The following is a 72,089-nucleotide window of genomic DNA, read 5'->3' as shown; positions in this document are numbered from 1 at the left end:
CTCCATGGCACTTACTGGAGGTACCTGGTGGGCTAGTTGGCCCCCAAGGACCCTCAGTATTGACAAGGAATTAATTCCCCAACTTAAACCGCGCCACAGGGCGTGTTTGCACACATGTGAACTCAGGCCCCGCCCCCTCCCTGCACCACTGTGCAAACGCGCCCTGTGGTGCGTTTTAAGTTGGGGGATTAACTCCCCTTGAATACTGAGGGTCCCTGGGGTGCAACTAGCCCACCAGCTACCTCCAGTATGCGCAACAGAGCTCCGTTGCAGAGAGGTGTAAAAAGGGGCATGGCCTAAGAGCACCTCCCTGCAACGCAGCTCCCTGGCACATACTGGAGGTACCTGGTGGGCTAGTTGGTCCCCAGGGACCCCCAGACCCCCATTCAAGGGGAATTTGTTCCTCCCGAGGCCATAATCTGCCCTAATCTGCCCCGGGGACCCTATCCCCCGGGGCATGGGCCTTTTATTATTTTATTTTTTATTTGGAGGGGGCTGTCTTGCCCCCCTCCTGTGGCCACTTATGGCCCCGGGGACCCCATCCCCCGGGGCTGGCCCACTCCGTTGGGGACCGTGGGGGGAGTCCCCAATCCCCCCACGGTCCTAGCCAGCTCCCCGCATCCTGCGGGAGCCGGCATTGCTTTTCCATATGGGGAGCAATTAACATACTGATCCCCAGGTGGAAAAGCAATCTGCTTTGCTATTTGGAAGAGAGAGCAGGTTTTCTGCTCTCTCTTCCAAATAGCAAAGCAGGTTGCAATGACAGGGTGGGAGCCGCGAGGCTCCTGCCCTGTCATTGCAAACAGCAGTGTCCCGGGGGTTGTCACCCCAGGACACTGCAGGAGCCGGCCCTGGGGGGTGGTGGTCCCAGGGCCAGTACAAGGCTCCAGGAAGGGGGGCCGTGCGGCCCCCCTCCCACATTTGCAACAAGCCCCGGGGGGTAGCAGTCCCTGGGACTGGGTGGCCTCAGAGCCACCCACATCCAATTCTAAGTAGCCCCAGGGGGTGGCGGTCCCCGGGGTTGGGGGGGCCTGAGAGCCCCCCCACCCAATTTTAGTCCCCCGAACATAATTTAAAAAAGCCCCGGGGGGTGGTGGTCCCCGGGGCTGTTGGGCCCCTCTGGGCCCCCCTTTACATAATTCACCATTGCCCCCGGATTTGGCCCCCCGGGGGCTAAAAAGCAAACAAGCGCGAGAGCCAGCGCCTAACTTCTTTTTTATCGGCAGGATGCACGCATCCAGCGTGCATCCTCCCGTTTTTAAAAAAAACACAATTTTCTTTTTTTTGGGGGGCCTTGGGAGTCCTTGTGGGACCCCCTGAGCAGGCCTAGGGGGTCAGGGTGTTTCTACCCTGCCCCCTTTTCGCGTTTTGCACGTTTTTTGGGGGGTTTCTTGTGCCTCGGTTCTACCGAGGCACAAGTTGGCTGCCAAAACGTCCTGATTTGGAGTGTTGACAGCCAATTAGAAAGCAGCACGTGCACGGCAGGGTGCGCGCTGGGTGCGCATACGGTACGCGGATTCTCTGAGGCCATAGATATATATGTACTTTTAAATGTCATTTTCTCAGGAACTACTGAACAGATTTACACCATTTAAGCAAAAGGCACGAGTCTGAACTGAAGACTACCTCTTTGCCAAATTTGGTGTAATTCCGTTAAGCAGTTTGGGCTGTAGCTGCGGCTAAAGGTCCTATGGGAAATTGCATGGGGAAAACATGTTTTGGGACCCCCCTTTTTTCTCAGCCCCCGCTACACGAATCATCCCGTGAAGATTCATCGGGCACCAGAGTTATTCCAAATAGAATGCTGCGGATTTCCTATGGAAAATAGGTCCTAAGTATAACTACCTACTGGCGACCGCCAGTAGGTAATATATCTCTTTCTATATATATATATATATATATATATATATATATATATATATATATATATATATATATATATATATATTATCTACTGGCGGTCGCCAGTAGATAGTTATAGTTACAACCTAGTTTCCATAGGAAATCTCAAAATTCTATTTCGAATAACTTTGGCGCCAGTTGACTAATCCTCGCAAAATTTTCAAAACATATGGGGCGCTCCGTTCAGCTCCTACCCTAAAAAGTCTCGGGGAGATTCGTCAAGCAGGGGCGGAGAAAAAGGGGGGTACCAAAACAAGTTTTCCCCATGCATTTTTCCATAGGACCTTTAGTCGCAGCTACAGCCTGAACAGCTGAACAGAATTACGTGAAATTTGGCAGAGAGGTAGCCATAAGGTCAAGGAAGTGCCTTTTGCAGGTCTGGTGTAAATCTGTTCAGTATTTCCTGAGAAAATAGCATTTAAAAGCATATCAATATCTATACGCGCGCACCGTGCGCGCACGGTGCGCGCACCCTGCCGTGCGCGAGCGCATTTCTGATTGGTTGTTAGATGTCGGTAAACATTCGAATCGGTCGAAACCAGGAAGCGTCGGCCGCCATTTTGTCTCTCGCAGTCTGAGGGGGTGAAAAACAAAGGTGGAGAACGTGAAAAGGGGGCAGAGTGGACAGTTCCTGACCCCCTAGCCTTGGTCAGGGGGTCACAGAAGGATCCCAAAGGGAGAAAAAAATTTATTTTATTTTTTGTAAAAATCGCGAGGTGCGCGCACTGAGCGCGCACGGCAAGCACTGCGAACCGTGGAAAACCTGAAAACCTGAAAACCTGAAAACCTGAAAAAAAATAAAATTAATAAATACATAACTTAGCATTTAAAAAAACGTACAAATTCACTGAAAAAAACATAGGTTTCACACACGTTATAGTTACGAATTAGCATTTAAAAAACCTTGCAAATTCACTTAAAAACCATAGGTTTCACACATGTTATAGTTAGCTGGACATTTCACTCGTAAAAAACCAATGAAATTCTCCCGTTATAGTTAGTGCCGGCAACTATAACTCACGTGACCGCAATCCTCTGCTGATGACGTCAGATATTACATCACTGATGACATATGTGTCTTTCTGAAAAATATTTGTAATATATGTATAGCTAAAGATTAATGGAAGAAGACATGGGTAAATAAGTGTCTAAATACAGTGATGTAATATCTGACGTCATCAGCAGAGGATTGCGGTCGCGTGAGTTATAGTTGCCTGCACTAACTATAACGGGGGAATTTCATTGTTTTTTTATGAGTGAAATGTCCAGCTAACTATAACATGTGTGAAACCTATGGTTTTTTAAGTGAATTTGCAAGGTTTTTTAAATGCTAATTCGTAACTGTAACGTGTGTGAAACCTATGGTTTTTTCACTGAATATATATATATATATATATATATATATATAAATATATATACATATAGATAGATATAGTTATAGTTAGGACCTATTTTCCATTGGAAATCCGCAACATTCTATTTGGAATAACGTTGGCGCTGATTGACGAATCTTCGCGAAATTTTCCAAACTTTTGGCCAGATCCGGTCCGCTCCTATCCTGAAAATTTCACCGTGATTCGACAAGAAGGGGCCGAGAAAAAAGCGGGGTTCCAAAACGCGTTTTCCCCATGCATTTTCCGATAGGACCGTTGACGCAGCTACAGCCCGAATTGCTGAACGGAATTACACCAAATTTGGCAAAGAGGTACCCCTCAGTTCAGACTCATGCTTTTTGCTTAAATGGTGTAAATCCAATCAGTAGTTCCTGAGAAAATTAGAGTTAAAAAGATAGATATATCTAAGCGGAGCCTAACCAAACATCTCATCGTGAGATCTGATTGGCTGTCAGTACTTCATCCAAGAAGTGTTGGCAGCCATCTTGGGACCAATATACACGATAGCATCTCATTAAAAAGCATCGCAGTTAATAGATGGTTTTAAGACTTTAGTTACATTATAAATCATTTGTTGATGGTACCATACTCATTTTAGGAATTGTGGTGTGTTCTAAGGTGATTTTACCATGTGATAAAGCCTACTGCTGGGATATCATGAATCATGTGTGAGAGAAATCTACTTTCTCATGCTTTTCCCACAGAGGTTTGGAAGGTGATCTATAAGCTAAACTGAGAGCATATTTTCTGTAAATTCACATTATCTTTCTCAGTCATGTGAGAATGAAGTCTGACATTCTCAGTAAAACATGTACATCCAACAAGGGCAGAGACTGTCAGTTGATTCCTTTGTGTTCTACTGCAGATTCCAAGAGTTTTCTAAAGAACAACTAGAGCGCTAACAGTCCTACTTATGATAAACATATGGCACACCTGAAACCATCTTGATTGGAATAAAGTGGTAACTCTTAAAACATTTAATTTAAAAAGGAACAAAATGAGGGGGTTCATTTTGCCATAGAAAGTATGATTAGTGCTGCAGAAAGAAAAATTAGGGCACATTTTGAGTGACTTCTCAAATCCTCTTCTATTTCATTAAAATATTCGGACATGCAGACTGAAACATGCACTTTCAATACCAGCAGCAGACTTCCCTGGTGAGCAGTAGCTTTACTACAGTGATCTAATAAGCGACTAGAGTGCTAACATTCAGAATTAATGGCAAATGTGTGACACATCTGAATGCCTTTTTGATGTAACCAAAGTAAAAAACTGAAAGTATTTCCTACTGATGAGACTGCAGTAAATGAGGAAATTAGGAAACTTCATAACAAATAAATCTCCCAAGATGGCCACCAGAGACAAAAGAGCCCAAATGTAGCCCAAATATCACCCAGATGTAGCCCAAGTATAGCCCAATGATAGAATATCCCAGAGTGTTCTAACGAACAACTAGAGCATTAACAGTCTTACTTATGACAAAAGTATGGCACACCTGAAGCCATCTTGATTTGAATAAGGTGGTAACACTTAAAACATTTAATTTACAAAGGAACAAAATGAGGGGGTTCATGTTGCCATAGAAATTATGATTAGTGCTGCAGAAAGAAAAATTAGGGCACATTTTGACTTCTCAAATCCTCTTCTATTTCATAAAAGAATTCTGACATGCAGACTGAAACATGCACTTTGAATACCAGCAGCAGACTTCCCTGGTGAGCAGTAGCTTTACTACAGTGATCTAATGAGAAACTAGAGTGCTAACATTCAGAATTTATGGCAAATGTAGGACACATCTGAATGCCTTCATGATGGAACCAAAGCAAAAAACTGAAAGTATTTCCTACTGAGGAGACTGCAGTAAATGAGGAAATTAGGAAACTTCATAACAAATAAATCTCCCAAGATGGCCACTAGAGACAAAAGAGCCCAAATGTAGCCCAAATATCACCCAGATGTAGCCCAAGTATAGCCCAATGACAGAATGTCCCAGAGTGTTCTTAAGAACAACTAGAGCGCTTACTGTCTTACTTATGACAAAAGTGTGGCACACCTGAAGCCATCTTGATTGGAATAAACTGGTAACACTTAAAACATTTAATTTAAAAAGGAACACAATGAGGGGGTTCATTTTGCCATAGAAATTATGATTAGTGCTGAAGTTAGAGAAATAAGGGCATATTTTGAGTCACTTCTCAAATCCTCTTCTATTTCATTAAAAATTTCTGATATGCAGACTAAAACATGCACTTTGAATACCAGCAGCAGACTTCCATGGTGAGCAGTAGTTTTACTACAGTGATCTAATGAGCAACTAGAGTGCTAACATTCAGAATTGATGGCAAATGTGTGACATATCTGAATACCTTCTTGATGGAATCAAAGTAAAAACTGAAAGCATTTCCTACTGAGGAGACTGCAGTAAATGAGGAAATTAGGAAACTTCATAACAAATAAATCTCCCAAGATGGCCACCAGAGACAAAAGAGCCCAAATACAGCACAAATATCACCCAGATGTAGCCCACATGTCAATGACAGAGTGTGCAAAACACTTATTTTGTGTGTTATTTGCAGTTTTATATAATGCAGACCTGTCAGGTATTGGAGTGCTTTACATGAGCATTGGCTACATCACACAAGATCAAATTCATTTTGGTTGTAGACATGGGGAGAATAAGTATTTTGACCAGAATCACAAAATGTTGAGGTGAAGCAGAAACTCCAACCTGGTTCCCCAGTTGCAAAGTCTGCAGCTCTGGAAGTAACACCACATCCTCTCCCCTAAGTGCAACATTTAATCAAGTGGTCAACTGGATAAAAAAAATAAAGATTACAAATAATTTAAACATTCTTTTTCGCTGTTTGAAAACTCAGAAAATATGTCCTCCTTTTAGTTTTTTTGAGCACTAACCATAATTTTGATGCAAATAAGACCCTCTCATATATGTAATTTCTAAAGGAAATGCTCTAGGTATTACAGTTTTGATTACATCAAGATGACGTCAGGCGTTCAACACTTTTGTAATAAATATAGAATGTTAGCAATCTAGTTGTTCATTGGGATACTGTTGAGAGGCAGAGGCCAGGGGCATGGACTCTGAAAATTGAAGGCAGGTAGGAGAGTGCAGAGGCAACAATTTGACCACACTGGGCAGGCAGGAAGGGCAGTGGCAGCACGACAGACTATGGAGGGCAGTGGAAAGGGGGGCATGGGCAACAAACCAACAATACAGGACTGGCAAGAGAGGCTGTGGCAATATAATAGACCATTGTGGGGAGAAGGAAGAGGCAGTGGTAGTACAACCATACATGCCAACAGACCCGTTTCAGCCAGGAAGCGTCCAATGTTTTTAAGCTCAAATGGGCTTTATTTGTCTGTCTCCTGTCTACAATCTCCTCTTTTTCAATGTAACTCAAACGGGAAAATCAATACCCCAGTCTTTTTTCAAAATCTCCCTCTTACCAAGTTCAAAATGTTCGCAAGTATGGTACATTGGATCATGGTAGGCAGGAGGAATTAGGGTAGGGACATGGACTCGGATAACAGAGGACAGGAGGGACATGGAGAGGTGCACCAAACTGACCCTACAGGGCAGGCATCAGGGTTTGCAGCAGCACAATACACCACACAGGGCATGCGGGACGGGAGTGCAGGACAACAATCCATAAAAAGCAATAGGGAGGGGGCAGGACAATGCACATGGACAACAGAGAAAAGAGGGGAAAGAGGCAATGGTAGCTAGCTGACCATAATGGACAGACAGGAGAGAAAGCTGCAGCTTAACAGACCATAAAGGGCAGGAGGGATGGGTCAGGGGCATTACAATGGAAGCCAGGAGGGAGGGAAAAGGGGTCTGCACATGTAAACAGAGGGCTGAGGGCAAGGGGGCAGGGCAGGAGCAGCGAGATGACCGTGGAGGTCAGGCAGGATGGGCACTAGAAACAAGACACACCATGGAGAGGAACAGTGAGACTATGATGGCATACACACAGACCATAGAGGTTAGGTGGGAGGGGGTCAGGGGCAGCTATCTGACCACACAGGGAAGGTGAGAGGGGCCATGGCAGCACAGAAGACCATGCATGGCAAGCGGGAGGGTTAGTGGCAGCACAATGGCTATGATGGGCAAGAAGGAGGGTGCAGGGGCATGCACAAAGAACCATGGAGGATAGAAGGGAGGGTCAGGACCTGGGCACAGACAAGAGAATTCAGGGGAAGGGGCCTCACAACAGACCGCACGGGGCAGGCAGGAGGAGCAGTTGCAGCACAACAGACCAGGGAGGGCAGAAGCGTGTGGCAGTAAAATGGACCATGGAGGACAGGAGGAAGGGGATAGGGGCATGGCATGTGGACAGGCAGGGTGGAGGTGGCAGGGACAGGTTACAGTCATCTGACAATGCTAGGCAGGTGGGTGGGGAGTGGCAGCTCAACAGAACACTCAGAGTAGATAGGAGTTGCAGGTCCATGGAACATGGTGGGCAAAAAGGATGGAGCAGGGGCATGCACAAAGACATCGGAGAGCAGGGGGAAGGAATAGAATTGGGCAATGGAGGGCAGGAGGAGTGGACTGGTACATCATGCTAAATGGAGGGCAGTGGCAGCACATCAGACCATGCATGGCAGGAGGGAGGAGGCTAGTCCATGGATTCAGACAACAGAGGATAGGGAGGAGGTGGATGGGGAAGCAAGCTAACTGTTCAGAGAAGGTGGGTATTAGGAACTTTATTGTTTTTAAAATGTGTGTCTGTGCGAACTACTTAAAATATGAACAAGTATGCAGCATAATCTCACTTTTATTCAGGAAGAAGAGGACGTTTGTGACTGTGACTCCGGGCTCACTTGGCAGAAACACCCTCTGACCCTCCACCCCCCATCACAAAATGTAATGCCCGTGAAAAGTGTAGGTGAACGCAGTGTTATATAGAACATAGTCCTGAGAGCACGATTGAAAATGAAAACTAGATATAGTATATGGTAAAAACTATGCACCAAAAAGTGTGATATAAGATGAACCGGGGCATGAAATATAATATGCAATACATTGTGCGCAATGACAGATTCATTGGAGAGCGCAAGATAGCAGAGGCACTAGCGCGTGCTATGCGATATGCGCCTTGGAGAGTAATATGCACAGGGCAGTGTTGTGTAACCTAACTAGTCTCTAAAGTTGTAATATAAAATATGTGCTGGGGATTTTAACATTGCATATGCACTGCGACAAAGATATGGATCCCAGATTGTAATATGTATGGCATAGCGCTGTGCGTTATAACATAGGCATCGAGGAAGGCACGTTAGATGGGGCAATATAACCCGTGCGAAGGCAAGTGTGGCATGACATATTCAAGGGGTGGTGTTACAGTGCACATGGGCTAGAGAGTGTCATAGCATACGCACTAGCTGGTGGAATACAACACAGAGGTGTGTGGCACTCGGCGGGCACCGGTGGGTGTAACACAGCATTGGGCTCAGCCTGGAGCACGCTGTTACTCTCAAGTGAGGTTCGTCTCCTTTCCAGAAAGTAAAATAAAAAGTATTACACATCCGGCGGTGGATGTGTGTTTTATTAACCGTGAGGGGGGTGTCTTGCACAGTTTGGTCGAATTTTTGTCGAATCCCCTTTGAATAACTTGGTGTGCGTGTGTATTAAATGTGCCCGTCAATAGCTACCTATGTTTGTATAAATAAACGACAAGGGTGTCTACTTGGAGAGTACCCACCGGTGGGGGCGCCGGGATTTGGCACGGTAGGGCGTCAGACACGTCAGAGCTTCACTAGCGGTGTAAATACATTCCACATAGATTCATTGTATGCATATTCGCCTTTTAATGAATATCATGCAAATCATCATGGTGATAGGTACATACGGTTTGTCCAGCATGTCCTAGGTCTTTCTATAAATATATATATTTTTTAAATAATAAAAAACAAAGGCCGGCCCCGGTGGATGTGGTCCCCGGGGCCATAAGTGGCCTGAGGAGGGGGCAACGCAGCCCCCCTCCTAAAGATTTTTTTTTTAAAAAGGCCATGACTTGGGGTTGGGGTCCCGGGGCCTTGGGAGGGGGGCCACGCGGCCCCCTTCCAAATTTTATTTTTTCAACAAAAAAATTAGGGTTCAGGAACTTGGGGATGGGGTCCCCAGGGCCAATATATTAGAAAAAGATGGGGGGCCACACAGCCCTCCTTCTTAAAAAAATAAAATGAATAAAAGACCGGCATCTCGCTGGAGGCTACGCCTCCTCCTTGCAGGACTCTGCAAATGCGCCCCCTGGTGAGTTGTAAGTTGGGGAATTAATTTCCCTTCAATACTGAGGGTCCCTGAGGGCCAACTAGCCCAACAGGTATCTCCAGTATGCGCCAGGGAGCTGTGTTGCAGACAGGTGTTCTGAGGCCACGCCCCTTTTTACACCTCTATGCAACGCAGCTCTGTGGCGCTTACTGGAGGTACCTAGGCGGCTATTTTGCCCCTAGGGACCCTCGGGATTCAAGGGGACTTAATCTCCCAACTTAAAACGGCCACAGGGCGTGTTTACACAGTGGGGAAGGGAGGGGACGGGGCCTGAGGTGACGTGTGCAAACACGCCCTATGGCGCGTTTTAAGTTGGGAAAATAACTCCCCTTCAATCCTGAGGGACCCTGGGGGCCAACTAGCCCACCAGGTGCTTCCAGTAAGCACCACTGCGCTGCGTTGCAGAGAGGTGGTCTAGGCCGTGCCCATTTTTACATCTCTCTGCAATGCAGCTCTGTGGCACTTACTGGAGGTATCTAGTGGTCTAGTTGGACCCTAGGGACCCTCAGGATTCAAGGGGACTTAATCTCCCAACTTAAAACAGCCACAGGGCGTGTTTACACAGTGGGGAAGGGAGGGAACGGGGCCTGAGGTGACGTATGCAAACACGTTTTAAGAGGTAGTTTTAATCCCCTGCCCTATTATATACTAGGGGCTTACAGAGGAGGTCATGCTAATCACAGGGAGACCCCAACGCCTAGTGTTCCCTAGTGTATGTAGCTGTTTTCACTGTATTCTGAGTGTCTTTTAACATAGCACTCGCTCTAGGACTGGTTAGTCAGACTCAGTTACCACCAGTATCCGTCTGAAAAAGTTGAGGGTACAGGATGATTTTGCAACAATGCTTCTTTCTGCTCTTCTGTTTGTTCTTTCTGCACGTTATCTTTCTTCCTGCACTTTTCTTCATCTTTGAGGACTTCTGTTGCTTCTTTCTGCATTTCTTTTTTTTCTTTCCGTGCGTTTTTTCATCTTTCTTCACATGTCCTATCTCTGTAGGCATAGTTAGAAATTAGCATTTAAAAAACCTTTGAAATTCACTGAAAAAACCATAGGTTTCAGGCTCGTTATAGTTAGGAATTAGCATTTAAAAAACCTTAAAAATTCACTGAAAAAACCAAAGGTTTCAGGGGCGTTATAGTTAGCTAGACTTTTCACTTGTACAAAACCATTGAAATTCCCCCGTTATAGTTAGATGTCATGAGTGATGTCACTGACCATGTCATGAGTGATGTAATATGTGATGTCATCAGCAGTGCAATGCGGGCACGCGAGTTATAGTTAGCTGAACTAACTATAACAGGGGAATTTCAAGGGCTTTGTATGAGTGAAAAGTCTAGCTAACTATAACACCCCTGAAACCTATTGTTTTTTTAGTGAATATATAGATAGGTAGATAGATAGATAGATAGATAGATAGATAGATAGATAGATAGATAGATAGATAGATAGATAGATAGATAGATAGATAGATAGATAGATAGATAGATAGATAGATAGATAGATAGATAGATAGATAGATAGATAGATAGATAGATAGATAGATAGATAGATAGATAGATAGATAGATAGATAGATAGATATAGGGCCTCCTTGTGCAATAAACTTTGGTGTTTAATTATCCACAGTGTCAGCGCCTGCTTCTTCTTCAGGGAGGGGGATTGGTGATTTTATATATATATATATATATATATATATATATATATATATATATATATATATATTACCTACTGGCGGTCGCCAGTAGGTAGTTATAGTTAGGACCCTGTTTCCATAGGAAAACCGCAACATTCTATTTTGAATAACTTTGGCGCCGGTCGACGAATCCTCGCGAAAAAACTAATGGGGCGCTACGCTCCGCTCCTACCCTGAAAGTCTCGGGGGGATTCGTCAAGCGGGGGCTGAGATAAAAGGGGGGTCCCAAAACGCGTTTTTCCCATGCATTTTTCCATAGGACCTTTAGACACAGCTACAGCCCGAACGGCTGAACAGAGTTCCTTGAAATTTGGCAGAGAGGTAGTCTACAGGTCAAGGAAGTGCCTTTTGTAGGTTTGGTGTAAATCTGTTCAGTAGATTCTGAGAAAATAGCCTTTAAATCAATATATATATCTGAGCCAGCTTACGGTGCGCTTACGGTGCGCTTACCGTACGCGTACGGTGACGTGCGCGAGCGCGATTCTGATTGGCTGTTAGATCTTAGTAAACATTCGAATCGGTCGAAACCAGGAAGTAGCGGCCGCCATTTTCTCTCTCGCACTCTGAGTGGGGGTTAAAAAACAAAGGCCAAAAACATGTAATGGGGCTGTTTCGACAGCTCCTAAGCACCTAGCCATGTTGAGGGAGTCCTCAAAGATCCCCCAAGGCCAAAAACGGAATTTTAAATTTTTCGATAATTTCGCCGATTACGCTTACCGTACGCGTACGGTAAAAATTAATTAAAAAAAAAAATATCCATACTCTCCCCACCCCATGTGCAAATGGTGCCCGAAGTGCACCATTTGTGCATGGCATATTTGAGCTCTTAAAAAAATTTAATATTACCTTTCACAACGAAGCGCATCATATGTCCTCCATGTGCGCACGGTGCGCGAAGCGCATTGTGCGTACATGGCCCATCTAGCGTAACGTGGGCACGCGGTGCGCGTAGCGCACCGCGTGCCCATCGTGCGTGCACGGCACTAACTGCGTAAAGTGGGCGCGCGGTGCGCGAAGCGCAACGCGTGCTCACTGTGCGCGGACGGTGCGCGAAGCGCACCGTGCGCGCACGGAACGAACTGCGTTAAGTGGGCGCGCACGCCACAAATGGCGTAAAGTAACTTAGCATTTAAAAAACCGTACAAATTCACAGAAAAAAACATAGGTTTCACACACGTTATAGTTAGGAATTAGCATTTAAAAAACCTTGCGGTCACGTGAGTTATAGTTGCCTGCACTAACTATAACGGGGGAATTTCATTGGTTTTTTACGAGTGAAATGTCCAGCTAACTATAACATGTGTGAAACCTATGGTTTTTTCACTGAATATATATATATATATATATACACACACATATATACGGATAGATATATTTCTCTCCTTACATTTTAATGTGCAATTGAATGCTGTATAGATACTACTGACAAAGTGGCAGTGCTCTTCTGGCAACTCAGAATTGACTTTGGATCAAAAATGAACATTTGTCAGTGCCATCATGAGTAGAAGAAGCAATACATCTAAAAAATAATTTCTTATCGGCTGGAAATCCTCTGAATATTTGCTAGACGAATTAATGCTTCGAAATCCTTCAACATGCTTTCAATTTTGGTGAGAGTATATTTACTGCTGTAGGGCCTTTGGCCCAGTCTCCCTCCTGTAGTCGAAGGAAGTAGACAGATGGATGGCTGAATAAATAGCACGGGTCGATGATCTAACACAGAACTGCAGCTCTTTGTGGATCATCTTCCAGTATGTTTTGTGTTTTGAGGTTATTCCCTTAACATTTATTTTGGCTCCTCAGACAAACCATCAATCTGTTTTGGTGAGTAAGTCATATCTTAAGAAATCTTAAGTTCATGAACAATGGGAAGACCAAACATGTATTTTTTATTGCTATGTAAAACAAATATCACATTAGGTTAACCTTTCAAGCTACAAGCACTGTTCACCTGCACGGTTATTTGAAAGTAAGCACGTTTGCACTGCTTTAGGTGACTCTATGAATAAAACAGAACAACCGTAACATGCGATTTATTCAGGAAGGACACTGCACTATTGGCAATAATGCTTATCACTAAGGGTTTTCTCATTAGCATATGATTTTTATTTTTTGCTATGTATGTTTTGATGGTAGAAACTGGACAACACTTAAAAGGTATCTCCATATATTTTAGTTTTAAATATCCTTTATAACATTAGCATATTATTGCTGGTCCATACATACAGCTAGATCTGGAGCGACTTACTAAACCTGTCTGGGAGCTGGAAGCTCAGGTTTTTGCAGCTGGTGTCAATGGGAAATGTCTTTAAAGCTCAAACAATTGAGGTTAACGTTTAACAGACTACACCGGTTTCCACACATCTTCCATTGGCTACACTCTTATTTGTCAAGCAAATCCACTACACAGTTTATTATAATTAATGTCAAATATTTGTAATAGTTAAGGTACATATTATTTAGTAATTGATAAAACTGTAAAATAGTAATAATAGAATGATCAACACAGACTATTTTCCGTCTCAAGCAGTGAGAATTATGATTTGCAAGGTTATCACAGATACAACACATTGGTGTTATTGGGATAAAGATTCTACAGAATTGAAGACTGTTCATAGATAGAAAGGTCAAATACAGTTTAAATATTTTTCTCTGCCTGGAATGGATTTGTTTTTCATCAACTTTAGGTCCAAGGTGCCAGAAGAGGCTTATGCAGGTAAGAGCAGTGGGGTGGGGTGGGGTGGGTGGGGCGACTCGACAGACGACAACGAGGGAAAAGTAAACAAATAAATCATTTTCCCTCATCATCATCTGTTGAGTCCACCCCCACCCTGCCCCACCACTCTTACATGCACAGGCTGCTCCTGTAAGGTGCATCGAAGATTTTCCTTGAATTCCTACTGGTCAATTTGCACCCAGTTGGCACTCACCAGTTCAGAACAGGCTGAGTTGAGCCACACAGTTTTCTTAACATGCAGAATCAGTTTTATCCATTTTTTGTTTCGCTCTTTCACCAGGCTAGGAGATGCAGGGCGACGCAAAACCTAGAATGATATTTACCATGACACGCTGCGTGGCTTGGTATATATGGTGTAATGCAAGGCAGCGCTAGTCGGTGCCTTGTGTTACATCGTACCGCAAACAAATTACATGTGTGGAGCGTGGGTGTTCCCACGCATCCACAAATGGATTTTGGCGCATTTCCAGATTTACCAATACTGGTAAATCTTGGAATGAATCAAAATGCTACACCTTTCCAGGGGAGGTGCAATGATGAGAAATATATTTACTTACAATGCAGGCAGTCTTGCCCCATTGCACAAGGGTTCCTGTGGTAGCGCTAGGGAGCAGATTGTAAGCCAGCACAGGTAGAGAGCAGGAATGCATCATATCTTGATAGTTGTGGTGTATTCTTGTCCTCTCCTTTTCATGCAGCATATCACAGCGAGTTGTCTTGCTGCATTGCATAAAAGAATGATAAATCTGGCCTGTAGTCTCTAATGTAAATACAGTGAAGTGGTGGCAGTTAAGTTGTTAGAAGGGAATGATTAGGGCATTCCAACTTTATTTCATTTCTAGTAGATTTATCGAGGGCATGCTTTAAGTAATAGGAGACACCATTTGAAACATGTTAATTTGGGAACCACTCAGTAGTTTTTGGATGATTTATTAAGGCAAGGTAAAACATAGGTTCCCCCAAATCGTCAACAAATTTAGAAGATACAGGGTGAGAAAAATCACCAACAACATGAGGAACATTTTTGTGCCTTTTCTCCGGAAGCACATGCATGAAAATATCAAAAGATTCATCAGAATTGTCCATGTCAGCAAGGATGTTATCACCGTCATCATTATTAACATTAGGAGGAGTAGAAGGAGTAGTAAAGCAACCCTAAAAATGAAACCTCTTGGGTGGGAGGACAAGAATTGAGGGAAACACCTTTAGGAAGTGCATCTTGAAATGCAACACATTTCTTTCCGTTCTTTAAGGGAACCTAAATTGAATTAGAATTTTTTTTTATATAAAGCCTGCTAGATTTTTTTAAATATCTAACAGAGAAACAAAAGTGGCATGTTGTGCTGAGTCCTTGACAAGGGACTGTAAATTATCTTTAAATAATAGGGCTTGCTCATCTTCAGCCATCATAAACTCTCACTCTGTAGAGTGAAGATACTCAGATAAAAGAAATAATGAATATTATATACTTCTAAATTGTAGCTGGAAAGAAAAAACCCACCATAAAGGGTTAAAAACCTGAGGTAAAAGGGGCAGGTTCCTCTAAGGGGAAGGGGCCGACAGAAAAATGAGGGCATGGTAAATGCACTACCTGATCGCCGAAGTCGGGAAGAGACATGTGTAGTGTTGCAGCGTCTGAGGAGAGTGAAGGTACTGCTGCTAAAGCGCAACCGTTACATCAAGAGCACTTATGAGAGTGCGCCGCTCTAGAATAAGTCAGCTGTGCAGAGCGCTCGCCGGCGTGCCGAGAGACAATGGACAGACTGCTTGAGAGTAAAGCGAGTAAACATAGCTGAGTATAACAATAACAAATCACAACATGTTTATAGTATAAAACATAGTATCTAAAGCAGAATCTAAAAAAAGGGTATATAATACTTCTCTTGACTGCCAGCCACAAGAAAAGCGGGTTTGTGTCCTTTTTAACAACAACCTTGGGATTCTAAAGGTACCCAGGGTTTGTGGATTCCCCTGGAGAGAGCCACAAAAGTAACCAATATATAGCAAACATTTTAGTTTTTTGAGAAAAATAGGGAAAAAGTGCTCCAGATAAAAGTCTCAGGTTTTTCCTCAAAAATGGCATCAACAAGCAGTTTGCTGAACTAAAGTCACTATTTTCCCAGCTTTCAGCAACATACAGAGCTGAATCCAAAAAACATATTTTGCAATACAAAGTTGGTATTTTTCAAAGACTTAGCCCTTTTTCCTTATTTTTTGTGCTCTCAACCTACTACCAGTTTGTGGTGAAAACCAGTATGAAACCCATGGGTGATCCAGGAAAGCTATATATTTCTGAAATAGAGACAAAATTCCAAATTCATCAAGAGGTGTGTAGATCCCGCAAGGTTTTCTAAGGAAAATAACTGTTGAAATGAATAGATATTGAAAATGAGTAGGAAAAAACTGCCATTTGTGAAACCATTTTCATATGCAACATTTTGTCACAATGGCTGATTTCTCAAACAATCAATCAATCACGATTTCTAAAGTGCAGCTAATTTCCTGAGAGGGTATACAGGTGCTTGGAAAATCAATATACCATTACGTTGGCTAGACCCTTCTAGTTGCATGGCTATATAGGGTTTGTAGGCTCTCCAAGAACCCAGGGTAACCAGAGCCAACAACTGAGCTGCACCGTAAAATGTTTTTTCATTGAGTTACGGGTATAGACAAATTCATATAGTGAAATAGACACAGTAAAAAATGGATATCAAGGAATCCTATGCATTTCTGAAATGGGCACAAGATATTGCGTTTAGGAGTAGTGGTAATTTGTATATCTCTGAATCTGCCTGTACCTGCATTAGAGTACGATTTAGAAGGTACACTGGTTACATTTGAAAGGTACAAATGCAGTAAAATCCAATTGATAATAGCAAATGTTCTACTATTCTATGCTCATGGACCCATAGCGTTTTTACACTCAAAACTGCCTCTCTTTTTAGAATGTGAGTAGGTGTAGATTTTGGACCCTAGCTGAGCCAGCATCCTAGGAAACCAAGCTAACCTATAAAGGTTTCAAAACTAGACACCTATAGGTATCCAGGGTGGGCTAACTTATGTGGTTCTCACCACATTTGTGGACCCAGACCCCCTTGCAAACCTCAAACGTTGACAAAAAACTCCAATTTCATCAGATTTTTTTGATGGAAAGTTCTAGAATCCTTAGCGAGCCACACACTTCCATCCACCCAGCATTTCCCCAAGTCTCCTTGTAAAATTATGGTACCTTACTTGTGTGGGAAGGCCTAGTGCCCACAAAAGAAAATGGCCCAAAAGCAATATTGGCGCATCACATTTTTACACCAAAAACCAATGCTTTTTTTTAAATGTGAGTAGCTGTAGATTTTGGACACTAGGTTAGGCAGTATCTAGGGAAAACAAGCCAACCTATACATTTATGTAAACTAGACACCTAGGGGTATGCAGGGTGGGATGACTTGCATGGGCTCACCAGGTGTTCTGAACCAGACTCCCTTCCAAACCTCAAACTTTGATTAAAAAATGAATTTTTTCCACTGAAAACTGGCCCTTTTTTCTAATGCTAGTGGCTGTAGATTTTGAACCATAGCTTAGCCGGTACCTTGGGAAACCTAGCCCACCTGTAAATGTTTTAAATCTTGCCACCTAGGGGTATCCAGGGTGACAGGCTTGCATGGGTTTCATCACATTTTATGACCCAGAACCCCTTGTAAACCTCAAACGTTGAACAAAAAAACACAATTTTCTCACATTTCTGTGACGGAAAGTTCAGGAATCATTGAGGACCCGCACACTTCATCCACCCAGCGTTCCCCCTAGTATCCTTCTAAAAATTGTACCTCACTTGTGTGGGTAGGCCTAGTGCCCGCAACAGAAAGCAGCCCAAAACACAACATGGACGCATCACATTTTTCCACTGTAAAATGACTGTTTTTTTCCAATATGGGTAGCTCTAGATTTTGGACCCTAGCTCAGCCAACACCCAGGGATACCTAGTCGACCTGTACATTTTTTTTTTACTAGACACCTAAGGGTATCAAGGGTGGGCTGACTTGCATGTGTTGCACCAGGTTTTTCGACCCGGAAAACCTTCCAAACCGCAAACTTTGCCCAAACAAACATGTATGTGTTAAAAAGTTTTAGAGTCTTTGGGGAGCCGCAAACTTTCATCAACCCAGCGTTTCCCCAAGTCTCCCAATACAAATGGCATCTCACTTATGTGGGTAGAGGTAATGCCCGTGACAGGAAACAGCCCAAAATGCAACAAGGACACATCACTTTTTCCACTGAAAACTGACCCTTTTTTCCAATGTGGGTAACTGTAGATTGTGGACCCTAGCTCATCTGGCACAGAGGGAAACTTAGCCAAACGGCACATTTTCAAAAACTACACACCTAGGGGTATCTAGGGTGGGCTGATTTGCATGGGTCTCACCGGTTGTTTTCCCCAGGATCCCAAGGAAACCATAGACTTTGACTAAAAGCACAATGAGCCACACACTTCCATCCACTCAGTGTTCCCCCTAGTCTCCTGATCAAAATGGTAACTCACTTGTTTGCATATGCTTAGTACCCACAATAGGAAACGGTCCAAATCACAACATGGAAGCATCACATTGTTCCACTGAAAATGGACCATTTTGTTCCAATGTGGGCAGCTATGGATTTTGAACCTAGATTAGCCAGCACCTGGGGAAACCTAGCCAACCTGTACTTTTTAAAAAACTAGACGCCTCGGAGTATTCAGGATGGGCTGACTTGCATGGCTCTCACTACGTTTCTTGACCCAAAATCCTTGCAGACCTCAAACTTTGACTAAAAGCACAATTTCCTCACATTTCTGTGATTAAAAGGTCAGAAAACTGTAATGAGCCAAACAATTCCATCCACTCGGTGTTCCTCCAAGTCTCCTGATCAAAACAAAACCTCACTTGTGTGCATATGCTTAGTACCCGCAACAGGAAAGGGCACAAAACACAACATGGAAGCATCACATTGTTCAACTGAAAATTGACCATTATTTTCCAATGTGGGTAGCTATGGATTTTGAACCTACATTAGCCAGCACCTGGGGAAACCTAGCCAACCTGTAATTTTTTTTAAACTGGAAACCTTGGGGTATCCAGGATGGGCTGGCTTGCATGGCTCTCACTGTGTTTCTTGGCTCAGAATCCCTTGCAAACCTCAAACTTCAACTAAAAACCATATTTTCCTCACATTACTGGGATGGAAAGTTCTGGAACCTGCAGAGAACCACACACTTCCATCCACTCAGTGTTCCCCAAGTCTCCTTGTAAAAATTGTACCTCACTTGTGTGGGTAGGCCTAGTTCCTGGAAGAGAAAATGGCCCAAAATGCAACATGGATGCCTCGCATTTTTACACTGAAAACTGACTGGTGGGTAGCTCTAGAGTTTGGACCCTAGGTCAGCCAGAACACAGAGACACATAGCCAATATGTAAAAGATTTTAAACTCGAAACCTAGGGGTAACCAGGGTAGGCTGACTTGCATGTGTCTCACCAGGTTTTTTGACCCGGAACCCCTCCCAAACCACAAACTTTGACTAAAAATATACATTTTCCTCTCATTTCTGTGATTAGAAGTTCTGGAATCTGTAGGGAGCCACAAACTTTAATCCACCCAGCATTTCTTTATGTCTCTCAATGATAATGGTACCTCACTTGTGTGGGTAGGCCTAGTGCCCGCGACAGGAACAGTCCAAAGTGCTACATTGACACATCACATTTTTCCACCAAAACCTGACCCTTTTTTTCAATGTGCATAGATGTTGATTTTGGACTCTAGCTCAGCCGACACCGAGGGAAACCTAGCCAACCTGCACATTTATTAAAACTATACACCAAGGGGTATCCAAGGTGGGCTGATTTATGTGGGTCTGACCATGTTTTTATTGCCCAGAACCCCTTGCAAGCGTTAAACTTTGACTAAAAAAACACAGTGTCCTCACATTTTTGTGATGGAAAATTCTGGAATCTGCAAACAACCACACACTTCCATCTGCCCAGTGTTCCTCTAAGTTTCCTGATAAAAATGGTACCTCACTTGTGTAGATAAGCCTAGTGCCCACAAAAGGAAACCGCCCTAAACGCAAAATAGGTGTATTGCATTGTTCCCCAAATTATTTTTTCCAATGTGGGTAGTTCTAGACTTTGGACCCTAATTCAGCCGGCATCTAGGGAAACCGAGCCAACCTCTATATTTTTATTAACTAGACAGCTAGGTGTATCAAGGGTGGGCTGACTTATATGTATTTCACCAGGTTTTCTGTCCCAGGATACCTTCCTAACCTTAAACTTAAAAAAACAAATTTTCCTCAAATTTCTGTGATGGAAATTTCTGCAATCTGTGGGGAGCCACAAACTTCCATCCGCCCATAATTTCCCTAAGTCTCCCACTGAAAATGGAACCTCACTTGTGTGGGTTGGCCTAGTGCCCATAAAAAGAAACAGCCCAAAATGCAACTTGAATGCATCAAATTTTTCCACCAAAAACTTACCGTTTTTTTCCAATGTGGTTAGCTCTAGATTTTGGACCCTAGCACAGCCAGCACCTGGGGAAAACTAGCCAACCTGTACATTTTTTAAACCAGACAGCATATTACCTGTACAAGTTATTCACAACCTGGTTGTCTAGTTTTCAAACATGTGTAAGTGTGCCTAGGTGCCGGCTGAGCAATGGCCATAAATTCCACAGTTACCAATAATGAGAAAATAAATCAAGGTGTTTTTAAGTTAGGGCCATCTTACCATCACAGATATAAATCTGGTACAATTTTTTTTAAATTAATCCACGACTTACCCTCATTGGTTTTAGCACCTCCGGAAATACTTGCTTCAAAGCACAAATACTTATCAGAGTGTCTCAATATCGAAACCAAGACTTTTAAAGGTGAGCCATAAAGTCATGTCAAGGCACCAACTGCTTTTTGGTCCATTTACACACCATTCAAACACCACACACAAGGCTTTCATACCACCGGCCATGGGACCAATCCAACTGATCAGTGCACTCACATTAACATACTGCCACCATGCAAGGAGCCATCACATTCATATGCCACAGGATGGAATCGGTTTGTCACCTGTCAAGTAAATCCCTCCTTTTCTTTTAACATTACCGAACACAAGCATAGTGAACCTTTACCAATGGCTTACAAGACAGCCACATGAGGATCAGGAAGACGTCTTACATGCTTATTCAGCACACTTAGGGCCATATTCTCAAGGAGCTATCTCTGAATTAACGGCACTTTAGTGCAGCCGAAGTCGTGATAAATTTATCTCCCCATTCACAAGCTGGTGCAAACAGCCCATAGCACCACTTTTCCGGCATTAGCATCCACAACAAACATCGCCACGGATTACCTCGGCAACTATCGCTAATGAGATGCAGAATAGGCATTCCCGAGCAAAACGCAGCAACAACATCACTCCACAACATTCTCAACGACCAGCCAGATCTGCGATAAGAACACAAAACAGGCGATAAGGTGCGTTAGCAGCAGGAAATTAACACCTGCTCAGACCTGGTGCAAAGTCGGGCCACAACCTGCACCAAACAACGGAGCACAGCCCATAGCCACACATGAAGAACAACAGATGCCGCTGAGCAACTGAACATGCAGCACGGACACCCAAGAGTGCCACAACACCCACCGACACCACACCCAGGCCCTCAACACCCTCCCGGGCCCATCCCCAACCCCAGACAAAGAAACTGCACACCAACACCACGAATCCCAAAACAAATATTTTGCCTGATGTCGCACAAGCAAGAAACTCAACATATATGCGTGGCCAGAAAATGGAGAATCAGTCATACAGCAATGCAATCACCAACGCAAAACAACATTCAAACAAAAGCCAAAACAACCATTCAGATGAGCCCCAGTGGGTCCTCACTGGACTATCTGTAAGACACAGCCTGGAAGACAAAATCCAAGAGAAGAAGGTGTGCCATGAGCCCAACAAAGAAAAGAGAGAGAGAGAGCAAGGAAGAGAGAAGGAGTGAGATTGCACAAGCAGCGCAAGGCCTCTCGGGCACCTGGCTACACATGCCAACATGTGTGTGTGTATCGCCATCCGTACACCATGAGCCCAAGGCCTTGTCCCAATCTCAGCGCCAAAGCCACATCACATTCCAAAAATGCAAATAGTAGTCAGACAAACCTCAGGGATGAAAGCTCGATTGTCCCAATGCAGAATGCGGGAGGACACCTGCACCTCTGAGCTTGGGCCAGAACGCAGCTGGAACACCCTGAGAGAGATGCTATGGCAGATGGGGACGACTTCCAAGCCCCTGCCTGAGGTACCCCCGCATAGGATGCCCTTGACACTCACGGAAACAGCAACCCATTCTCCCCAACGTTGCACATACATTTGAATCATTGCTCAGATCCGTGGCATATCCTCCACACAACTGCCGCAGTTCAGAAGAGTGCTGGTTCCACGAGACGCACCAACGCAATGGCAGGCCATCCCAGGCACATGCACAACCCCCGTCCCGTGCACGTATGCTGCATTTACTGGGCGCACTGCCACTGGCAGTGCTGCGGGTCAGTTACTGGCTGAGCTTCTGCCTTGCCTACGTCGCCTGTGTACAGTCCTGGTTCCACTGCCGAACATGCACATTTGAGTGTCCCATGGATGTCTGCCTATCCAACACAACCGTAGATGAATTGAACTATGACTTGTGTCTGTGCCCCCTGTTGGACCATGAACAGGAGTGTAACTGAGACAGCCATGCATGGGATGCCTTGACATACTGCGTATGCATTGGCAGTTTGCATGGGAGATTGCACAGTTCCTCGTGTGCAGTGATCACATCTAGGCGCTCCCCTATTGGGCTGTGTTGCGGATTGGTGAAACAGCATGGGCTGAGCACACCTGCCCGGACCAGTTAATGGATTGGCTCACCCTGGTGTTCTTTGAACACAACAACGAAGTACCATTGGAAAACATTGCACATGAAGCTGCACAGAAATTCATGGACGAGTAACTACGTTCCTGCAGCCACATTCGATTGTTACCCACAGCAGAGGTCCCAAGAACTTGTTGTATCGTGGGGAATGCTCACATATCCCAACACAACAGAGGACACGTCTGCCTTCGTCAGGACTCTGGATGCATGTGCGTGGAACTACGCATGTGTACACACACCTGGGCAAGGTGATGCAGGTCCATGGTCGGAGCAACACAGCGTCCTTTGGCAACTTTGCCAATTTGGACACACTGCTGGGGGAGAGCACACACATGGCAATGTAGTGCGACATGTGAACTTGTTGTACTCTTTCACCTGATCACTGTCAGCAGAGCACACAGTCGGCGCAGTCCGGTGGCAGAGCATTATGCAGATCCCATGGGCAGTGATTCGTGCCCCCTCACACAGGGCAATGGGCAGATGCCAAACAAAACATGACTCATCCAGCAAGGCAAGGTGGGCTGAGACCGTTGCCATCCGTGATGATTGTTGTCAATTTTTGCCTCACCATTTTCTGAACCTAGACATGTACCCATGCTGCGTGTAAGTGTCTTAAGCATGTTCCTGCCTGTTGTGGCTGTTGCCTCATCCGTACTGACATGCACATGCCAATAAAGTCTATGCCACACCACTGGTGTCCAACTGTGATGAGTGTTAATTAGATTGTCCACTCGTGTGCCACAATGAGCATCGTCCCTACACAGGGAGGAACTGACTGATGCATGTGCAATGCGGGTGGGTCCCTTTTGCAAGCTCCACCTCTGTGAGCCAGACATTGTTTTGGTTTTGGGATAGGTGCGGGCCGACCTGTGCACTTATGTGACTTCAGCAATATGAGTATGGTGTCCAACCTCTGACCATGTGGAGCAATGTCATGAATCATGACAGAATGTGTCCACACAGAAGTGTGTGAGTAGGTATGTGACGTGAAGTTCTGTTGTCACATGTGATGTAGAACACCACTCCTGGCCTGCTACCGATTTGGTCATCCCTACACACAGCCCTATTCAACACATGGAAGTGTGGCTACGTTGGGGGGTTGTGAGATTGTTGTTGATGTGCAATGGGGACACAGCTAGTACTCTCCTTCACAGTCATCCAATTGGCCATGTGTCTCAGGGATACACATGCACATAGATGTCATTTACCAGGGTGCACCTTCATTTGCAGTCATTGTCCCATCCTGCCATACTTCCATACGTGAGTGAACATTGTCATGACACATCTGTGTGATTTAGAATGTTTTATTCACATTCAGGTGATTGACGGAGCTGGAGGTGTACATGGCCATCCAAGCCCACATCACATGGAAGCCCTGTGGTGAGCCAACCAGAGTCCTTTGGGGATTGACAAGTGATTAGGAAGAAGGGGAGTGCAGTCTGCAGCAGGATTGCTGAGTAATTGTCCAGCAGTGAAGATATGTCAGTATGTGTCAGGGTCCAGGTGAATGTCGCAGAGTGTTCTGGGGGTAAGTGGGAGGTATTGTCCTAGGGCATGATGCATAGGTCAGAACCAGGCAGGAACAGGCCATATGGTGGTGATGGATGCTACTGTCTCCTTCCTCACACACTAATTACATCCCCATCTTACTCCCCTGATACCGGTTCTGTGTCCGCTGTGTGCGGTGTGTGTGGCAGGGTAATGGCTGCATCACTGTGTGCCACTGACACATCACACTGCGAAGGTGATGGGGCAGCATCACTGTGTTCCACTGACACATCAGGGGTCGGAGCTGTGTGTGTCGATGTTCCCGCTTCAGTCATCTGGGACAGGCTCGGTGGCAGCAATGGCAGGATGATGAACTGCAGGGCATTGAAGTTCCCAGCTACTACTCACTGGTGTCCAGCTATGGCAGCCATACTTCCAGCCTGAATCTGCTCCATTGTCTCCTTTGACCTCTGCATCTGTGCCAACTCTGTGCTGTCATTGCTGGTGCCTGTCTGACCAGACAGTTCTTGTATTCGATTAACGGCCCCGGTGAGGTCAGCCAAGGTCTGTTGTGGAGCATCGTGCGTACAGGGGGTGTCCGACAGGGACTGTACATGGTCCCTTGTGGGACTCAGATACCCATGTATGACATCAAGATTGGCTGCCGTGAGCTCGAAACCCACCGGCAGCTGTTTAGCCAACTCCACCTGGCAACCCCACACACGTTGTTGGAACTCCTTGTATTGGTCGGGGGTCCGGGGAAACAGCCGTGGTGGTGTGTGTTTCCTGCTGTGTGGTCTGTGCAGGTGGTGGGCTCACCTCGGGGCAGCTGGTCTGCTCTGCTCCTGGGGATGGGGTGCGGAGGCTGTCCATTATCCGTTGGAGGGTGTCTTGTCATATGTGTAGGTGGTCCTCTTCATCATCAATGATGGGAACTGTGGTGTGCTCAGCAAGAGGTGTTGTTTGTCCCTCTGCAACGCAAAGTGGAGATGCAGGTTAAAAGAGTTACTCATGGGTGTTGAAGATTTGCAGATGTTTACATTCAGACTGCATGCCAATGTACATTGTGACTGTTTTGGTGGAGCTGGCTATTTGATGGCAGTCAGTGTGTTTTTCAACTACAAGATGGATGTGTGGTAGTACCCATGAATTAGCATCACACAGTGTCAGGCAATGCCAGATGTGAGTGGGCGGTTACTACGCACCTGCGGAACCTGTTGTGAGCCCTGTCCTGTGGTGTTGGTGTTGCACTTTGTAGTACCCCATTGCCGTCATTGCTAATGTTCTGTGAATGCTATATGTTTGTGCTGCATTGTGGGGGAGTTGCCCCTGCAGCTCTGATTTCATGTTGCCTTCTCCCTTTGAGGCGGGGTGCCTTTGAATTGTGTGCTTTTCGGGGGCTGAATTGTTTTTGACTTGGGTTATATGTGCTCTCGGACAGATTTTGTGGCCTAGTGCATTGTTCGTCTGCTGCGTGTATTGTATGGCATGGGTTGTGGGTGCACGTGGATATGTCAGAGTGTGACCTGCTCCTTTACGGATGTGATCTGCACTTGGCCACCTCCATGTCGATTCGTGGGCCTTGTCATGTTTTTGGCTGCTGCCATGCTATCGGGCATGCAGTGTTACTTGCATAGTCAGTGTGGGTCACAGAGCCGCTGCTTTGCTGGATTCAGCACATGTGCATGGGTCGGTTGTGATATTGGTGATATGGAAGGGGGCCCCTTTGTGCACATTGTGGACTGGGGCCTACTTGGTGTTTCTATGTGTGCTGCAGCGTGCCAAGGCTATCAGGGGCATGTTCCATGATCATTGTGGTTGTTCAGTGTGCTACACATAATTGTGCATGTGTGCCATTGTGCCCATCTCCCCATGTCCCCCCAGTCCCTAGTCATTACTCACCCTGTTGCTGTTGGGTCAGGTCGTATCGAGCTGTGTCGAGGCCCACAAATCCTGCCACCGTCTCCACACTGCTGACTGTGGCCACCATTTCCTCATCCAGCTCCTCCTGTGTCGCAGGACTCCCACCTCCAGTCGCCGTTGCTGCCTTCCTGTTGGCGGCGAGTTTCTGTTAGGTTTGGCTGTGCACTTCATGCCAGCGCCTCTTGACCTCCTCCAGTGACCTCCTCGACACTCCGACTGCATTGACGTTGGTGACGATGGCCTGCCATATTTCCGTTTGGGTTTCCAGTGCCGCAGTGGAGGTGCCGAACGTTGTTGATGGTGTTCTATCACCTCCATGAAGGTGATCCGGTCTTCCTGTGGACTAAACCCAGTCTTCCTCTTCCTCTTCCTCTTCTCCTTCCCTTTCCCGAACACGGGGTTCTTGGCTGGACCTCCGTGGGGCTTGTCGAGCTCTGCTTGTCCTCTGCTCTCGGTCCGGGTGCATCCATGTTGCTACGTAGTTTGTATTGGTTTAGGTTTTTTTTCTTTCTTTTATAGTGTATTTTCCCACCAGACGTGTGGGATTTGCAGGCTTGTAGCTGGTTTTCGCTGATTGTTGTACCGCGATTGGCCTCATCGCGTGATTTTTCACATTAGCATTTTAAATTTGCGGTGTGGCGTTGATTTTCACGCTGACATTTGACGAGTTATCTGGTGACTATCGCATGCTACCACCGCGTTGTGAATACTTGGTTGGGACGGTGTACTTTTCCCACGATGGGCTGCAATGTTGAGAGTTGTGCTAAGCTACTCTTGCTGTAGTTATCACATGTTCTTGTAAATATACCCCTTACTGTGGTAAATCCAACTCCTTTCAGTTGGTGGAAGTAAGTTGGGGGTGAAGGAGTATGCCTCCGTATGTCATTTCATTGAAACTGAAGCAAATATGCTGGGGAATACTTCTGAAGTTCATTAAAGAGAGCATCATAAACTTTGAAGAACTGTAGTTTTTGACACATAGGGAGGTCCATAAGAACGTAGCACTTGTCCCATCCACCATTATGTGCAGTGCTGTGATTGAAGTGTACTCATCATATGGCAAACTGAACATCTACTGACAGAGGATGAACATGGCAAGCAGGTTAAATATTTTACCCATACATGTAGCGTTGAGTGCAGAATTTTCTGTAATGGTATGAATTGTTTGCAAAACTCACTATCACCAGAGAGGGTAGGCTGTTGCCGACACAAGAGCAGTCAGGGGTGATCTATGGAGTAGCCTAATTGAAGAGCCAAGTGTTTAGCTCTGTGCAGAATGCACAAACCTTAGAGACAGTACATGAGTGCAGAGGCAGATCATTCTGCCCTTTTGCATCCAATTAGGAGAAGTCTAATTTCCTTGCTCTGGTAATGCCTATGCTGAGCAAAGATGTGTGGAAGGTTTCTGAAATCTAAGGCAGTATTGTGGTATGCTGGACCAGTGCTGTGTAAGAATTTGAATGCGTGTTTCAGGAGTTTGAAAAGGGCTATGAATCGGAAGTCAGTCACGCTGTTACAGGTGCAGGTTGTGTGCGTGTTGGGATGTTGAGGGAGGAGGCTGCCGGCTGCATTCTATATGGTTTACAGTTATCTGCTTTGTTGAGTAAGGGAGCAATTCATTATCAGGTCAAGTGCAGATCCAATGGGTTTGAATCTGCAGGTGAAGATGAGGTGATGGCATCTGTACCTGTACAACCATTACTATCTACATTCTACCTATAAAATATCCCTGTGAAAGCACACCTACCCTAAGTTTTTCTTACCTGTTCATGGCTCTGTCCTAATCAGAGTCCTGACAAATCCTGTATTCTTGCCAAGTTAACCTTTACTAATGCCTTCCGTACCAAGCTACTTGAAGTTCAAGAAAACAAGTCTTTCAAATGCCTTCAGCACACTTACTATGCTACATCCAACTCCTTCTAGTTAGTGGATGCATGCTGAGGGTGTCCGAGTATGCTTCCAAGGTCTTATTCCTTGAACTGAGCGAGCATATCTACCGTTAGAACTGAGGCAAATATGCTGGAGAATACTGCTTCTATTACCTGAAGTAGTAAGCCAAACAAATGTCCTGTGGGACTCATTCACCGACACTTCTACTTTTGCTTTGAAAGTATGAAAACTCAATTACTACCTTGAATCATAACCAATATTAGTGAAAAATGGAACAGGACACAATATCTTCTATGAGGATTGTTTTTACGTCTTATACTTGTCGTTTCGTGAACAGACCACCTACCACATTCTGACTATGGATAATATGTTGAGCAGGGCATAATGAAGCCCATGATTTCCTCAAGAAGAGGAACTAAAATTCTACGACTGCTTGCCTAATGGAGTAGTGACCCATGAAAGGTAGGTATCCATGTAGAGCCATTGTAAGGCTTACCTAATGGCAGCACCACCTCAGTCAATTTCCCAATACTTCACTTTTGTATGGGAAAACATAAAGCAAGTAGAAAAAAACAGGGCTGGCTGAGATGGACACTGGGGACAGTAAACAGAACTCTCCTGCCTCTTTCCCTGCTTAGAGCAGACTCCACATTGACAACATGGTCAAGCCTTATCAGGTGTTTCAAAAATGGGATCAGCAAATTGGCACTCCTGCAGCCTTGCCACTTCCTCCAGAGCATATGAAGCAGAGGCTGTTGCTTCTGTAGCAGTAAGACTTTCAATGATGGACAACTGAGTCAAGGGGGACATGAGTCTTCCTGTGGTTGTCTGATAATAAACAATATGCGCGTTGTATGTTGCCATCTGGATCTGGTGGGTAAACAGTTTCTTGTACCAAGTGCACGTTTTATGACTTACATTGTATGGCTGAAGAAACTGGTTATTCGTATCCCCTTGGCCCATGTACTTGTTGTACAGTTTGATTCCATAGCGTGCTCTTTTACTCACAATGTACTGCCTGAAAAACAGCCACCCTTTGTAAAGGATCTCATCAATAACAATTTTCTTTCCAGTATATAAATCTCTGGAAACAAATGTTTCAAGACAGGCCACATTTTGACCAATCTGTCATGGACTGGATGTTCTCAGGGCAATCCCGCATAATTGTCAATAGAATACAGCATACGCTGTAATAGCAAAAAACACTCTGCTCATATGAGGTGCAATGATGGGGGTTACCCAAAACACGTGAGTAGACCAGTAGGACTGCCAGATTTGTTTCTGCACTAACACCATTTTGAGTGTAAGGCTCAAAAACATTTTCAACTCCTCAAGCGAAGTGGGAGTCCACTGGTGTGCCCTAGAGCGGGGTCCTAGAGTGCCTCCATGCTCCCTCAGAAATTGTTTACCACACACATTTGTTTGCTGCACATTTCGTCCAAGGAAGTCAACATCCAAAAAGAGATGGAAGTAGTCTATTGGCAAAAAGTTATCCGTATCTACTTTACACCCTGCTTCACTAGTGAAAGGCAGAGTTTTGGGGCTGAACTAAATTGGGGGGCTGCCAAGAGAGCACTCCGTTTGTGTTTGCCACTGCACATGCTTGCTCTCTGTGTTGGGCTAAGCTGCTATGGTTGCATTGCTGCTTGCAAAGGAACAGCTTGACTGCTATCATCCTTTCCCCCAGAATGACTGGCAGATAAGTCGTCACATTGAACTCCACAGACTGAAGAATCACTTCAAGATTATGCTCCATTTTCCTCTCCCTCAGATGCAGTCTCAGTATCTGATCCTGCCTCAGAGCTGTCATCCAAAAGCCGAGTTAGGAACTGGACAGCAGTCATCCACTGAGACAGCACCTCTGCTACTGGCTAAATCTGTCCTCCTAAAACACTGTCCTATTGTTGGTGGGTGTGTGCATGTGAGATGTGTGCAACAGTAAATAAAGAGAAAGTGACCTTACCTTATCTTCTTTCCTCAATATGCAGGCTCTCCAAAGACACTAAAAAATCAAAAAAAGACACAGTATTATTTCACCTTGCCACATACACAATTTCACAGCAAACATTTAACATCGCTTTCAGCAAAACTTTAGTGTCGGGGTTACTGCTGGGCATCTGCCAGTATAAAAGTAATGCCCCAAAGCTACAAATCTACCTTTGAGCTCACGATCAAAAAATATAAATGTCAATATATATTGCCCCCCAAAGGGGGTCAATCCACTGTGTTTAGTATAACTTACAATTACAAAGCACCTTCTGTAGAGTTCCTTGTGCATGCAGCTTTCAGGCAGCAATAAAAATGTCAAGATAACTCTTGTGATTAATGTTTCTACTAGACAGAGAAAGATCATTTGGCTAGTCACAGTTTTTACCCCAGATAAAGTAGCGCAAATGGTTAATGTGCCTGCTGCAAAGAAGAGATCTGCATTAATGTGGATAGCTGAGTAGATTAGTAAAGCCAGCCTTTACCAGAGCTTTAAAACAAATGAAATGTCTGTGAGAGACATATCCCCCAAAACAATTACAGGCCCATAGGTGGTCAGCCCATGACCAAGAAGACTGACTCCCTGACAATTAAAAAAAAAATTAAATGTGTTTTCTTACAAAATACCAGTGGGAGGGGGTGATTGCCCCAGGGTAAAAAACATGTTTTGAATTTAAAAAATGTATGGCTGGGGTGGGAGCTGGCCGATGGCAATCTGACCCCCACTACACATCCCTGGTGCCTAATAGCTATGGATCGTGGCGCGGTAGCTATCCACAGCCAGGAAATTGTTTCAGGAAGGCCTTGTTTGAAAGAGAGACTGTCCTCTTTCAAACAAGGCCTCTAAAATGTGTGGGGGGGCATTTTTACCAACTGGCGTGGAGAGCAAGCTGACCTGCTCCTTCCTGTGCTCTGGTGGGGAAAACTATGATTTCAGATCGCCTTGCGGTGCGCTTATGTCACAGATGGCTGGGAAGGGGGGGGAGAGATGCGAAAGCTATTCTGTGGTTCCCCCAGCTAAAAAATAAAATAGGAATGGGATACTTTTTAGACCTCTCCATTGTCAGCCAATGGTCGAGAGACGCACACACTGGGGAGGGTGTGTGTGTGTCGGCAATTGCCCAATACATGCATGCAAGTAACCCCATTGTTGACCAACACCTACATACATTATCAAAGCTGCTTCGACATCTAGACATGCTGTAAAAGGCCTATCACTTTTCAGGTGCACCCACTTGATTATCATCAAGGTCCCCTTAGGTTTTTGCTCTTTGCTGTTTATTGATTTGCTCATCTCATCTAAATGTCATCACTTTGTCCACTTTCAGGCAGCAATAAAAATGTCAAGATAACTCTTGTGATTAATGTTTCTACTAGACACTTCCTAGTAGTTTCCTGAAGAGTTTTTAATTGCAGTCCAAAATATATTGGGTGGTAGCTACTGGAAAGGGTTCTAGCAACCTTTTATTAAAGGGGATAATTAATATTACCTCGCAATATCTTCAACATGCAGCCATTGCTACACATATGCCTTTATCATGCACGTTTTTGCCACCCAACTTATTACCAGGTATATGCTTTTACCACACATGCCTTTACAATGAAAATGTAAGTATCTCACTGGTAAATATATAATACCTTCTGGCAGTCACCAGTACGGAGTTCTAGTTAGGACCTAGCTTCCATAGGAAAAGCATTTTTTGACTTGGCTCTTACTTTGGTGTCATTTGACCAATCTTCATGAAATGTTCCTCAAAAAGTTTGAAAGTAGGTTCTGGTTGTCATGGAACATTTGGGTGTGATCCGTGCGGTGAGGATCAAGAAATAGGGGCGCAAAAAAAGGGATACGTTTGTAATGGTAATTCCCATAGGAACACGTTGTCGAACCTACAGCCCGAATCGCTGGATGGAATTACATCAAATTTGGCAGAAAGGTAGATGTTGTTACACAGATTTTGCTTTTTTGTTCGTTGTTGCAAATCTGTGAAGTAGTTTTTGAGAAATTTAAGCTGAAAATTATAGATATACCTCTGGCCGAGGATATATTTTGCAGCGATTTTGCGATGAATCGCTAATGCACATGCCAACAGGAATGAGGGGATATCGCGAGTATCTTGACAGCCTCACCAATATTTTCAAAAAAATATATTTTATCATTTTTTAATGTGGTAGGAGCTATTGAATTCCTGCTTTTGCTTTCCGCTTTTGTGATGTATTCGCGGGGATCGTGAGTACTGATGTCATCGCGATATCCGGCTTAACGGTGAAAACAGAAAATAAGTGTTAGAGATGGATGTTCTAGAAATGCACTCTAAAAACATGAGTTTGAAGTGTACTCTAATAAACCCCTAGTGTGTAAAATACTGTAATATGTGTGCTTATATGTGTTTTTCATGTTATGGAAAAGTGCGATTGTCGCGGATAACAGAGTTGTCGTGATTCTCGAATAACCGCAAAAATGGAAAATAGGTCTTAACAATGGATTTTATAGAAACTTAGTACCAGAACATGAGTTTAAACATATTTTTAAAGAAAAAATGTATATTTTAATATGTGTTGCGCAGTGTTTAGAATGGATTCTTTTACTTATTACATTTGGATGTGCTGGTGGACATTGAATGTCTGCTTTTGTTATGCGTTCTTGCGACGTATCTGCGACCATTGCGACTTGTAGTAAAGTTCCTCAAAAAACTGAAAAAAAAGGATCTTTTAAAAAATATATATATATTTTGGGTACTATGGTGGCTCTGATAAGAGCCTTTGTGTTGATTGTGTGTATATGACAGCTACACATAAGACCAGATGCAGAGTTTCAGGTTACTTAGAAACACCTTGTTGCCTTCGTCTGTAAAGTGCACTCCAGCTTTTCAATAAATTCCATGCATGTCAAAATGTAGATTGTTGTTGTAGATAAAGCCCATGCAATGGTTTCTGAGGAATGCAGAAATAGTTGTATTAACATGTTCCCTGGCTTTGTCAATCTGTGGACAGAACTGATTTAACCACTTCCATTTCTATCTTTGGCATACATTAGAGTACATCAAGACAGTATGAGGGAAAAGCGACATAATCTCTGCAAAGGTATCTTTCATTAGAATTTCCAGCTCTATCCCAGTTAGTGTGCCTAGGTAATTGTCATCACAGTGCACAATGATGAGTTGAGGAACTCGGCAATCCCCAATGGGTTTAACCAAAGCCAGCAACTGATGAAACCTCAACCTTCTCTGGTCAAACCAAGTAATCTCCACATTTGCCAAACCCAAATCCCTATCAATACCTCTGAATTTTGCAGCCTCTTTGGCCCAATAAACATGGCTGTGGCCCACAATCCACACTCTAAGCATTTTGAAGTGAAGGAGAAATAATAGTCAGGAGAAGGCTTGAGGTAAATGAGGTAGTTTTCCAAATGAAAAGCAGTTAAAATAGAGGTTTTATTTAAAAGAAAATATATATTTCAATGGAAGTTTGACAAAAACAGTATCAGAGTGATGTGAAACAAAACATATTATAAGAACAGTGTCTGGTGGAGGGTATATGTTTAGCACATTAGAATTGTTGAAAGTTACTATGAGTAATGTCTTTAAAAATGAAAACTTTTTAAATGTCCAAGCATCATGTGTAGAACACACAGATCTATGTTATTACCATTCTGGGAACTGTAGTACTTTTGGTCATTTTGTTAAATATGAGTTGTGTAGTCATGAATAAAACATAAGAAAATGTGCTGTGCCTGTATATAAATTAAAAAATAATAATACTTATTAGGTATGAATTAGGAAGTGTTTGTCAATGAGGTTTTTAACTTATATGAACAGTTTACATATGTTTGGATGGTGAGATATGGTTTTTCTGGTTGTTGATAGTTATATGTACAAAAAGACTGTTTAGTTTACTTAAAGCCTGAAGGTGTATATTATTATGAAATCACATATATGTTTATATGGTGATCTTCAAGGTTGTTGAAAATGCCATGTATATAGTGAGGGTGATACATTTCTTTCAGCATGGTCTGTTTAAAATTATGGAGGGTTAATAGTGCAGAATGTCTTTTGAGAGTTTGTCTGCTAGCTGCACTTCGCATGTAACTTTTCTTTGAGAAATGTTGAATATATGTTTAAATACACAAGAAATATTTGCAAAATGATGTAGGTATGCCATAAAGAAGGTGAGAATTGTTGTTCTCAGTTTTAGAAACGTACTGATGCATGTGCACGCTGAGAAACAGAGCAATGTATACTCTTAGAGAGGCATGTATGGAATTATATATCAAGTGTGAAATCTTGACTTATTAAATCACCCAGGTACTACACATGCACTCATCTGATCATATAGAAACTAATTATGTACTAATAAAACTACGTAGGGAACACTCATGCATTCATTCAATCAACCAGATAGTATCAATATAGTTATGTGAATGCAAATGCACTAACTATGCAGATATGGAACCAGTGAGGTAGTTACTACATACTCAGAGAATCATGCAGGCACTACCTATATTCTGAGGGAATGACCCAGGCACTATCTATGAAATGATCCAATCATCCGGGTAGTATTGTTGTTCTGAACCAAAACCACATGTATTTTAAAGTTTTAGTGAGGAATATGTACTCTTTTAGGCTCATGTGAAGAATTATATATGTAACTTGTCACACACTGTTTGCATGTACTCAAAACATTTAGGTGCCGATTCCGATCCGTTAAAAATAATTTGCGTACGACCCGCATCCGTATTTTTTTACGTACGAATCGCACAAGTACCGTACAAACTGGCAAGTACGTTTGGGACGTGAAAAATAACTATGAATAGTGTTGGGAAAAGTCTACGAGCGCGCGTCGGAAAGTGTCCACGTCTGAATATCGCCTGGAAAAACATGTACGAAAGTGATCCGGACAGTTTTACTTACATATCGTAAAACACAAGTCCAAGCACACAAGTACGATCCCGACCGCCCGTCTGAATACACAATCGCACGTAAAAAGGCCCGTACGGAGCCAACGCAGTAGCATACATGTACACGGGTAAACTCATGCCCGTGTACGAGCCGTACAGCCCCCCCAAATATGGTAGCACCGTACACCAACCTGTCCGCACTGTACCCCAGCCCCGCAACTGTACGCGCCGTACCCCCATGTACGCACCGTACCCCCCCATGTACGCGCCGTACCACCGCATGTAGGTACTGTACCCCCAGCCCCCAACGCAATTACGCACCATACCCCCAGCCCCCCACCGCATGTACACACTGTACCCCCAGCCCCCCACCGCATGTACGCACTGTCCCCCCAGCCCCCCACGCATGTACGCACCGAAGCCCTGCACCGCATGTACGCACTGTACCCCCAACCCCCCCACCGCATGTAGGCACCAAACCCCTGCACCGCATGTACGCACTGTACCCCCAGCCCCCCACCGCATGTACGCACCGTACCCCTGCACCGCATGTACACGCCACACAACCAACACCGTACCCCAGCCCCCTCACCCAGCATCGCATATGTACGGATCGAACGTACGCGAAAAATACTCATACAGAACCTGGACACTGTAAAACAGCACAAGGAGGGCCAATCCGACTCGCACAACAACACAAAACATGTCGACATGACAAAATATATCTCAAAGACTGACCTGGCACATCCAAACAGGCAAACAGAGGCCCAAAATCACAACCACCACTTATAACACACCCACCAAAATTCAAACACAGCCACACCCAAAAATGGACCAATAAAAAGGGCCCACGCACACACCCAATGAGCCTTCGCAACAGACCCACTGCTGCCAGACCCCACAGACAAACAACCCCACACAACTCATACCTTTGCCACACCTTCACTCACACACCTTCACACAACCACCTCCACAAACATCCCCCTCTTCACATTCACACACACACATTCACAACCATCCACACCCACACCCACACCCCACACCATGCCCACAGACAAGAATCCAAAGTTCACCACGGCGGAACTGGAGCTCCTTGTCAAAGAAGTCATCAGAGTCGAGCCACAGCTGTTTGGAACATTGGTCAGACAGACCAGCATAGCTGCAAAATCTGCCATGTGGCAGAGGATTGTCGACAAGGTGAATGCTGTTGCGCCCGTTCGAAGGACCAGGCATGAATGCCAAGCCAGGTGGTAAGATCTGCGCAGGGCGGTCAAGAGTAAGGTGAATGAAGAACATGCCCAGACCAACATCACTGGAGGTGGGCCGCCTCACAGACCCGTACACTACCATCCCTGGGAGGAGAAGGTGATGGCCATGCTACCGCCGGTGAGACTACACGGAGTGGAAGGAGTCGCAGAGCCTGGTGAGTACACAAACAACTCATGTAACTTGGGGGGAATGGCATCCACACCCCAACCACCAGAGGCGCAACTAGAGCAAAATTTCGGGGGAGGCGAAGACATTTTTTTGTGGGGGGATGAATCTGTTAAGCCATAGGCAGAGTGGAGCTGCAGGGGCTGTTAAAGGGGTGAAACAACAGCGAGGCCTCATTAAGACGTAAATGGCCTGTTAAAGACCTGTGAAGTGCTCGGGTGCGGCTGTGAGTGCGCCGGGAAGCTGTCTCATCCCGGGCAGCCACACACGACGGGGGGGGGCTGAAGCCCTGTGAGTCCAATGGGTGTTGCGCGCCTGCCAACCACAACAAATGCACGCACCTACCCCCAAGCACTCACCGCACACAACCACACCCAGAAACCACGCCCATGCCACTAACGTCACCATTCACCCATCACAAATCAAGGCAAGGCCATGTCCAAGGCTACAGCAACCACAAACACAAGACTGGATGTCCAGGAGGCTGGGAGGGTGGGCCCCACACAACACATTCTCAAAATGAGACGCAGACAACAATGTCCTCAGCCCATATGGCATAGGTACATACCCATGCACAATGCACAGGGACTGGCAAACTACTGACAAGGTAGATGACACTGGGCCCTGCTGTATGCAGCACAAGGCCCTCCTGGGACCACTGTTCACCCAAACACCAACTCCATAAGCACAGGTATCTAGCACAGGAACTCACACTCACTGTCATGCCAGCATGCACCATGAGGGGACAGACACATCACCTGGGAGACCCAATGACAACTCACACTACACACAACACCAGGCCGGGTCACAACCCCCCCCCCCCTAACACAAGCACACACCCCCGGGGCAGGCAACGGATTTACACACTGCCACAATGGACATGTGACACAACAAGACCAATCCATAGCCAAATAAGCATCATAGCCAACAATCCACAGGTCAAACACTCAGGAGAACATCCCAATCTGTCCCCCGCAACATGCCCATCCCCAAGTGGACACTGAGAGGAATGCTAGGGACATCCAACTACCTGGGTGAACTGTGTCAACTAGAATATGTATGAAACATGGATGTGGCATGAAACAGCATTAACATTGTCTCTCTCTCACACACAGGGCAACGTCAACGATCTCCCCCCAACACTGGGGGGGAAGAATCACAGTCCCAGGCACCGCGTGAAGACGATCCCACCGGCAGCGATGACTCTCACCACTCCGTGGATGACCCGGACCAACCTGGCCCCTCTGGTGTACAAGCCCCTGCAGCACCTGTGTCAGGTACATCTGTGCCAACCACCACCCCCATTCCTGCCACATCCCAGGAGACACCCAGGAGCCCTGCTCGCACTGAACAACACAGCCTGTCTGACCAGGAGGGACAAGGTTCTCCGGGCACCCAGGAGGAGGCAGGCAACCCTGCAAATGCCATCCCTCAGGGGTCCCGGAGACCCGATGTGACCACAACGGCAGGCCAGGCTCGTGTGGGCAGGGGTGGTGGGAGTGGAGGCAGGCAGAGGCGCGAACCTGACCAGCCAGCTCAGGACCCCGGTATGACACACATACGCAACATCCTGGACTCATACCGGCGTGACACCAGAGGCATGGACCAGGTCGTGTCCAGACTTTCCGGGATGTAGGGGACCCTCGATGAGATCAAGAACCTGCAGGTCGAGCATCATGCCAGTCATCAACAACACCAAGGACGGATGGAGGCAAGACTGGCTGAGCTCCTGGCGGTGCACAGGGACGTGGGACAATCACTCCGTCAGATCGCCCAAAGCCTGGCAAACCCTCCCTGTACCACCAGGCATAGACCAGCACCAGACACAGGGAGGGACGGGGAGGAGGAGGATTCGTCTGACGGAGCGTCCCTGACATCGTCAAGGCCTGCATCTGAGGGTCCCCGGAGGAAGGTGGGTCGTCCACGTAAAAGACCGTGAGAGTTACCGGACCATGACCGTCTCCCAGGTCACCTGGCCTGGCACCAGGCCCTCTGGCGCAACAGCAGCACCTCACCCAATGACATTCTCTGCCACATGGACTTGCTGGTCACAGTCTGACCAATGATGACCAACACTGTGGTCTGGACTCTGATGACTCCAACTGACAAGGATGCCATCTCCCCCTGTGAACTTTGGATTCTATTCCCCCGGTAGAGCACCTTGGCACATCAACCAAAAGACTCACCCCACCAAAAATAAATTCTAATTGTTCTGCACATGAGATGTTGCTGTCATTTTGCATTATTCAATGACATATGTGTGTGGAAATGTCTAACTATGCCTGAGTGTTGAACTAACTCCAGCTATCCATACGCTGGGATCAGAGTCTGGCACAGGACACACATGGGTCACAAGGTATCATTCAATGTAGGCATTGAGCACAACACTCACCTGTGATGGCCTCTGGCTGCTGAGGGGGGGGGGCCTTCCTAAACTGTGTGGACACACCTATTTGGGAGATCATCATCAAGGCATAGAGGTCATGGCCCATGTGGAGGTACCCGGGGAGGGTGTCCCAGGTATGTGTTGCCAGGTGGGAGAACAATGTCCTGTATGCTGGAGTACGGTGGATGTGAAGAATGGTGGCCAGGGCAAGGTTGGATGCACGGAGATGCCCCAACGGGATCTAGGATGACAGACGTACAAGGTAGGTTTGGGGTCGGGGTTGTGGACTGCCTCCTGAGTGTGGGTGGGGAGTGTGGAGGTCATCCTGCAGCAGACAGTGATCCATTGCAGCTATCTATGGTGGACGGTGAGGTGGCTGGGGCGCAGGGTGTAGAAGCTGAGGTGTGCAGATGGCCCCTGGAAGTGGACCAGGTTCCTGGGAGTACGGATCTACTTGCACCGTAGAGGGCAGGGCAGTATATGAGATGGATTTTGTCATGGACCTGGGGGATGGTCTGTCGTAACTTGGAGTGGATCTATCATGTGCATGATGCAGAGGGCGTTGCAGCATGAGGCACAGATGCTGTGGACTAGCATGGCATATGTGAGCGAGCAAAACATGATGCACACCATCTCGCGTGTGTGGCCACTGGGTGCTTGTGCAGGGCCCGCAGCAGCAGGCGCCATCTCCCTGAAAAATGCCCCATTTTGCACACAAAGACTAGGATGTCAGAAGGACAACTGCAACAGGCGCGTGTGTAAAGTAAGGAGTGTCCAGTGTCACATGGCACACCCAGAGACAATGCATGCACAATCACCAAAGAGCCATTACACCGGATCAGGAAACTGAAGGGCGACCTGCGCACAGGAGACACACCCTCAGCAGCTGGTGATGGCCCATTGTGTGGTCGACCTTGCTAAAAAACATACACGACCATGTACTTCGTGCCCAATAGAGAGCCTAATCCATGAGCAACTGCATGCATGTCGCTGGACTACACATGGACTCCTATGCATTATCGACAGCAAGTATGCCAGAGATGCCGCATGCCAAGTGGCAAGAAACCTGCATTGACAGAGACGAGGCACCTTGGAGTGTGACGAACACCTTTTTTTTTTTGTTTGGGTGCTACATAATCTTTATTTAGATATAACACAGATATCTTTAAAAGAAATTACAACAAAATTACAAAATTTCACATTAAAAACCAACTGATTTAAAATGATGAAAACGGGCAGCAGATCGATAGCCAGTCTAAAGTGGAAATTTTCTAAATCCTAAACCGCCTGAGTCAATGACAGTTACATAATAGCAAGCGTTTAAAAATTAATGTAAAAAAAGCTATTCAGACATTGCTTGTTACGATGACTATAAAAATACAACAAACAGATTAAAACAAGAATTGACCTATTAGATTGCAAAGCATAATAGTATTTTCATTTCATTTTCCATAAAGTTTTTGTTAGCAAGGCCTATTTTACATAAAATTACGATATGCTTGCTGGATAAAAGTTGTTAACCCCAAGTTTAAATCTGTATTGTCGGGGTTCAGGGCCTCAATGATGGCTTGCCTGCATGTCCGGACACCTAGCCTATTCCAGTCTACTTTGAGTTTGAACCTGCGTTGAGAGTTAAAAGCTGGGCAGAGACAAACTACATGTAGCAGAGTTTCGGCAGTCTTGCCGCACCCTCTACAGATTACGTTTTCCGCCGTGCGTCGCCAATGGGGCAAATCTTGCAGGAAGCGCCAATCACCCATTCTAATTATCATAAAACTGCGTTTTAAATACAGTGAATATGTGCAGGACAGGTAAGCAGCAGGGGCTAACCGTCTGTATGAGTTTACGAGGGCCCAAGCATGACTGCGTTTGGTGAATAGTGCCTTATCCATTATAAGAGAACTCATTCTCACACATTTTTTAATGGCGGTTTTAAATACTGCCCAGCTGGGGTTAAAGGCCCATAGCTCACTCACCAACAATTGAAGGATATAGTCCTTGAACAGGCAGCCAAACGTGCCTCCAGGGTTTTTCTGGGTAATTTCTATCCTGACTAAGGATTATAATGTTCCTGAATCCGCTTGCCTCAGTTTGTGACAAAGGTTTAAGTATGAACCCATATTGGAGATATCATAATTCAATAACCCCAGCTCTAATCTTACCTGAGCTGGCGATGCGGAGTTTGGCAGATGGAGTGCCTTTTTGTAAATTTTTGTCGTGTGTTGGTTTAAGGCGGTATTCAGCTTGCCTCTAAATATCTCTTTGCTGTATGCTAAGGTCGGGCCAATTTTCGCTCTCATGACTTCTAGAAGTGGTAGGAGAGTTGGGCCAGAGATATTTTTCGAGAGCTTTGCTAATGACACCGCAAGTGTCATAGCTTTAACTGTAATCTCGTTCCGATGTTTAATAAGATTACCCCTAGAGTCCAAATGGACACCTAGGTACTTATACGAGTGTCCTACAGCAAGGCTTATGTTGTTATACGCCCATCCACCAACAATGTGCCTTTTCCGACCAAATGGGACAACCTGTGTTTTCTTTAGGTTAACCTCTAGTAGGTTCATTGTCATGTAGATGTACAATTTATCCAGAAGTCTTTGCAGCCCATCCCTGGTGAGACTAAAAAGGACCAGATCGTCGGCGTATAGAAGATTACTTAATGTCATGCCTCCTACCTTTGGGGGGTGGCTGTTAGTGTCGTCCAGTAAGGTTGACAAATCTGCTATAAACAGATTAAAAAGCATGGGGGCCAGCACGCATCCCTGCTTCACGCCTCTTGATGTCAAGATTTTCTGCGAGAGGTGCGTGCCGGACCCCAACTTCACCCTGACCCAAGTGTTGGAGTGAAGTTGTATTATTGCCTCCAAAAGTTTGTCCGGGATCCCCCATTTCCTCAGTCTTTCCCATTAAGCAGCCCTCGGAACCCTATAAAACGCTGCTTTAAAGTCAACAAAGCAACAGAACACTGATCTAGATGTGAAAAGAGCTTTGTCGACTATAGTTGACAGTGCTAATAAGTTGGTCATCGTCCCAGACTTGGCAGTAAAGCCTGTTTGATTAATTGGGATCAGATTGTGGACCTTTACCCATAGCCTCAGCTCCTCCAGCAGTAGACCTGCATAGTGCTTTGCCTCAATGTCCAGCAGTGCAATAAGTCTATAATTATTGGGGGATGCCCGAGAGCCTGATTTATAAATACGTTGAATTATTTCACCCCGCCATGAGTCTGGGATTGTTGCAGTTCTCAGAGCAAAGTTGAAAAGGTTTGTCAGTGGGCCTGACCAAAAGGCCACCTCAGATTTAAACAGATTCTGTGGCAGGCCATTTGGGCCTAGAGCTCCATCTGATCTGGCTTTTGACACAGCAGTAGCAACCCTTTCTTGAGACATCTGAAGGTCCTCGATGTCGATATGTGAGCACTCTGTAAGCATGCTCTGCTTATTATTAAAGTCTGTTACGTTCTTTCTTGCGAGGCTGGTTCCTGTATCGCCTAGAAATTCTGGAGATCTAAAATGGTCAGTGAGGAAGGTAGCCCAGTCTGATTCTTGGATGTTGGCAGATCCAAAGCTCAATGAGCTTGAGTTGGACTGATTGATTAGGGCCCAGAATGTTCATGAATTTCGGCTCTTGCTCTCATACACTAATTTACACCAGAATTGATTATCATGTGTTCGTTTATCTTTAGTGATCTCCTGCCTGAGTGACTTTTGGGCTGCTTGATACTGTTTTAAGCATTCGCTATTCCCTGGAGCTTTTACCAGTAGACGTAGGGCTTTGTTTCTGGCGTTCTTAAGTAGCTTCGATTGTTGTGAAAGTGCAAACTGGCGCGTAGAGGATCTCCTTGGGGAATGCGTTTTTTTGGGGAAAAGATTAATCAGATGGAGGCAGAGCATCGACCATGTCGCTATCGGAGATGTTTCATGATCAATTCCACCTCTTATAAGCTCCATGCTAGCTAATAGGATCTTTGGGCTGATGTCTTCACTCCATCTGAGGCGCTTCAGATTTTCGGAATATATTCCCCTGCTTGTTAAGGGGGCGGATTTATGCTTCCATGGATTTGTTTTGAAAGCTATGACCTGAGGTCGATGATCACTTTCTGTTCGCGGGAGAATACGAAAGCTAACCAGACATTGAAGCAAAGCTGAGTTACAAATGGAGTAGTCCAGATAGGATCGTTTCTTTCCATTTGTCCAAGTCCAATTAGGAGGGATATCGCCTTCCGACCTTCCATTTATAACCAGATAGCCTGCGCTGTAAAAGCGCATCACGCAAAGGTGACCCAGGCCACAATAGGCTTGATTTACCGGTTTAGATTGTAACTCTGCCTCATTCAAGGAGAATAAAAAGGGCCCTTCAGATTCTGTTAGCCCCTGGAATAAATTGGTATTAAAATCCCCAGTAACAATACAGTCTGAGTCAGATTACTCCACGGCTAAGTCACTCATAATTTCTGTTAATCGTACCAAGTGTGCTTTTTTTGTTCGTGTGTTTGGATTGATATATACATTTAAGAAGATGAGTGAACGATGTTCCCGCCATGCATTGATTTTCACACCCAACAGCCAATCTTCCTCCAGTTTTAATTGTGTTATTGGACCTTTTAAGTTAATTGATATATAAATTGACATGCCGCCTTTTGAGTGGCCAAACCGGCTGTCCCTCAGTGCTGGTTTCCATAGATCGATATAGCCAATGACAGGGCAGCCTTGTGAAGACCAAGTTTCCTGCAGGGCTATTACAGCATGTTTACAAATAAAAGATTGAAAATCTGAGTTTGTGATTTTCTGTCGAAGTCCGCTGATGTTCCAGGAGCAAATTAAGAATGTGGAGGCTGCTTGCGGGTTGTGCCCTGTTGGTAATACAGATGCTTGAGGTCTTATATTTTCCAGAGATTTGATAGTATCACCCGTAGACTCTGTACCTTGTGGTCATTCTGATCTTTTTGTTGATAAGATTGCTGGAAGCCAACTCCAGCCTTGATCTAAATCGACATTAGTTACCACATTTGAAGGCTGGTTGTTACATATTTCAGGGCCAGACGCGTTTTTTAAAATCGAGTATGGTCTGGAGTGAGACACAGATCGAGGAGATCCGTTTTTTTTAGGTGGTGTTTGCTGATTTAGTAGTGTTGGGGGGTACCCTGGAGTGGAATATGGATAGACTCGGATGCCCCAGTCCCGCAGGGTAGCCTTGTGATCCAAAAAAAACCCTGCCCAATAGGCTGACTTGAATGTTACTAATGTTACCTCAGATGGTTGTGTGCCTCTTGGTGGGAGGAATTCGATGGATTCGATGTCATCCGTTACAAGGCCTGCAAACCCCGGGTGCCGTCTACTAGTTTGATTATATTAGATCTATTGAGGATGTCATGCCGGCCTTTTGATTTATAGTCAGGAGCTAGTATGATATGTAATAGTTTTAAGTCCCTTTTGACATTTTTACTGCATGGGCTTTGAATTGGTTTATTAGTTTTATTGAGTGACGAGCATGCATCGGACTCTTGCTCCAGTTCAGGCTGGTAATTGGAGGCCTTCCTCAAAGTCTGACTATTAATAGGCAAAAGTGTTTTATGATTGTAGATTGTTTTTATTAAATGTGGGTTAGTCGATATCTTATTTGACCGGGGTGGAGTTGAATCAGGCACTGAATTGGAATTTAATACAATCGCTGTAGCTTCTGACAAGCTTGGTTCATTACTTTTCGCCCTTGATTTTGCTTTAGCTATACTAGGGTCTTCTATTGTTTTTCCCACGGGTAAGGACTCTAATAAGCTTGGTTCATTAATTTTCACCTTTAGCTCTTCTTTAATAGAGCTTAAATCCTCAGTCGCTGTTCCTGTGGCTGACTTAGTTGAGTCTTGATTGCTGCCCAGAGACCATTGGAGAACGGTTTCAGATAGGTCCCCTTACTTATCCGTTGCGCTTGGATTTGCTGACGATGATGTTGCGTCAGTTCCACTGGAAGCTTTTTTATTAGGAGCTATTGCAAAGACTGGGTAAAAATTTGACTGGGCAGCGGTTGTTTTAGTCCTTACTTTATTTCTATTTTTGCGCTGGCGTTTGCGCTCTCTCTTACTGCAAAATGGTAAGGGGGCTGGCTGCACTGCCGAGGTCAAGGATAACTGATCTGCTGAACTGGTGGCTATCTCTTGCTCAGTTTTGGCTGCACAAAGTGAATGCCCGCTTGAGGACCGGGCATTTTTGATCATTGCTTCAGTCGGGTTGGGGCCCGTTGGTCCACTTTGGAGTTGGTCAGAGGATGACTGTTCATTTATCTGTTTTGGGGGGGAGACTGTTTCCTCCCTCTGCTTGGTGTCTTGGTTTGTTGTAATCCAAGGATTGGCTTGTTTTTGAGGCGTATTTTGCATTATTTGTCATTGGTTACCTCCCTTCAACTGCTTAACTTCATCTATAACTTTAGATAGAAATGCTGGGAGCGATGAAAGTGAATCTATGATTGGGGAACAGCAGCAAACCGCCTGAACGAGCTTTGCAGAGGATTGTGCTCCTATTATTAGATTATTAAATTTGTCGAATTTATTGTCAATTCCTGCTGTGAATAGTGCTAGAGTGTTCAAAAGATCTATCTGCACATCCAGTTTATCAGAATGATAATTTAAGGCATTTACTGTTTGTTGGAAAGTTTGTAAAAGTTGAGGCCAGACACCTATTGCTGTAGAGTCCTCTAAGTTGGACTTTACATTTGGCATATGTTCAGGAGAGTTTTGAGTGTTTTTCAGAAAAAGTGACAAGTCCGCTAAAAACTGGTCATCTTGAGCTGATTTTTTTAGGTGAATGTGATAATGGTATTGTTACTGTTGTTATTGGTGTGAAAACAGTGTGTTTGGGACTTGTGGCATCCGAATAATCCTTTGGACTACTGGTAGTTTGAGGCGATTCTGCTAGTCGTAGATTTTTGCTGCAAAGATGGCTATTTTGCGCATGGATTTGAGGGAAAGTTAAGTGACTATGAGAAGCCATTATGGGTTCCTTTAATTCGACGAGATCCTGACTTGACAATGGAGCTGATGGTTCTATGTTCTGCACATGGACTGCAAGGGGGCCTGAATTTTGTAGGGGGCTCAGCAAGAGAGTGTGCAGCAACCCTGCTTCTTGCTTACACATAGCCGTTGGTGAGGGAGTTTGTCCTGGTTGTGATTGTGAAGAACGATCGTGTTTAGAGTTTTGATTTAGAAGTACCCCCTCTAGCTGAGCTGGGGTTACCGCTTTTTGTGCGGATCCAAAAATAAAGACTTCTGGGAATTGAACTAAGTTTTTGCTGGTCGAATTCTTCAATGGCTGTTGTGGGGGAGGAGGTTGTGGAAGGAGCATGCTTGCTTCGGCCTTTTGGTCTGATCCTCCGAGGTTGATTACCTCCAGTGATTGCGAGTGTAAGGGAGTCTTCGCCATAGGTGGAATTTTTTTAAAATAGTCCAACAGCTTCAAGGTTTCCGAAGTCTTTGATGAATCCTTACTCTTGCCATTGGGCTTTAGTTTTACTACGTTCGCTGTGTCCTTGCAAGCCCTTAGGGCACCATGGCTTACTTGGTCAGGCTCCTCGTCAGATGACAGCTGTTTAGGTTTCCTCCTTTTAGGAGTCGCTGCAGTTTTCCTGACTTTCCCAGATCTCATGGCTTATGTTAATTGAGATACTTGTTAGAGATCAGCTGATACACAGCCCCTACCAGAGGACCTCCGGAGGTCCACCAGAGTTGCTCTGCCAAACTGCTGGAGAACTGAAGATCTGGTGTTCTAAAGATTCCAGCAATGCTTGTCTGGTGATTGAATATTGTGGTTATTGTCCTGTGCTTGTATATTGTGCTGTCTTGCAAATGTATTTTGTTTTGCAGAGGCTGCCAAGTCAGTTGAAGGTAGCGTGAATTTTTACTTTTTGGCGCTTTTAAGACTTCGGTGAGATTGCGCAGGCTTTTATTGGAGCCTTACTCGTGGCACCCCCCCGCTCATTTATATAGCCCCAGCCCCTATCAGCTGACCCACGGCCGCCCGCTCACCGCACCGCTCAGGCAAGACTGGGAGACTAGGCCAGACCTCACCTCTGTGTTATTCCCCTCAAGAGGGGTCACTTTGATAGTGAGGCTGACAATAGAACTCACCAGCCAGTGGCCCAATAAGCTGTGAGAGCTGTAAGAGCGTTGAGCGCGATGGCGGCCGCACAGGGGGGAGGGAGAGAGCGGGAGGAGCAGCCCCAGAACTGAACAGGGTCGCCTCGCCCCCACACGTCCGCTGCTAGGCCACTGGGCGAATTGATGGAGACAACAGGGGAGAGTGGACAGACCGCCGATGCAAAAACTTGCAAAAAAGCAACAAGGCAACAAGGCTTCAAGGCAGGGCAAGGCAAGGCACATTTACGAGGCAAACTTTATAAGAGCAGAACAGGGGGGCGGGGGGCCGACAGGGAACTAGCCCGTGGAAGCGGGCACCAGAGAGAGCTAAGAGAGCAGGGCTAGATCTAAATGTGCTGCGACAAGCAAGCACACCGCAATGCCGTGCGACTCCGGGGGGGGGGAATATGGCAAGATTTACGCACCAACCAACCTGCCAAAAACTCCCAACTCACCCCCACTTTCAGCAGCGAGGCCCTCGAGGCCCTCGAGGCCCCCCAACCAACCCCCGGTTCCATCGACTTACCGGAACTCACTCGGCTGCCACTGCTACTCCCACTGGTGCGCCTCCAAGTTCTCAACCACCGGCATCCCGAGGACCGGCCCCCTCGCTCCCCTGCACCCCTGCTCCCGCGCTCGCTCAGCGTGCCACAGCCTCGCTCGCCGAGCCCAGCCGTGCGGTCTACGTCCAGCTCCGCTTACCTCGTCCGTCATGCCCAGTCCTTTCCTCAGCTGACGGGAAGTTCAAATGCGATTCCTACGTTAGAGGGGCGCGGCCACGAGCTTGACACACTGCGCATACATTGCAGTATTGCGAGTTCATGCACTAGCTTTATTACTCAGCCTCACACAAATGGAATTACATCCATTGGAACAGTATCACAGGTCATTCGGCTGACCATATGTGACCTACACTGGACACCCCCTGCAACACACAGATGTGTTACATCCTACTGAGCTGGCACACAAGTGAAGGGGTTAAGCCTCACACCCCTTGCTGCACACGGAGAGTGTACAATTCCCCATTGAGCCTCATATGGGGATGTCCCACACCATGTCCACCATTGGCATCCCGTAAGTTCCTGAGGGACGTTATACACACATTGATGCCTTCATCAGAATCCACAATCCATGACAGATGACTGTCAGGAAGGGTGACTATCAATTCATGGGAGCCATGCAACACGTCAGGTGGCCCATGGTGGGTCGACATGTATGCACGGTAACACAACATGCACAGGAGCAGTCCCCACATATCACAAACACGTACCACCCACAAAACGCCTTGCTGCACTCCTTACCCAAAATGACTTTTCACCATGTCTGTGCATGTAACTCTGCTCCAGCCCACGTTGCGATACTCACGAGGAATAGCAGGAGTGCAATGATGACATGAGCAGACGACAGCCGCAGGAAGCTGGGGAGGACAGACACACAACAAGTCAGCGAAGAGCTAGTAATCCGCAGACATGTACATGCACTCTACAGGATTTATGTAGTCACCATGCTAATTATGAAATTTGTGTACCCGCTGAAATTTGAGGAATGACGTCATGACTTGAATGACACATCAGAACACACCTCCAAGTCACTTAGCACACAGTCAGCTCGACACACACATTGCAACACATGCCACACAAGGCCCTAAGCGTGCACACTCAGACACAGGGACTCACCATCATGAGAAGAAGTTGCGGATAAGCTGACTCCGGATGTCCTCATCCTCATCCTCATCCTCACTTGCCCCGTGCCCGAGCCCCTCATCCTCCACGGGTGGATTATCCTGCTCATCCGGATCCAGGATGAGTGGCACGGCCTTCTCCACTGCCATGTTGTGCAGCATGCAACACACAAGGAAGATTTTGCAGACCTTCACCGGGGCATATGGGAGTGCGCCGCCGGTCTTGTGGAGGCACCGGAATCTGCTCTTCAGGAGTCCAAACGTCCTCTCAATCACGCGCCTCGTCTGCCCATGGGTGTCGTTGTACCGGTGTTCTGCGGCTGTTCTGGGGTTGCGGAGCGGCGTCATCAGCCATGGCATGTTGGGACAGCCAGCGTCCCCTACATGGAAACATCATGGACAGAAGTGGGTCAGGAGAAGCAGTAAGATATTAAGATACCGCTGAATACAGGACTAACAGAGTATACCCACCAACAAGACATGCACGTTCGTTGCGCAGCTGCAGCATCATTTCAGGCACCCTGCTACGCCTCATGATGTAGGCATTGTGTGCTGATCCTGGAAAACGGGCACAGACATGGGATATCATCATGTTAGCAAGACATACCACAAGGGCATTGATGGAGTGGTAATGTTTGCGGTTACGGAAGGCTACCTCCTGTGCGTGTGGTGGTACCAAAGCCACATGTGTCCCATCGATGGCCCCAATGACGTGGGGCATCCCTCCCAGGGCATAGAACTCACCCTTGACACCTGTCACCTGCTCACGAGTCGGGATATGTATGAATTCATCCAGGTGTACCAACATGGGCTCTAACACATCATGCAGGACACGGCTGAACATGGTCTGGGACATGCCACCTACATCAGCTATGGTCAATTGAAACGTACCCGTGGCAAAGAAATGTAGGGCTGCCCTCACCTTCATCTTGGCTGTCAGTGCAGTAGGATACCTGTGTAGCGGTTGGAGGTGTGGTTCCAGCCTTGTGGTCAAGTCGTCAATCAACGGTTGGGAGAAGCGGTAGTGGCGTATACAGTTACGTTCCCTCATGGCAGCCAAGTCTGGCATTGGTCGGGGGAGAGGCGGTGCCCTGCAGAAATTTGGAAGGAATAACGAAGATTGAGTACAGCACTACACCACTGTCAATGAACTGAGCACATGTTCAACAGCTAATACACATATGCTACACACAGAGTCTGTACTGTGCAATGCATTCAGGACACGTATGCCAGCCAGGTGACACCCCTGCCAACAGTCAGCTGTCAACATGACATGACATGGAACTAGCTGTGGGCCAGTGTAAGTGAACAGGCAGACGCATTACAGGAGTGATAGACAACCACATATGTGCATGAGAAGGATGTTTCATCATACAGACCGGTTGCGGAACACTAGAGGCACAGGTCACATGTCCTTGAAATAGGACAGTCCACACACCTTGCCATGAAGGGGTACATGTCAGGAATGATCACACATACATTGAGACTACGCAGATATGTCCTTGTCTCACAAGGCCATGTGCGATGCATGCATACACCCGTTACGTCTGATTCCACATGTGGCCTGGTGTGCGCAATAGCGTGCCATGCCCATCCACACGCACACACATGTTGGATGCAGCAACTGCAGATGCATGTCACGGAACAACTACAGCAAGCTCATGGGAACACTTGACACACACATGACATAGTCACATCGTGCAACGCCGGTAGTTACATGTCAGGTGTCATTATCCATGTACCTGGCATCAGGGGACAGTTGCAGCTGTAGGTGACTGTGCCATGCCAGTGATGCAGTGCCCGACTGTCCACAGAGGGTAGCTCCTCTGTATCAATTGATATCAAGTAAATTTGCTGTTGTGTCATGCTCCCTATTGTTTCACAGTGGCATGGTGGGTAAACCAACTGTGTGGTGCAGGGCCTACATATGTTTGTAGTATTGTAGATGTCACTTATGTTGCTGTTCATGCTATGCGCTGTGTCCTATGTAGTTTGGACTCATGTGTCATATGTCTACAGGTGTCTGATAATTTCCTGTCTCTTCACCTTGCCCACAGCATCGTCAGGGGAAACCGAGGGAGACACTGGCATGGACTTGGGGGAGGGATCCAGCACCGGGGCCACCAGTGCTGGGGAGTCTGGGCAGCAAGTGGCACAGAGGCCGGGGGGAGTCAGGCGGAGGACCTGTCCAGTCCCATCACTGCCTTCCCACTTGCTCGGGTCCCTTGTGTCTGTGCTAGGCGACAACAGGTGCGTGAGAGGCAGCAAGGAGGTGTATTTAAAAGGTGAAGGGTGCACTTCCACTCCGGATCATTCTGTGGTGTGTAGGCAGATTCAATTGCATGGTGCATGTCATATGCACGCTCATGATTTAGCTTGTATTCTGAGGTGGATTTGTGTGCCAGTCATGACCTCGTCTTTTGCACTGCTTGATAATGGTAATTATGTGCTGTTCAATGAAGAAGCCTGCTGTGGGATGCTTCCGGGAATTGCTCACATCGTGACTGTATCACTACGAGTGGTTTTCTGTCATTACGTCCTTTTCCCACCCCCGCATGGCCGGCTGGATGTATCCATCTGGCCTTCCATTCCAACCTTGAAAGCAGAGTTCAACAAGATGTGCAGAATAAGGGCTCTATTGTCTCAAAAACAAGTCGTGTTGACTTCATACCGAGAAACCTTTGTCCTTCACGTAGCTCACATGCGCACAGAGGTGCAAGCGCTTTTGGACACTGCTCTCCCACTACATATTTGGGACTCGGATTCAGACTATCTTTCATGCCTCGTCAACAGGTGGCCTGGATGTTTTTTTCAGAATTGTGTGCTCTGGCCTTGTGACCTCCTTCCATACTCTGTTTGGCGTGATCCCCTCATTTCATCATTAGATTTGTTCTAGCGTCTTCGGAGGTCTCCCTTTGCTTCTCGCACTTGCGGCTAGGGTGTTATTGTTGATCTGCGTACTACGCTGTGGCTTCACAACTTGCGTTAGAAGACAGCATGCACCGGCTGCTCCATCTTCGGAAACAGATGCTTGAATTCTACGGCACTCTGCCGCTGGCGACCTTAAACAATGCCTATGGATTGTCCTACCAGTTTCCCTTCTTTACCTGCGTGCAACCTGTCTTTCATTGCCTAGATTGTCCATTCGAATGGGCTCTGGATTTGTGCCTGTGTAACTCGGTGTCTCCTGACCCGGATTATGATCGACTGATGAGCCCCTTAGTGGCTCATGAGTTGGACTGCTCTGGCGTCTGGATTATGGCCTGTGCTGCAGCACATGGAGTCCTTGGGAATTGGGACATCGGAACGGCTGCAACTGAATTCTTATCCAGAAGTTATCTTGATGTCCCCACCTGTTGTCCACAAATGGTGCTGGATGCCCCGATTGTAGAGGAACACATGTGTTCTTTCCCCCTGCTGAACTGGATGGCAGATAATTTTGCGGACCGTTCTAATGATTTCCTCTTGGAAGCTGTTGCGACTTATTGTGCTTATACCTTGATGGATTGACATTAGCCCTGCTCATTTCATGGTGCATCCATCAATGTTATGTTTTTTCCCATTTTACATGGTTCATTTCCCTGCAACATCGTTCATCATTGACATTTCTTTTCTGACTTTTTCGCTTCCCTTTTATGGACTTCCAGTTCATGCCCTTGGTTCCGTTGTATCAGACTTGAACTCTGCGTTCTCGATTTAGCGCCCCTAGTGGTTAGTGGTACGAACAAGCGGGGGTGTAGTCATGATTTCTATCTCCCTATGTACAATGCTAAGTTGGCACCACCGCGTTAGTTGTTAATGAGCCATCTTGCCAATTTTGCTGCTTTTGCACGCGACACTGTAGTTGCGTGTAATCATTTTTAAAAATGCCTACTCGAGTTAGCTTCACATGAAGACTATCAGTTGTGTGACATCCTTCACAGTGAGCAGCGAGCTTGTACTGTACATTGTGTACACAAACTGTCTGGGTGACTAGACGGTGCATGTTGTTGTGTGCAGGTTGATCGGTCCACTATTTAGCCATTACATGCACGCAGCTGCAGATACCTGATAGACGAATGCTTGCCATATTGTAGTGCAGCACGTTTGAGTTTCATTGTGATGGGGAACTTTCGCAGGAGAAGAGACTAGATGATCCTGTGATGTGATAACACTGAGCTGATCTGTAGGGGGGGGGGGTCCCCCGTTCAAGCCTAGAGACCTTCTATTAGTCGAATGATACTACTATTGGTTTACTGGCGACAGGAAGATTGCTGTTTCCACTGTCATTTACTCATGATTGCTCCTTTCATTGTCTATGATATTGCAACTTTGATGATGCTTCTGAACTTAACCATTTGTCTGCTTATGTTAGCCACAGTTCTGCATCTTGGGACGCGAGTTTCATTGAATGAACTTTTTCAACTTTACCGTGTCTGTGTCTATTCTGTTGTGGACTGATCTGAGAATAATGACGTACAGGTTTGTCTGATTCCCACCATTCGTGAGAATATTGTCATGCGCTTGTTCTGGGTTGTCTATACATTGGGACCGCCGAGCTCAACCTCGGCGAACAAATGGGACACTAAGCTAGTCGGATGAGGGGTTCTGGGTTCTGAGGGGAGTTTGTGGTACACCAAACATGTCTCCTTCATGCCAGGCACCGCACCCCCTGCCCCTGCCTCCCCTGCTGCCGTCCATGCAGAGTCTGTGGACATTCAGCGCCAGTTGCAGGTTGGTCAGACATGGCTCCTGCGTGTCCTCCATGGCCACACCAGACTGCTGACACGGATGGTGTCGTACATGGAGGGCATGTCATCAGCGATGTCTGACCAACGGATGTTGCTGAGGTCCATGGACTCGTCACTGACGGCAGCAGTGGCTCTCCTGCAGCGCTCCGTCCCCCCCTACCCCGGCACCATCCGCACTTCCCACTCCCATGCCTGTCCCATACACACCCAGATGTCCCCATGCTTGCACCCCACCAGACACAGGCAGCACACCACCAGGGAAGGCCAAGCGCACACCTCCTGTCACGCACACACCGGGGGGAGAAGGCACAGGCACTGGGTCGGGGGGAATATAGCAGCAGCCACGCTGTCACAGTAAGAGTCCGCAGTCCTCACGAGCTACTACCTACGAACCCATTGGCTCTCCTGCCCAACAGTCAGACAGGGAGTCCTTCATGGCCAGTCCGTCCCCTGCCCCAGTGTGACACCACCCCGCAAGCTTTTGAGGGATTCCCCGGGTAGGGTAGTTGATTCCCCCCCCTGTCCACACCCTCCCCCAGTTGCGCTGCGACCCATCCCTCCGACCCCCCCCCCCTCCTTGGGGCCTGTGGTTCCTTCGGGTGCAGGGGAGACACTGGAAGAGCTTGCTGCCATGTGCAGCGCCATACTGACCTCCTCCTTTGGCGCTGCCCCACCCCTTGTGGTGGAGTCGTCTGTCCCTGCACCCACGACACCTACCCGTGCCCCTCCTTTCCCTGCGGTGCCTGGTTCTTCCCCCCACATGATGCCCCCCACTCTGTGGATGATATGGTACAGTGCACTGTGCAGGCAAGCTAGGGGAGACGCGTCCCGACGTGTCCCCCTCCAGGACTTCGCATCTGGCGTGGCCCATGGGCTTTGTGAAGAGTGTACTGTAGCTACTTTTCTTCGAATTGCTGATTGTAGTTTTTTGTTTTTCCTTTACACACAAATGTTTTTCTGGTATTGCTGTTGGTGCTGCTGCTCCCTGAGTTGGGGTGGTGATGATGTGTTGTGTGTCTGGGAAATGTTGTGGTGTGCTGCTCATGGGGTGGACCCTGGTATCTGCATGCCGTCACAAGGTGACTGCATGTATTCTTAGGTGATGTTAGCTCTTACTGCATGGTGAAATTGTCCCAAGGTGTGTTCCTTACTCTGTGGCACCTGCCATCTTCCCTGCAGGGTGTTTGCCAATTGTTGTGCTGAGCTGTGTCAACATTTCCTGGGTGTGTGACACGTCCCTTCGACTTTTGCCATGCATGCTCTGCTATGCCTCCACCTGCATCGTTTGTGGCATCCTTGCTGGACACTGTACTTGTGTATGGAATGTATTGACATGACTTCATGTGGACATTTTCCCTTTTCCGCACTATGCATGTGTGTACTCCCTGCCTCACACACATGTGTTACGTGTTCTGAAGGGTATTTGGGCACCTGACTGACAATTGTGGGCATTGTATCTGTGTGTACTCCACCCTTTTCCTTCCATGGGAGGCTACAACTTGTTGGCTGCCCCGGCACCTATGCATTTCTATCATTCCTGGTATGTGGGTGACAGTGTGTGTTCCCTTAGGCTCTCTTACTTTAGTGGTGTTTGACATGAGGATACAGTCTTGTTGCATGATCTCAGTGTGTGTATTGTGCTGCCTCCGCCAGGGTTGGGTATGCATGTGTAATTTGTCATCACACCCACATGTGGTGTGTCATGCAGTGGGGGAAGGACATCCATCCTCATGGGAGTGGGACACTGCAGTCAGTGATGTGTTGTCATGGCACTCTCAACATTGTCGCACATTGTGTATGCCTTCATGCACCCATGGAGTTTGGCTCATCGGAGGGTGATGTACACACCCCCACGGCTCTGTCCACTGCTGGGGGTCCTCTACACCCACCCCTCATATGTCTGGGCAGTGCTGAGAGTGATAGGCACCCACTCCTCATATGTCTGGGCAGCGCTGAGAGTGATAGGCACCCAACCCTCATATGTCTGGCCACTGTTGAGAGTGATAGGCACCCACCCCTCATATGTCTGGGCACTGCTGGGAGTCCTCTGCACCCACCCCTCATATGTCTGGGCAGTGCTGAGAGTGATAGGCACCCACCCCTCATATGTCTGGGCACTGCTGGGTGTCCTCTACACCCACCCCTCATATGTCTGGGCACTGCTGGGAGTGATAGGCACCCACCCCTCATATGTCTGGGCAGTGCTGGGAGTGATAGGCACCCACCCCTCATATGTCTGGCCACTGCTGAGAGTGATAGGCACCCACCCCTCATATGTCTGGGCACTGCTGGGAGTCCTCTGCACCCACCCCTCATATGTCTGGGCACTGCTGGGAGTGATAGGCACCCACCCCTCATATGTCTGGGCACTGCTGGGAGTGATGGGCACCCACCCCTATGTATGTGTCCACTGTCGTGGTACGAGCTGTACCCACGCGCTGATGTCCTGGGTACGGCCCGTGCCCCAACTGCACCCCAACTTTAGGGGTGCAGCCCGTACCCATGCCTTTGGGACGTGGGTACCGGCCATGCCACCATTGTTGGTGTGACGTAGAGGTAGGCGTGGTATGTGCCGTACCCACACGCTGATGCCCTGGGTACGGCCCGTACCCCTACGGCACCCCAACTTTGGGGGTGCGGCCCGTACCCATGCCTTTGGGACGTGGGTACAGGCCGTACCGCCATTGTTGGTGTGACGTAGGGGTAGGCGTGGTACGGTCCGTTCCCATGCTCTGGGGGGCGTGGGGACGTCCCGTACCACCATTGTGGTGGTGACGGGTACGCGTCCACGTCCACTTCCGTTGTGGCGGGACGTGGGATTTATGGACACGCCCCCCGTAGTGGCCAGACCATTTATTTATTTATTTACCAGATTTATAACGCGCATAGCTGACCCAGCAATGGGGCGTCCCAGCGCGATCAGAGACACGAGAAAGAGCTTGAAGCGGGAGGCGATTATACAACGGCAGGGAGGAGCGAGGTCTTAATCGCCCTGCGGAAGGTCATATGAGTCTGGATCTCTCTAATAGAGAGAGGGAGCTGATTCCAGAGTCGCGCTGCAAGACAACGAAAAGAAAGCCCCCCGGCTTTTGCTCTCACAGTCCGGGGGACAATAGCCAGCTTAGTTAGACCTACCGGAGCCTGTTGAGAAAGAATTTTATGTGCAACACATAAGGTTTTAAATTGAATTTGTTTCTCAACAGGCAACCAATGTAGCTTGGGAAGGATGTGGGAAACCGATGCAGATCTCGGGAGTGCCACTAGCATACGTGCCGCGGCGTTCTGAGCTCTCTGTAAGCGCATGATACAGGATTTGTTAGCCCCGAGATATAATCCATTTCCATAATCCAGTCTAGATAGTACAGCCGCCTGGATGATGGTCTGGCGATCTCTAGGGGGAAAAAAGCCCAGTACTGGCTTTAGGCCACGCAATAGGCCAAAACACGATCCAGCCACAGCCTTGGCTTGCGTGTCAAACGTCAATCCACTATCAATCCAAAAACCCAAGTTTTCAACAGCTTCTTTGGGCACAGGGGCTGGCTTAAGGCTGTCAGGCCAGCAATGATCAGACCATAGGTCTCGATCTTTTCCAAACACTAACACCTCGGATTTACTGGCGTTTAATTGCAGGTAATTGCTGGCCATCCAGTCTGCCACCTCAACCAGATCTTCCCTGAATCTATTTAAATTGGCGGTGTTCTTTTTAGAGTAGGCAATCACCAATTGGGTGTCATCGGCATATGATACCATTGACGGTCCCCTCTTCCGAGCCACCAGGGCCAAAGGTTGCATATAGATTTAATCAAGAGGGGGCTCAAAATTGACCCCTGGGGCACTCCTCATTGAAGGGCATAACTCTGGGATTGAAATGGTGGCATCCAGATCTGGAAAGATCTTCCCGACAGAAAAGCTCGACACCAGTCGAGAGCCAGATCCCTCACTCCGATGTCAGATAGCCGTTTCAATAGAATTTCATGGGAGACCGTATCAAAGGCAGCACTTAGATCAAGAAGAACTAAGGCCGCCGAGTCCCCAACATTCAGTATCCCTCGAATTTCCTCCGTCACTGCCAACAAGGCAGATTTAGTGCCATGTCGGGCTCTGAAACCGTTCTGTGATGGGTCAAGGATCTTATTCTGTTCGATGAACTCTGTCAGAATAGTTTGAACATGAAGTTCTACCATTTTCGCTAGGAGAGGAAGTTGCGAAATGGGGTGATAGTTACCAGGCTCTGCTGGATCCAGTGATGGAGGTAATTATTCTGCAGGTTGTATTTGTATTTTGTGGGGTGTGGGTTATTTTACTTGCCCCTTGCACCCCACCCCCCCCCCTTTGCCCCTGGGGGTTGTTCTGACCTTCTGCGGCATCTGCGTCGGTTTCTGTACACAAGGTGGTAGGCTATGAGGGCCGGGATGACGCGTAGGTTGGGGTCCATGGCTATCCGTCGCGTACCAGTGCTCCTTGTTCACGTCGTCCTCAATTTCCCAGCAGTTTTTGGCTCCCGTAAAAACTGCTGCGTGCGGAGTGACGTCGGCACGAATCGTACTTGCTGGTCCGTAGAATGCTGCCTGACTCCATCCGGACATCGCGTATGCGCTGTCCAGATTCAGATTTGTATGTATTTTTTGGCCGGTCGGTGTTTTTTACGACTCGTACGGAAATGGTGTTTCTGTGCGAATCGTACTTGTTTTTCCCGGTTACGAGTTGGACGGAAAAAACGCTCCGTCTGACCATTCGTACCCGGGTTTTACAGGATCGGAATCGACACCTTAGTGAGCTATATGCTGTGATACAGATTAATGTGCAGTTTTTTATATGCCGTGTTTCTCAAAATTTAAATTGACACATGTAAGCAGGGAAGTATTGAAACACTATATCTACCAGTGACACAGTGGTTTTATGTTGTGTTTTCGGATTTACAGTATTGAGACACTGTATGTACTTTTACACTTTGGTTGATGTTTATTTAAAAAATGAGTACAAAAGGGATAAAGTGGTATTTTAACGTGTATAAGTGAGAACTGAGATATGGTGTAGCTGTGTTGTAGGAGAGGGTGCTATAATATTAAAAGGTAAGTGATAAATTAAGTTTTTTATTTTTGTTTGGGATTGATACATTGAAGTAAGTACTTGTAGGTAGGTAAGTTGATTTGTAGATTTAAAACTGGAACATAACATAAAAACTGTTGCTTTTTTTATTCAGACAGACTGCCTAAAAAAAGCTTGGAGGTAAAAGGAACAGAAGCAAGTACGTTATCTATGCAGAACTGAGACACAAAATGTACAACATGAAGACAAAGTGGTGAAAGGAAGAAAGAGCTACTGGTGAGAGAACAAAGTCATTTCTTAAAAATATATGTGGACATTTCCAATGATTACAAAAGAATGAAAGTAACATTAAAACTATGAGAAAGAATAACAGTGGACAAAATCTATATAAGAAAAATAAGAAATAATGTGACAAAGATGGACAATCCTTAATCAGGAAACAGAAGCAATTCAAGGAAATCAAAGGCCAGGATGGTTCGTAGTAGAGTAGTTATAAATCTACAGAGAACTATGAAGAAGTATAGAAGAAGGAGAGAGGCACTGAAACAGAAAGAATGAGTTGAGAGAGTAGTTGATAGGGCCTTTGCTTTGAAGAGGAAGCTTTTCCTTTTGATTATAAATAGAATGAAGACTCGTGACAAAATGGTGTCGACTTAAGTAGACAAAACCAGAAAAAAAATTAGTAAATAGAAGTACATTTTGTACAGTTTTTAGTGGAGAATGCATACATAGTTCTAGTACAGAGTCTTTATTCAATGAAGAAAGCTATCTCCAGGATAATAGAATAGTTCATGCTATTGATTACGGAGGATGATGTTATGAAATTAAGAATGCACTCCTATAGCAAAAGAGGTGATTGTATCTACAAATGTTGAACAAGTTATTTCAGAACAGGTACAAGGAAGGCAGAGTCAGGCAGCTGTATAGAAATGGAACTGTAGTAGTGTTTGTAGTATTCAACAGCAATCCATTGATAATTTAAGGACATTATTACATATCTTTCCAAGGTGAAGTTTAAAACAAAAAATAAGTGTTTCACATAGATTGGATTCTTGCAAGATTAGAAAGCATACGAATTTGCAGGGATAATCACTAGCTTGTTCATGAAAGAAAGTGTGCCAAAGCACCTTTCATAATTTCAGGATGTTAGTTGTATACCACACAACAATGCAAACTTTAGTTAGGAGCCTGTACTATGTAAAAACTCCTGCTTTATGTTTATGTATGGTACTGTGGCAGATGTAGAAAAGGTTTGTGATAATGTGCACTTTCATTTCTTTGGTCCTCAGCAAGATTCTAGGGAAAATGAAGAGTTGTTAAGAGGAGGAATTGTAGAACAGGACTCAGACATTACAGTTGATAATTTTGAAGAAGAGATTACAAAATGTAACACAGTGTGGTCTAAAAAAACAGATTATGTTTGTATATGTTGTTGACACACTCACAATAATATTTAAACACAGACTGTTGATTTGTTTTTAAAAAGTGAAAGAGTAAATAATGATAACTGGCAAACTTACCCATGTGTTCATTTGAAGAACTGGCAAAATGTAGCTGTGTATTTATTTGTGGAGGAACGCTTTGATTTGCCCATACAGCAAGTTATATAAGTAGTGTTACAAAATAATAGAAGATAATAAAATGAATATCACATAGCTATAACATACCAATTTAGTATGATAATACAATGCCTGCTAATGTAGATAAACTATGAAAGGCCAAAAATAAAAAATAAAAATCAACATTTATGATTCTTTGCAGCATTGCGAAGAGCTCCTCTCGACTTGTCTCCAGCACTCACTACAACTCCACAATCCATGCAGTATGATGTCATCTAGGAAAACTTTGGAGCCAAATCTTGAAGTTGGGATTAGACCTATGGAAGGACTCACTGCCCCGGTGTTGTTGCTGCTGCTATTGAAGTTGAGGGTCCTTCAGCCTTGCATTGCCTTCTTGCTGCCTTTAGATGATTGCCATGGTATGTTTTTAGATGGTAAAGCATGGAAGTAGTCCAGCAAGAGTACTTTTTATTTGTACCCCTTGACAATGTTTTGTCAAATATTGTGCATTGTGCAATTCTAGATGTAAAACTGTGTAAACCAACAACATTTCTTTGTTTGGTAGTTATGTTCAATTTGTGAGTTTTGATGTTGAAAGTTATTTTTTAAAACTGTTATTTTTTTACTAATTTGTTGTTAAAATAAAGTTAAACCATTATATTACTAAACAGCAAGTCTCAAACTTTCTGTAAAATATGTATATATATCTGTTTTACACTTTGTCATTTGTATTCGTAACTACTGACGTCATTGCAACTTCTGGTGTTGCTTTGAAAAAGGAACATGCATTTTTTATGTAATTATTTCGACAAATGAATACAAAGGGGAAAGTTAAATTAGTATCTTACTAAATAGCCACACTGAAACTTTATGTAAAATATGCCTATATATGTATTTTACACTTTGTCCAAAACACCCGGTATTTGCAGTGTGTCCTTGGCAATTGCACTCATAGAATCACACAAGCGCTACCTATGCAATCATACAATCACCCAGGCACTACTCATGCACTTATATAATTACCCAGACATTACACACTCACTCACAGACCCATACAACCACTCACACACTCAGCCACTGACCTATACAGCTACTCACACAAGAACTCTCAAGGTTTACAGGTTGCAGTTAGGAAATAAATACCTTTGAAATTCACTGAAAAAAAACAAAGGATACAGGGACGTTATAGTTAGGAAATACATTTTTAAAAAACCTTAGAAATTCACTGAAAAAAATAAAAGTTAAAGGGACATAATAGACTCAAGTTTCACTCACACATAACCAAGAAATTCATCTGTAATAGTTAGCTTAGATGCAATTAATGATGTCATCAGTGATGTCACTGACCATGTCATGAGCGATGTAATATGTAAGGTCATAAGCAGTGCATTGTGGGGGCTTAAGTTATAGTTAGCTCAGGTTAATAATTAATTGCTGAATTTCACTGGTTTTGTACAAGTGAAAAGTGAACCTAAGTATAACATCTCTGTAATCTTTGTTTTTTCAGTGAATTTCTAAGGTTTTTTAAATTTAATATCCTAACTATAACATCCCTGTAACCTTTGTATATTTTCTTGGTGTGGGCGAAACATTTTGCTCAGCTCATGGAGTTCACGGAATTCGGCAACTCTGCATTCCACAGAGAATACGAAGTTACGATAAACTCTGCACTCCAGAATTTTTTCCTGTTGCTGTGCGCGTCACTTTATTTTGTGTGTGTGGGGAGTGCGACAAAACTTGCAAGGTGCTCGCCAGCAGCTGAGCAACCCTCAGCAGCCTAGAGGAGTTTATCTCCCAACTAGTAGTGCACCAGGGGGCCCCTGTGCAGCGTGGTTGAGAAAGGTGGTGGGTCCTCCTCTGTCATCTCAGCAATACCTCTGTGAGCGACTTACTTGTCTCAACAATAGGGGTTCTTGGTCCCCAACGACCCTCAGCAGCCAAGTGAGGTTAATCTCCCAACCAGTATTGCACTAGGAGGCCCCTGTGCAGAGTGGTTGAGAAAGAGGGCGGGCCTCCGAAGACATCTCAGGAATCCCGCTGTGGGGGACTTACTTGTCACAACAATAGGAGTTCTTGGCCACCAATGACCCTCAACAGCCAAGGGGGGCTCACACTTCAACAAGTAGTACTCCAGAAGGCCCTTATGCAGAGTGGTTGAGAAGGGGGCTGGGCCTCCGGCGATGTCTCAACAACCTGACTGTGGGATACTTACTTGTCACAACAGTAGTGGTTCTTGGCCCCCAACCACTCTCAGCAGCCAAGGGGAGTTTATCCCCCAACCAGTAATATGCCAGGAAGTCCCTTTGCAGAGTGGTTGAAAAAGGGGGTGGGGCCTTCCACCATGTCTCAGCAATCTGTCCCCTGGGGCACAGACATTACAAAATAGCAGCGAAGGGGTTAAGCCAAGACGGCTAATGACACACTCCGTCACTTTAGAAACGCTGGGCTGCACCATATTTACAAGAATGTGGTGCAGCTCTTTGTTTCTCCCTGTGCTGGTGCTAAACTTAGCAGCCTAGCACCAACACAGGCACCCTTGCCCCTGTTGCGTGGATTCTGCACATACACGGAACTATGCACAGGAAAACAGGACCTCGGTGTCTCATTCGTTCTCCTACATAATCACAAAGCTACAAATGATTAGACAACCCAGAACACAACACTCCCGACTCTCTCAGGAATCGCAGTAGCAAGACATATACTTCCGCTCACTCACTCATACGTGTCCATAATAAGGATGGTCAGAGTCACTGCATAGTAAATGTTTATGTTAACTATTGTGCTCTATAATGTAGTATACGAGCCACTACCAGCAGCAAAACAGTTAGCATTGTTAGAATACCATAAAATATAAAGGGTGATGTCATCTTATGCAGACAGTGGAAAAAGGACTATAAGACCTAAAAACCCTCCCCTTGGTAAGTTGAAGTTTATTATATAAAGGAAGATCTCTGGGCTTTGTCTGCAGACCCCATACCTTAGAGCCTAGTTGGAAGTTTTACATCATAGGAACAGCATAGCTCTTCTCCAAGGAAAGGTCGCTCTCCAAGTGAGTGTTTGAACAACATGCATCCCCGTAATATCAAAGCACAAGCTTCAAGCAGTGCAGCTGTGTGTAGCATGTTTTGTGTAGGTGCTAGGGACTGACCAGAACAAGAGGAACAAGGGGTATGTTTATCGACCTTGCATATCGTGTTCAGACTAAACTCCAGGAACAAGCAGAGAACACAGAAAGCAGAAAGTACTCATGCGAAAGGCACAAGCAGAGTCTTGCAAAATAAAGTCATGTAGTAACGTGCGCAAAAGCAGCATCATGGCAGCAGAGCTCATGCTAACTTAGCAATGTTGACAATGACCCTAACGGCCATATAACACCCCATAGTGCAAGGGTGTCTGCGTTGCAGAGGAAGATTGTTTATGTGTAGGAAGGTATTCCTTCCTGCTCATAAACAATCTTTAAATGGCGTTTTGTAACTTCTATGTGTGTTGCTCAATGCAGCACACTTAAAAGATGCAAACTGTATTTTTTTTTAAATGATTGTTCATATGCAGGAAGGTTCACCTTCCTGCATATAAACAATCATTGGCATTTTGCTGTTTCCATTTGTGCTGCACAATGCAGCAAACATCGAAACAGCAAAAATGAGTAGAAATTGAACATTTCTCCTTGTTTCACCAGGGTAAGACCATGTTTTTCCTGGTCTTAATTTTGGCGCTGCCCCATATTTACTCCACCCTTGTAAATATGGGGCAGTGTCAAAATCAATGGGCGTTGTGGTGGAATGCCCACAGCAACACCCATTGCCCTCCCCTTTCACGCTAAGTATAGCGTGAAAGGGTGCCTTATTTACAAGTCAGCGTAAGCGGCTTAACATTGCCTTGTAAATAAGGCAAAGCCCATTTCGCCACCACAATGCCCTGAAAAGTGACGTTGTGGTGGAGATAGGGGCATGATGTAAATATGCCCAAGGAACCTTTGCACAATGCTGATCCTTAAAGCGTTCTGCCAAAACCTTTAAACCATCTGTATGAGAAGTGGATGGTGCATATAAAATTTGAGGAACACTTTTCTAAAGCTGACGCTTGGATTTCAGAGAATAAGAGGACAACAAGCATTTGCAAAGACAATATGGTGTGCCAACAAGACAAGAGCTATTGGCTTTGTCAATGTTTAGTCATGCTGTGCAACAGCACGGCTGGCATGCAGCATGGCTTTAAAAAAAGCATACGCAAAGGCTATAGGTATCATCTGTGAGAGCTATCTGCATTGTTAATATTTTTAGCCATGTTGTAAATTAATGCGCCTGTTGTGCAGCATAGTTGAAAGTAAAAATAAAACAGTGCTATGACGCGACCAGTGCAGGTTGTGACACTGAATTAAAAACATGTATTTCATTCATGCTGCACAGCAGTTGGACTGCTGTGCAACATGGATAAAATATTTACAAAGTAATAAAAAAAACAATATGACGTGGCCAGTGCTGATTTTTTACTATGGGGCAGGCGGAAACAAGGAGGGGGGTGTATGCAGGATGAAACAAGGACAAGGTTGCCAGAGAAAAAATGAGCTATGGTGTGGCCAACGCTGGCCTTATCATAGTGCTTTTTATCTTTATTGCAGGGTAGGGGTGATAGGCAACGCAGAGGGAGCGGGTGCAAGGTAGGGAGAACAACACCATGAATAGCTGGTGGGGTGGAAGTGAGAGAAGCAACCTATTGAGCAGGTGGGTTGGGAGGCGGGGAGGAGTTGAGTGCAAAAACAGGTGGGGCAAGCAACAATATGGACAACGGGTGGGGTGGTAAGTGCAAGCAACAACACAGACAGTTGGAGGGGGCAAGTAACAAAAAGGGTGATGAGGGGACCATGACAAGGAGGGCAATAAAACATGGATGGCGGAGGGATAGGTGCCCAAAGCAGCACAGAGGATGGTTACTTCTCGAAGGGACACACACTATAGGTGAGTGCTTAGGCACAGTGAAAAAAGAAGCACCCCATTAAGGAAGCTGTGGAAGGACATACCTACTTGGGCCATGCTTCAGGGGTGGAACAAACACAAGAAGTGGAACTAAATGCTACATAAGTCAATTTATAAAAAGCAAACACTTGAGAGTGACAATGAAGCTAACTAAAGATAAGCAACTGGTAGTCTCCTAGCACCCTGTAGTTAAACAAAGTGCCTTATTTATGGCATTGTGGTGTAGGGCAGCGCAGCAGGGCGCCTTGCTGTGCTGCCCTATGCTTAAATGAAAGGTCAGGAATGCACTATTCCTGTCCTTTCTGCCTTCACTGGCGCCGTTTTGGCAGCCCAGTGCCAATGTAGGCAACCTTGCAACATGGTGCAAGGGTGCCTCTGTTGCAGGTAGGATTAATTTTGTGCAAGTAGGGGCACTTTCCTGCACAAAAACAATACTATGAGGGACTCACCTCTTTCAATGTGTGCTACAAAATGCACATGGAAAGGAAAAAATGAGGAGAAATTAATATATTTCTCCTTGTTACGCCTTACCTCTGGAGACCTATGGATTTGCTTCCCCAGGTTTACATCGCTTTGGAAATCTGGTGCAGTGTCAAATTCCAAGGGTTTTGCATGGAAAAACCCACCACAACGTCCATGGAACATCTCTTGGGCACAGAGTAACTCGGCACAGCATTGTGCTCTGCGTAACTTTACTCATGATTTATGACACCACTCAAAGTAACACAGGCAGGCTTTGCAAGGCTTTATAAATGTTTATGAGAGCCCTGTGACATGCATGTGCCACTTTACATGGTGAAAAACTGACACAGAGCTCTCATAAATAAGCCCCGAAATGTCTTACAAGTTAGAGCCATGCGCTGTCTCAGGTGCAACTTAAAATGCTTCAAGCAGGCAATTCGTCAGCATAAACAGCTCTAGAAACATGACTTTCTTGACATAAAGCTATACTTTAGCATCAGCAACAACAAAATCTAAAAATTAAGCAGGAATTGGCCTGGCTCTCAACGCTGGAACTCGTGATTAATGCTTACACTCGTTGTATAGTTTGTTAACACCTGCACTAAACAATTTTCCATTGTGAGCAAAATCTACTTTTCACAATTTAGGACTACTGGAAAATGAATTTAGCAGCCCATACAAAAGTCAAAACATAAAGTATATTCAATAACTTAAAAGAGGTAATAGAGAACCAAGGCCTGTGCTCAAATTGTTACATTACAGCTTGAGGGTGCTAAAAGTAATCATGTGTGATCCACATTGACTCTCACAAAATAACAAATCATGATACTTTATCACATGCCTGGAGTATAAGAGAGCTCATAAACTGGATAATAACACACTGGGGAATATTCTGAAGAACGTACGATAATCATCGCCAACCTAGGCTAATGCAACTTTACATAACTCCGTCTATCGCGGGAAACTAACGCCGTGTTAACGACATATTCTCAACAAGCCGGTAACAGGCAATAGTTCCCCGATAACACGTCAAATGTCCGGGTTAAAATTGCTGGGACGCTGATCAAAAAGGAAACCCTAACGTGAAAAAAGTTGCGATGGGCCCAACAGCGATAAAAATATCTGCGATAATCAGCGCCAGACTTGCTATTTCCACGTCGAACGGGAAAATTCAACATAAAAGCTGCCAAAAAAAAAAAGAACTGAGAAGCACCATGGAGGAAGCTGGAGCAACTACAGAGGCCATTCAGAACCCCACAAACCCCCCGGAAGACCAGCCAGGGACCTCGGGGAAGGAGAAGGGCAAGGAGAAGAAGAAGAGGAGCCTACGATTCAGTCCGCGGGAAAACAAGATCCTGATAACGGAGGTGATAGAACACCACCAACAACTGTTCATCACCTCCACTGTGTCATTGGCAACTAAAAATGCAATGTGGCAGTCCATATTGGCCAAGGTAAATGCAGTCAGAGTGAAGAGAAGGGAAGTGGACGACTGCAAGAAGCGCTGGAATGATGTGAAGCACCAAACCAAGCTGAAACTCGCCAACAACCAGAAAGCCACAATGCAGACTGGAGGTGGGAGTCCAGCACCACAGCAGGAGCTGGATGAGATGGAGAAAATGGTGTCCACAGTCATCAGTGGGGAGACGGTGGCAAGAGTTGGGGGACCGGACACTGCTCAACATGACCTCACCCAACAGCAACAGGGTGAGTAACGACCAGGGTCCAGGAGGGACGGGGGAGATGGACATAATGGCACACATGCACAATTAAGTATAGCACAGTGCACATCCACAATGACTCTGGATCATGTCCCTGATCTCCTTGGCATACTGCAGCACAAATAGAAACAGCATGTAGGCCCCCGTCGATAATGTGCCCAGAGGGGTCCCTCCCCCCACACATCACTAATCTCACAACAAACCCATGCACATGTGCTGAACCCAGCAAAGCTGTGGGTCCATGAGCCACACTGACAATGCAAGTGACACTGCATGACGATTAGCATGGCTGCAGTCCAATTATCATGACATGATGCATGCCACATCACTGAGGTGGCTGAGTGTGGACCACATTGGTAAAGGAGCAGGTCACAGTCTGACACATCCATGTGCACAAACAACCCCTGATGTCAACAAGACATCTGCGGACGAACCATGCCCAAGAGTCCCAACTCCCAACAAAAACCCAATTTACCCAAGTCTGCAACATCTCAGCACTGTATGAGCACAGAAGTGAACGTCACACCTCCTGAAAGGGATAAGGGCCAGCAAAATCAGGGCTGCAGGGGCGACTCTCCCACAATGCAGCCCACACAGATATGAATCAGAGCACATCAACAATGACAACAATGTGGTACAAACTCCAACACTCTCACAACAGAACAGAGGAGACAACTGCTGCCGATCGTGTGTAGAAACTGGTCAATACCATTTGACATAACAGGAAATTGTGAGATGATAATGTACAAGTACAACCTCAAATCCCTGATGGTGTAGAAATGTCCACTGTCCTGCATCAAATTGGTATCTCCTCCCAAACAGTAAAAATGTACATTGTCATGCAGTCGGTCTGTAAATTTGTTTAATGCGTGAACATACATGGAACACACTGTTAAACTGCATCTCCCCTTTACATTGCAGTGCGAGAATCAACACCTCCTGCAGAGCTGACCGTACATCTCTTCACTGATGATGAAGAGGACCTCCACACCATCGACACAGACACCCTCCAACAGCTCATGGACACCCTCAGCATCCCACCCCCAGGAGCAGGGCAGCCCAGCTACATAATGGAGACCCCACCCCCTGCACAGACCACACAGCAGAAAGCACCCACCACCATGGCTGTCCCCCAAGACCCCCACGACCAACACATGGCATTCCAATGCCATGTGTTGGATGGCCAGAAGGAGATGACTGATCAGGTGCGGGTGGGGTTCGACCTCATGGCAGCCAAACTAGATGCCATACGTGGGTGTCTAAGTCCCATCAGGGACCACTTACAGTCCCTAACGAACACCCACAGTCCGCTCCATGCTCTCAAACAATCCATGGCTGACATCGCTGGAGTCATGACTCTGAGACAGGAACAACTGTCTAGTCAGAGTGGCTCTAGCGATGCCACCCGGGAATTGGGACACATGCAGGGGATCATGGAAAATATGGAGCGGATGCAGGCAGAAAGAATGGCTGCCATGGCTGCACACCAGCGAGATGTAGCTGGGCTCTTCCATGCCCTGCAAATCCTCATCATGGCATTGCTGCCCCGGGCCATTACTTCACACTCCTCACATGCCTACGCGTGGTCCGCCGCGCTGGGATGTCGTGCGCTTTGGAGTACGTCTAAAGACATTTCACCCAGGCTTTCCAGTGGCCTGCCTGGGACAGGGGTTGAACCGTGACTGTTAAGGGCTCAAGTGGCGTTACCAAGGACATGCTGGTGGCTGCTGGAGGCAGACTTGTGGGGTAGCCCCAAGGGACAATGACTTGCGGTGCACTGAGTGAGGCCCACCGGAAGAGCTGAGGGTGTGGGCAGCCTGCAATGATGCAGTGGTCTGGAGGCTGGATGATGACTTGTGGTGCACTGAGGTAGTGGCACCTGAGGCACTGCGTCCGGCATGGGCCTACTGCCACATGGCGATGACTTGTGGTGCACTGAGTTAGGCCCACCGGAAGAGCTGAGCGGGTGTGCAGCCTACGATGAGTCTGTGGCCTGGAGGCTGGACGATGACTTGCGGTGCACTGAGTTAGTCCCACCAGAACAGCTGAGTGGGTGAGCAGCCTGCAATGATGCAGTAGGCCTGGAGGTTAGACGATGACATGTAGTGCACTGAGGTAGTGGCACCTGAGGCACTGTGTCCGGCACAAGCCTACCGCCACATGGCGATGACCAGTGGTGCACTGAGTTAGTTCTACCAGAAGAACTAATAGGGTGAGCAGCCTGCAATGATGCAGTAGACCTGAAGGTCAGGACTGGATTTGATTTGGGTGAGACCTGCTGTACCGTAGTGTAGGCCGAAGGGAGGAGTCAGCACACACAGAACTCCATGGTGCGGTGCCGCAGGGTGCGCAGGGGGCCTGTTGCGTGGAAGCCAGCGATCGGCTGAGGAGGCTGCCAGGCTCGCGGGCCTCTGGCTTGAAGATTGCACCGGCACGTGGTGGGCCCTCTTGGAGACACGCTGGTGGCGGCAGGTGAGCAGTGAGGCCTGGGTGCGCAGGGGAGGGCAATCACCACTGGGTGCTGGACGGGACTGGGGACCAGCGGGTTGGGGTGCAGCAGGCGCACAGGATCGCTCAGGCACCACCAGTCACGGTGAGGGGCGCCACCCTGTCAGACACGCCCCTGCAGGCGATGACGAGATGTGCTCCAGGTGGCGTGTGACGTAGCCACCTCATCACCGGTGTAAATTTGGCGGTTGAAGGTGGTCGGCCACATGTGTGTAGGTCTATGGTCAGGATATGCCAAACACAGAGACACACGCAGATGGTCCGCTGTCTTGTTCTGCGCTGCCTCGGTGGTAGTCTGGGGTGGTGGTACTGGGGGTGGGGTGGTCATGGGGTGGAGGCAGTTGGTGTTGTGGCCCTCTTGGGTCTCCAAGCTGCATGATTAGTAGCTCCATGGCATCCGTTGGTCTTCAGATGTGGCTCTGGGCTGGGCTCCCTTTCTACTGCAGGTTTTCGTCCTACTTAAGACCAGAAAAAAGCAGGTCTTAAGTCCCTGCTGCTAATGTGCCTTATCGCCTTTTTTTGGCCCGCATCACCGATCTGGCTGGTTGTTGAGAATATCGCGAATTGGTTTTATCGTGAGTTTTTGGACCGGAATGCCTCTTCTGCATATGATTAGCGTTAGTTGTCGCTGTCAGCCTTGGCGATGTTTTTAGCAGCAGCTATCGCAGGTAAACTGACGATGTCGGCTGTTAGCGCAGGCTTGTGAATAGGGCGATAAATCTATCGCCAATTTCTTGGCGGAAAAGTGCTGCTAAATCGGCGATGTGTCCATGAGAATATGCACCTCAGTGTACACCAGGATTCTTCGCAGGAGTCAGTAGAAGGCATTTTGTGCAAATATGCTTGGGTGATCACCTGGTGCAGCAGCCAGCAGAAGAAAATGAATCTAAAACGTATATACTTCAATACCTTGAAGTTTTGAAGTAACACATAAATCAGGAATTCGACGTCGTTCAGCCAGTCTATTCTTTGCAGGGGACATGGTTGATTGATTGTTTCAAAGTGGTGCAGAATAAACTGGGCCTGATGGGTTTGGCCGGAGCAATCAAGCATTGTAAACTTCTACAAAAGCTGACGCCAACAAATTCTCAGCAATTTCTAGGAAGTAACACCTGCTTAAAGAAGGTGAAACTAAATGTGCTCACTTTGATAAACTAGTGAAAGCTGTCACGTACTGACCCTTCATTGTGTGACTCAGATTACGTGAATGTTGTTGTAAATTATGGTCTAGTAATTAGTATGTCATGCTTACGTGAGCTCCTGCCTGCAGGCTTCCTTTTCCTAGAAAAGGTGTTTTGGTTTTAAAGCTAAGTAAAACCACGGTTACATTTGAATTAAGATCATTAATAATATTGATTGGGATAAAAATAAATGTATATATCACAAATCGGAGCATGTTCTATTATTTGTTGTGTAAGTTAATTGCGAGGAAGTAAAGATATGTGGAAAAAAAGGCACGATGAAATGTAGCAAACATCAGAGGTCATTGTGGTTTTCAAAGTTTTGAAAAATGTATAGTGGTCATGTATTGACTTGTGAAGCATGGTTCTTGCAGATAACGCACACAGGGCTGCTTAGATGTCGCAGGCAGACAGATACAATGAACTCAAAGTCGCAAAGGTTTGTCCATAAGAATCGACCATCCAAGAAACACAGGAGCGTTTCCTGCTTTGCCATTCCCATGGTGAACATGAATATTTATATAGTGTCTGTGCCTTACTGAAGAAGGGCACCTTATTCACAGATAGACTTCTTAAATCACAAAATTTGAATTTGAATCACTAGATTTTAAATCGCAATGTTCTTTTCTGCCAGTTATCAGACCGTAGGGAAACCTATGATACCATCTTAAACTCATGTTTCTGTTAGTTTTACCGCGACTATTCGGGTCATATTTCATAAAAATTGTTTCAAAAGCAATTGAAGCAGTTAGATCCTTGGTAGTATAGATACTACATTATTCTCAGGATTATTTTGAAATCATGGAAGCTGAAACAGTTTGCTTTACTCAGCTGAATTGTACTGCACTCGCACCCGAGCTCTGGGCACCATGGCCATGGAATTGTGCCCCATCTTATGGCGCTCTGTTGGTGACGCAGAACTGTGTCTTTGTGGGGTTAACTGTCAGACCACTTTCCACTGAATTTGATCTGGGCAGTTCAGCTTTTTTGACAACAGACAAAAGAACCATTGCTACAGTTAATACCTGTCAATCTGCCAGTCCTGTCCTAGATGGGCCGTTTTACAAACTTTTACAAACTTGTGCAGGCACAGCAGGTAGGTGTACATGTTTGATTAAAGTTTCATTATCTGGAGTGCATTCACCAACCTGGTGAC

This window comes from Triturus cristatus, chromosome 4_1 (genome assembly GCF_964204655.1).
Source record: "Triturus cristatus chromosome 4_1, aTriCri1.1, whole genome shotgun sequence".
NCBI classification, from domain to species: domain Eukaryota; kingdom Metazoa; phylum Chordata; class Amphibia; order Caudata; family Salamandridae; genus Triturus; species Triturus cristatus.
The sequence above is the reverse complement of the archived record's forward strand: the minus strand, read 5'-3'. Positions refer to the sequence as shown.